Source organism: Falco biarmicus, chromosome 9 (assembly GCF_023638135.1).
Source record: "Falco biarmicus isolate bFalBia1 chromosome 9, bFalBia1.pri, whole genome shotgun sequence".
Classification (NCBI taxonomy): Eukaryota; Metazoa; Chordata; class Aves; order Falconiformes; family Falconidae; genus Falco; species Falco biarmicus.
Window position 1 is genome coordinate 45,654,084 of NC_079296.1, and position 70,179 is coordinate 45,724,262.

General features: G+C 40.8%; 1 protein-coding gene across 3 annotated transcripts; it reads left to right on the forward strand.

The window, feature by feature from the left end:
- The first annotated feature begins 5,321 nt into the window (after nucleotides 1–5,321).
- Nucleotides 5,322–59,469, forward strand: RASGEF1A (RasGEF domain family member 1A). 3 transcript variants are annotated; one of them, XM_056351116.1, is made up of 13 exons: nucleotides 5,322–5,507; nucleotides 35,084–35,263; nucleotides 41,698–41,826; nucleotides 47,129–47,266; nucleotides 50,440–50,661; nucleotides 50,951–51,025; nucleotides 51,230–51,355; nucleotides 53,141–53,243; nucleotides 53,536–53,615; nucleotides 54,244–54,435; nucleotides 55,281–55,404; nucleotides 55,634–55,706; nucleotides 56,768–59,469. In XM_056351116.1, the coding sequence occupies exons 1-13, from the start codon at nucleotides 5,490–5,492 to the stop codon at nucleotides 56,790–56,792; spliced, it is 1,485 nt and encodes a 494-aa protein (XP_056207091.1). In that variant the 5' UTR covers nucleotides 5,322–5,489; the 3' UTR covers nucleotides 56,793–59,469. The 3 variants fall into 3 exon arrangements, with proteins under 3 accessions (XP_056207091.1, XP_056207090.1, XP_056207093.1); XM_056351115.1 differs by lacking the exon at nucleotides 5,322–5,507 and adding an exon at nucleotides 32,075–32,512; XM_056351118.1 differs by lacking the exon at nucleotides 5,322–5,507 and adding an exon at nucleotides 32,079–32,512 and having other exon boundaries at nucleotides 51,263–51,355.
- The last annotated feature ends 10,710 nt before the right edge of the window (nucleotides 59,470–70,179 follow it).

A 70,179-nucleotide genomic window follows, 5' to 3' on the forward strand; every position in this document is an offset into this window, starting at 1 on the left:
CCAGGACTGAAACGCAGCAGGTAGCCCCGAGAGGCAGCCAGCTGAAAAGGTCTCAGCACTATTTTCCATGACTACTCGACCTCAGATGCCAGCCAACCTGCTGGACTTCCAAGAATTCATACTATGACAACTTCCTACCTGGCAAACAATATATCTTTTGCTGTCCGACTGCTCAAGGTCCTCAACTCACTGGAGATAAACTGTTAAACTCTCTGGATATCCCATTGTCCTCTTCTAAAGTTCCATCTCATTAGCAGCACAATCAATGGCACCGATGAATGATAATAACAAAGCATACCACACAAGGGGAGACATCAAGACAACTTCTAGAACCGTAATGAAGTGCAAGTCAAAAAAAAAAGCTGCTATGCAGGTGCAAAAAATTAAAATTAAATCTAAATCTATATTCACGTGTTGCAGCAGCGTTAGCACTGCTTAGATGTAACACTCCATCAAAGCTAAGCTGCAGTAATAACATTCAGAAATGGATTCTGCTGCCAAACAGCTGGAACCAATCTTCACATATGAAAAATAGAGCAGGAAAACTGTCTCCTTCCAAAGTCAGAGACTTCCAATGACAGAAGACGACTATGTCTGCGTTCACAATTAAAAATATTAATCACAATCCACCCACATAAGACATGTCTTTTGTTCAACAGTGCTCTTACGGCTTTCTTGGGAAGGAAAGAAATTAAACTAAGAAATTAGTGCTTCTAATTCTAAGCCTGCAGCATATATAGGGGGTTTATATTAGGAAAAAAAACCAACTGTCTTATTCAACAGTATTATTCAACTTACTGTCCAACAATAAACAGCACTTAACACTTAAAAACTATAGTGGGGGAATTATGTTAGTATTATCATAATATCTCCACAAGCAAGATGCAGCAGAAGACACATCACTGCTGTATTCTCTAATGCCAAGTATATATTCTCCAATACCAAATTCTGCAAAACTACCCCACAAAATTCAGTGATTTCTTTGGGATTTTATTATCTTTTTGGGTTTTTTCCTCTAAACCACTGTATACAAGTAATTGGGTTGATGATGGGAAAAAAAAAAAAACCACACATGAGAAGTTTTTAGTCCCACAGTAGTTTCCCCACTTCTCCAAAAATAAACATCCTATTATGTTTTTACACTTTCTGTAGGTTCCACTACATAAAATGTTGAGGGGGATGGGGGTTTCCACTTCACATACAGAGTGGTAGATTGCAGCAGCAGCGCTAGCAGGAAGCTGCTCCTTTTACAAAAAGGGAAGCTGGCTGCCTGCAGGTTTTCTGAAGTCACAGCCTAGCCTAGCCCTATATGGGCACATCCACCTTCCGCCACCACCAAGCCCATTCAGTCTTTTCAAGTGTGACATGTGGTTACAAGAAGCAGAATAAAAAGTGACGGAGTAAGTGTTGATTGCACCCATGCGTATGCCTAACCCATAGTGCAGCAGCTACAAAAGGTCACATCTTGCTAATGCTGAAGGTCAAGACAAACTGCCGGGTAACTGCACGTGGATCACATTTAGGCTATGGCACTAAAAGGCTTTCTCTGATTCTCAGGAGAGATGATGTGTGTCCCACTGTAGACTTATTTGCCATCCTCACAAGTAGGCAGAGAAGCAAAAGGAGATGCCCTGCAATGGGAAATCTGTACCTTTGGCATTAGAGCACTTTAGGCTTTACTGCAAAGAAGAAATCCTTATAAAAAAGCTGCATAAACATAGCTGGCTTCCCAGTAACCGTGTTTACCAATAATACCATCTAAATACAATTATATGCCTCTACTGTGTTACGTTCTGATGGCATCTGCAACAGAGCTTGGAAGGCCTGCCAGAAGGTCTTTGAATTATAAATAGAAAAGTCATCTTCACCCTCAAAGTCATTGGAGAAGCTCTCCTAAATCATGAACACGGTTATTGATTTTAAAAACAAACAAAAAAAGCAAACAACCACTCAAAAGTCCAAATAACACCACCTTCAAACAAAACAATATTTTCACTTCAGTTCCATGCAAAATCTGCAGCTGTTAGCATGGAAGTGAAGCAGCATTTCTTCACTGATATTAACACGGAAAAACTTTCTGTCCTATAAAAGTAACAACGTACATCCAACTCAAAACTGCTTTTCATGTTTCTTCTTACCTCTTCTGTTTCCTTCTGTTTCTATAATGAAAATCAAAGAAATTATATTTTGCTTTGAAAATAGACAGTTACTTTGATTGAAAGTAACCCATAGGTTAATTGAGACCACAGGAGCCCTAGAAGATTTTTAAAAGTTGGTTTAAACCAAGAGACAGACCAAGCACTAACTGAAAAACAGATTCATTGGTGACACTGAATCCCTTTGGAAAGTTCAGACTTGAAGGTACAAGCATATGAAGATTTTAGTCCTTAAATCCTTATGGCCAGGAAGTCATTATCGCCCTCATAACTGACTGTTAACCTGCTTGGTGTAAACTATTACAAAATATTTATACATTTAGCCACATACCAATTTTTTGTGCAAATAGGAGTTATTTTTTAGTCTGATTTTCAAGGGAAACAAGCTTTGTGTGCTTATTCCACTTGTCTGTCAAGCTCCTCCAATATTTAATTCCAGTGAGGAATTCAAATCTGAAAAAGGTAGAGGTTTTGGTGCTAAAGAAATACCTGCTCAGAGAAGAACGACTCAGGTTAGTGCCATCACTGAAGGAAAAGAGCTTCAGCTATAACAGAACTGTGGGGCTGGCACCAGCCAGCACACTCATAGCTCTCTTTTAATTTCATATTTAGGGGAAAAAAGAAGCCTTGAAATTACGAACACCTGCACCCAACTCAGTGGCACTAATCGCAACATAAAGTTCAGCTTAGTAATGCAGCAACAGTAAATTTTCTGTCGGAAAAAAAAATAATGAAAAACCCCAAGGACTACTAAAAGCCTGTGAGAGTGTTTTGAAGGTCTGTGGTGAATTATCTCTGTATTAATCATAACTACAGTGTGTCTTGAAACAGCTCAAACCTGGATCCTCTTCAACACTTTTTATCTTAGGTGTCAACAGAATGGTTGCCAGTTTCTCTATATTCTTTATTTTTATGTCACATTTAAGACAGTTTAGTAGGTATTAAACATTTAAGTTTAATGATTTATCCATCATTTGGGTGAGATATAAATGTGCTGTCACTTTCCTTTATACTACCATAATACTCTCAAGAAGAAAAGAAAATGTATTATTCTTTTATCACCATAACTGCACTAAGGAAAAAAAATTCTAAATTCCAAGGCTTTTGTTAAACTGTTTTCAGCACGCAGTTTAATACCCGGTCAATTTAGCAACGCAAAAAATGTTGATATCTTACTAGATATTGCTTCTTAATGACTTTTACAAAACTACTGTCATTGGGGGACTGGGGTGGGGTGCTTAACCTTTCCAACTCCTTTCCCATTGCCCTTGTACCTAGTATTTAAAATTCTGCCTTTTTCCCCTTTTTATAATACTGTAATTTGTGCTATTTTTGCCTTCTTATGACCCTCCCCTCTCTAAAACTATGCACGTCAAATTTTATTCTGATACTATAATGCATTTTCAGTGGAAAATAACAGTGTGTTCTGAATAGTAATCCATTGCACCCCTCATTTTAAGGGGAAGGAGGCAAGACACATGACAAAAATCATAGAGTGAAATAGCTGGAAGTCCACCCACTGGGAAAGGCTGGATGGCAGAACCACTGGGTAATGCTGCTGTAAAGAAATGCAAAGTAAGTATTATTTTACTTTTTATGATTCTTATGGGAAAGTTTCTTTTTTATTTGAAAGCACTGATGTAGGATAATTTATAGTTAGAGATTTACATTGTTCAGAAATCATACTGAGCAGCCTTAGACTTGAATAAAACTTAGTTCAGACATTAGAAGACTCTGTAAGCACGTGTGGAAATGCAGGAAAAGACAATGAACAGTGGCAACAGTTCATCTTAAAATTCAATATTTTTGATATTTGCTTTCAAAACCCTCTTACTCTCCCCCCCCCCCAAAAAAAAAAACCACACACCATCCTTTCCCTCCATTACTTCAGAGAAATCTCTGATTAAAGAACTCATTATGTGCTCCTCAGTCATCTACTTCTCAGACCTCACCTAAAAAGACACATCACTTATAAAAGCCAAGTCCTTCCTATCCTTTACTATTGTTCATTTTGGGTGCCATGCCCCATGCAAGAACAAATTAGATGTATTCCACTAACCTCTTCCAAATGTATTTTACTAGCGGATAATCACATCCATGTCGTGTTACCTTCCTTTTCTAAACTATTCCTCCACATTTCCGCTCTGAAAATGCCAGCTCCATTTCCATAAACATACGCGATTGCTTTTTGCAACCCCCTTTATGCTTTTCTTCATTACCTTTGCCAATTGCCTAGTTTCCCTAGTCTCCTTTTTCTACATCCTTATTTAAATTTCTGTATTTTTATAGAAAACCCAATATAAAAATCACCTCACCACTGCCACGCTGTCTTCATTAACTACAAACTAACATTACCTACATGGAAAATTCCTTTTGCTTTTTCCTTATTTGCCTCTCTTAGAAGATTTCACACTGTAGACATATATGGAATAGAGAGAATTCTTTCTTCCTTATTATTTTATTTATTGAGGATATAATACCACTTGGGAAACCAATTCAGGTTTCCAACCAGAATACGTCTAGTATTTTTGCTGTATGATTTAACTGAGCTTCTGAAGAATGTTTGGTATACTGTGGACATTACTGTGCAAAAAACAAGTACAAAGAATGGTTTAATGAAAACTGACCTTTAAAAAAAAGAAGCTACAAGCTAAATTCCAGCATGTTGGTTCCTTGCTGTCAGATTTTCATAGAAAACATTGTAAACAATTTCCAGGTGACTTTGTAGGAATTTTATATTAAATATATATATATATATATATATAATCAAATTAAGACATTTGAGAGATGCTCGTCTAAAAATCATACCAAATCAAAACCAGAATTTTGGAGAAATTTTAGCAGCAGTGCTAAATGCTAAAAAAGATTATTAAAGATATAAAAGATTTAAAAAGATTATTAAAAAATGCTAAAAGCTTTAGCCAGTTAGAAATGTCCAAAACCTACTTCCTTTCCTTTGCAATATCTGTACACTGGTCTTAACTAGCATGTCAATTCCTATAACCCTATATGTAGAGAAAACAGCAAAACAGCCTTGGTTTCGCTGTAGCTCAAGGAGTGGAAGTTCCCAGTCCCCACCCGGCAGCTCAGCACATGACACCTACGTAGTGGAAGGCTGAGACTCAGAATTTCCTCTTGTGCACTACCTTCCGCAGTACTTTCAGTTTTTCTGGGGTATAATTGTAGCGGAAAACACAGGGCTCACCACAGTCCACAGCACGCTTCGCCTGAACGTAGACGTGTAAGAGGAGGTGTGAAGCAGCTCTTCGCTTCCACAGCAGCACAAAGCAGGGACGCACTCCAGCGTGCAGGGTGCCCCAGCTGTGAGAAGACATGATCCTTGAGACCTCGGTAAGTTCTGCACAGTGCTGTGCCCTGTTCCCATGCGCTACTTGTGGTTTAGGAGGCATATATGCCTCTGGGCAAACTACAGCGAGAGCATCTCTCTGCTAGGTATTGCTACTGCAGTGATGGCACAGTTCAGCCATCAAGAGACATCTAGCCATGCATGGTTCAGTCAAAGTAATTTAATACTACATTACAGAGAAAGCACATCTAAAAGTATGATGCAGTTTATAAATTCACTGTTTATTCCATGTTTTATGTCATACTTGGATCGTATATAATGAATTGGTACCATTCACAAAGAAGATTACGTGGTGGTGGCTTTATATAATGCTGTTGTGGAGAAATGGAAACAGGCTGATATTTCATGTTATTTTGGTACGCATTTTTTTTTTTCCCTCTTGGATGGAATACTAGAAGAGACACACATCGATTTGAATGAATATTCACCACGTAAGTTGGTTTCAGTATTGTGCAGTCAGGTTTAAAGTGATTGCAGTACACCAAGAAGCCCTAAACACAGTTAACTCTCCAGGGATGTTTGAATTTGGGGTCAGCCCATCCCAGACTCAGGTGGTGCTCCCCTCGACATCAATAATCATGTTGCAGATATTTGAGTCAAAGGTCAGTATTTTGTCTCAAAGATTTTGTTCTCGGTCCCCTTTCCTCCAAGTTAATTAAACAAGCAAAGAGTAAGAACACTGAAATGTCCAGAGCAACAGGGCATTTGAATTGCAACATACACCTTCTGTTAGCTTACTCAACAGAATAAAAAAATGTTTTCTGTAAGCTTGAAAAAACAGCAGGATCTGGTATATTACAAATAAAAACAATTACAATGTGAGAACTCTTGTTTTCAGAAACATGGGATTTGCCATCTCCAGGAAATGTGGTTCAGGTGTGTTTTCAGTACAGCTTCTGCTAGATCAAAAAAGCTGTCCTGGTACTTTACAGAGAAATTAATGTTTTTGCTGCAGCAAATAAGATCCAATCCCACACTGAATTTCTCAGTCTGGTGAATTTAGGCTTTAAGTAGATTGTTAGGGACCTGATGCACATAAGCCATGCAATCCCTTGAGAAACAATTTTCAAATTAACTAATAAGATATTGCACTGCTTACAGCTTATTAGAAAGAAACAGTGAGCAGCAACAGCACATAGCCACTATGCCTGGGATTTAAAAGTTGGATTTAGCTGTCAGGTTCATAATTCTTACTGCATTGGTTATGTAAAGGAGTAGGTGAGAGGAGGGTTTAGTTTCATATTAAGGAAAGTAAAAAGGCCCTACAGAATGTAATTGCAGGATTAATAAAAAGTATAAGGCATCTTTGCCCCGCTATTTACATATCAAGGCAATTTATGGAAATCCTCATAAATAAAACTTTAAGAATTGAAAATGAAATTCAGAAAAAAATTGCTCTTAAATTACAAGCAATATAATTTTTTATATTAAAATATTATGAGTAGAGAAGAAACTGGTAATTTTTCACAAGATAATGTAAAGGTTATCTCCCCAAGGAGAAGGAGTAAGATACAAGAGCTTCTTGACCAACGTTGATAGTTAGGATAGTAACATCTCTGCAAGTTTCCAATATTGAAATGATAGTGAGGATTTCTATGCACGAAAACATTTTGATAGTAATTACCACTCATCCTGATGTGGAAAGTAAAGGCTAAAGCGGCAGAGCAAGCAAATGCCTTGAGAGTAACCTGGTAGAGGTAGCATCTCGGTATGTGGAGAACACTTCAGAAGAGAGAAACTACAAAGACAACAGATAAGTCAAAACATGAATGGTCTCAATGATCTCAGCTGGGGAGAGAAACTAGAGTGATTAGAACTAAGCACAGAGACTGTTGAGTTTGGTAATGATATCTGCAATCCTGAGCGCAGAAGATGAAGTTATCATAAAAATAATCTTTAGCAAAGCTGCCATCTCAAAACTAGTATAGCACAAAAATTTGAGATTGCACACCAGAATGGAACAGTGAAGACTACCAAGATAGCAGCTAAATTTAGGACCAAGTACTAAAGGAGCAAAGTACAGGACAGAAGAAGTAAAAGTCATTTATTTTAGTCTCATAGGAATGTCATGTACTGGTGAAACAGGTGATCTAGTTATATGTGATTGCAAAAAGTGGCAATTCAAAATAAAATACAGAACCATTACAGAGGACTGAAGTGAAAGTGCTTTGCTTGGAATAATATCTAAAGCCAGTGACTACTGCTTTCCAGCTTCTGAAACCGGTTTCAGAATCTTCCCACTCTAACAGAAAAAGGTACCATCTCTTTTAATATAGATGACATTAGAGGAGCCGAAAAATGTAACAAAGTGCATAAACGGTTCACTTGAAAATGAAGGTTATTAAAGTAACTCTGTTTGATGTATAAGTAAGGACCTCTAGTTTCAACCTTTAACTGCAATTGCCATGGAGTTAGATTACTCTTCGTCACACAGCTAACCTTGCACAAGCCCTTGCACAACTTCTCTTCTATCCTAAGTAGACAGCTCAAACTCACTGTCACATCCCATTAGGAGCACAGCTGATAAAATGTTCTGGGATTCCAAGGTGACATATCCTCTTAGGTTACGTTTGTCACAATATTGATTAGATTAGGTCTGAAGCCCTTCTTTGGCCTGCTACCGACCCATCACATCTCCTGGGAAATTCTGCAGAGTAGGAAACAAAATTGAAAATGACTGGCACAATAGAGATGTTCAAGATGGTTATAGCTCATGGGACTCACATAGATGTGACAAGTGCTGATTTTTGCTAACTATGCATCCTAATCCATTAATCCCAAACTTGACAACTAAATATTATATTATCTTCTTCACAGTAGTTAGCCTTTAGGAGCTTCGTAACACGAAAATAACACATCAAATACTTTTATTTGTTTCACTGGAGTAAGTAACAGCATGGTCAAAGTACCACCTAGCCCATCTTACCCACCAAAAATTTAGAGTAAATAAAAAAGCGGGTAGGTTTGCTCCTTGTGGAGCCTCTATCAATTGTCTTCTGTGGTATGTTTGGGTTTAGATATTACACTCATGCAGAATAGCTGATGATGTTACAATTCAGAGAACTGTGTAACTGAGCTGTATGGCATTCAGCTAATTGTAGCATTCAATAGCTAAAGACCCCTATACCTGTTCTTACACTTTCAACAGGCTTTACTTATTGGCATTAAACACTTCTGCCGTAATACATGCCCTTCACTGGTGCAGCTTTTCTGTGTCACAGAACTGACAGTTCTGAAGGCACAAAGGATTACTCTGAGTTTCTAAGTATGCGTTTTTTTAGACAGAATGGAGGCTAGAAATTCCCCACCCACCCATTTTAAGTATAAGGTCATTTTTTTTTTTTCTTTCACACATGGGCTACTCTACAAATACCATCAGCAGGCACATTTGATCTACAAGGAGCCTGAGCAATAAGTTCAGTAATGTCACTCATTTTCCGTACGCCTTTACCTCCCACATACAACTCCCACTCCTCTGACAGTACCAAAACTATAGTTTGATTCTTCCTTTCTGCCAAGCATTCCCTCCTCCTCCTTATCTTCACACAGCTTTGGAAAATACAACAGCTACGCAATTAGCATCCTATAAGTAAAATAAACATTCCTATTTGCCATAGGGAAATTGTACTACATCTGTCACACTCAGTAACACCACCTGAGACAAGATGACACACTCTGTGATAGCCTAGGAACCACAAGCTCTCATAAAACATGAGCTTCCACATTAGTTTTTTTGCATGTTTTCAAGGATACAGCAACATGAAGCAGAACAAGAATTGTGTATTTCATTCCAGTTTGGCATAATAGAGCACTAGATCCTGTATTTACTTTATTTCACTGGGAGTAGAAAAAAAATGTATCAAGAAAAAAAAAAGAAAGAAAAAAGAAACCTAGGATTTTCTTCTATATAAATGTTATTACTGTTATAAACGATAACAATTAAAACAATTGTATTTGGGGTTCAATCAATTTAGGTTGAGAAACAATAAGCACAAACAGCGCTGGGTGGGCGGAGAACTCAATTAGTTCCACCACACGCACACCTGAGTCCTAAAAGCAGCATCTTTTATCCCTGGATCTTGACCAATCTCTTCTAGCCGGACGTTCGTCCTGCTCTTTCCCCACTGGGTCGTTAGGGTACGCCTTCTCCTCCTATTGGCTCTCCTTTGGCGTGCTTTTTCAAATCTCAAGGTCTTTGTCTCCTTTGGCGGGCCTTCTCCGGCATGGTTTCGGGCCTTCCCTGGTGTGGTTTCGCTTTCCTTATCTCCTTTGGAGGGCTTTTCCAAGCCTCGATTGCCTCAGGGGAAGGGGAAGCCATCACATTGTCTTAAAGGAGAACCACACATGCCCACTCACCACAACTGTGATACAGGTCCCAGATTTACACAGGGTACAACAATTACACCTATCACAGTACATTCTATTTTTGACATGAATCATGACTGCGTTTATCACATTACCTATATGTAACTATGAAAATGCATATTCCAAGTTGCTACACTTTGATCCTTTTCACAACTGCTGAACTTTTCTTCAAAATTAAGTCCAAGAGCTCCTTTCACCTTGTTCTTAAATAAGTCACGCTTCTTTTCACACAGAAAAAAAGGAGTAGAATTTCTTTTAATATAATCCTAGCGTTTTGGTTTTGGTTTTTAAGAAACTTATTGTATATTACTGCAAGATTCAACAGGGTAATTAACATTCCATTGAAAAAGACTTTAAAAATGAAAGGGGAGCAAGGGAAGAACAATAACTGATTATGGAGTCAGTTTTATTAAACTTGCCTTAAATACACTCTAGGATACTTACGTTGAAAGAGATTCACCTATCTATAGCGATAAAGATTACTCCAAGCTTCAAGAAGCTCAAACAATGTATCTTCATGCTTTACAGAATCTCTTCTGTAGGTTATTACCCTGCAGACTTCAATTAAGATTGAATAACAGCCTTTACACCCAAAACCTATGGTTTGCACCTTGAGAACGTGAAAGAGCTGATGATCTTAGGATTGCTCAAGAATAGGAGATTGGGGTTTTTTATACTCTAAGGGCTGAAAAATCTGCAGGGGGAGGTTTCAGCCAGAATTAGAAGATCTTTTCCTTGGAATGGTAGACATCGTCTCCCAGAGAAAAATATCTAAAAGGTCCTTTCCTGGATTTCAAACAATATTCTCTAGTGGGTTACATCCATGCCCTTGCTCATAGCAACATTAAAATAAAAGTGGTACAAGAGCTGCACCCCTCAACACATTATAAAATAAGAAAATCCTGAGCACAGGCCAAAAGGGAAAAAAATTATTGTTCCTCAATATAATGTTCAACTGAAAAATTAAATAAGCAATTTAGTTGCACACAAATATTTTGGTTTTAAACACAGCCATTTATTTTCAACCAGAATAGATCGCACAAATCTAGAAGGACATTTGCCTTGGAACTCTGTGTTCATATTAACATGAACCTTTCCTTCTTCCTCTAAGAAAGTAATATGCAGTACCCACTTGTGGAGAAAATAACTTTTGACAAGTTTTAAATAGCTTTAATGCTTTAAGGTCAAAGATTACTGCACACCTTGCTCGGTCTTGCCCCACTACTTTGTTTCTATCTCTTCATCCTCTTCTCTGCATTCCCCCTTCCAGGTACTAACTTTCCCAGCTCATCCACATCTCCCAGTGTCCCCCCAGCACATACCTGCTCTCTGCCTTGTTCCCTTCTCCGTACTAATCTGGTGATGTGGCCCAGCTGTCCTTTGTAGCATTCTTAATTACATTCCTCTCCTATCAATTGCTGGCCTCTTCATTACCACTGCTGGGTTTCATTACCAGGAGTAGGATTTATTCCCATTCCCTGCTTCCCTTCACCCCCCCATCATCTTCTGGTCTAAACAAAGAGACATGTTAGACCCACACACACAAGCCTTCAAGAATCTCCAGCTCTGTCACCTGGTGGTTTGTAACTCAGAAAGAAGAAACATTGGCTGAAGGTTAAGAGTTCTTGTACTAGATAGATCACAGATTGCAACAGAAACAGACTTGACATAGCTGATTTTGTTTGATGGTTTCTAATGTCTCTTTCCACTACAACAGCAGAAAGCTAAGGCATCCTAACGCTGGCTCTCAGCTGCATGAGTTTGGTACTTTGCAAACTTCAGAAGGAGGTCACAAAAAGAAGGTGGCAATGCAAAAAGCAATCTCATTCTTTTGGATTACGCATTGCTTGCTTGTGCTGGGGCGCTTTCCTCTCCCCAGTGACTCTTTCAGCCAGAGCCTAAGGTATAAATGTGTCCCCTGCCTGCACTCCCTTCTCACCTGCAGAGAAAGAGCTTGCCAGACAAATTTGAAGAGTACTGTAGAGCAGGTAAAAAGAGGTGTACAGGAACCCACTTCTTTGAAATTTCTGACATTTTGGAGGATGAAAGAAGTTTGAAATCTCCAGGGCTCCAGCCTCACAGGCACTAAAAAAACCAACCAAACAAACAAACAAACAAAAAACCCATGAAAAAAACACCACTACAAAAAAAAAAATCCTGGAAAGAAACAGAAGAAAAACTGCCTATCTCTGTATTTAGGAGTTAAATATATTTAAGTCCCTTGAGGAAGGAAATAGGTTAGGAAACTGACAGTGAAAAATAACAGATTGAAAATAAGTCTGATTTTCTGGTAGAAGTTGTAATTCTTTTTTTTAAAATGAGAAACAGTTCTTACAAAGAAATAACCTGCAGAAGCAACACCGATACAATTTAGCCACCAAAGGGCAAAAAGTTAGGAAAATACAGGCTAGGAATAGTCTGGCCAAAATTTCATTTGCTTTCAGGGACTGTACATGTTTATCATCAGCAATAGGCATCCCATTACAGCTTTTGCCACCAAGCAATAACAGAAAGGAATGTTACTTCTTTTTTTTTTTTTAATCCAAGTCATAGACTGTCTTACAACACAGAGTAACTGAATCCTAAAGCTGGTACTGTAAGCTGCTCAGTAATACACACAACCGTTTTAGCCAAACTGGATTTTTGAGAATAAACTAGAACAGCCGTTAACACCTTGAGGTGTAGCATTATTTACCTCATGTGCAGATGATGTCTGCAGAGGTAACACTGAATAACATCTGCTGCTAGCTTTGATATCATTTGAAATGAGAAGAGTAAGTCTGCACTACCTGTAGAGAAGGACCTGTAGAGAAGGGAGATGGGCAAGTTAGGACAGCAAAGCAGCAGCCAAAGCTGAGGTGGGGTACAACCAGACCCCATTTATCTCTGATTGTGCCCAGGTCCCTGGGAGCCACAGAGACTATGGACAAATTAGAGCAATTGTCCAGTTTCTCTGACTTGTGCTACGGGGCATCTGTACGTGTTTCAGGACTACAAAACAGATGGCATAGTGAAAGCTTCTACATTCTAACCAGAATCTAGTTTGGACACATTATTTTATATTACCTTCTGCCACATCTTTTGACCTTGCTTTTGCCACAGAAAAAAAAAAAAAAAAAAAAAAAAAAAAAAAAAGCTTTGAAAACAGTGTTTGCATACTTAAATGAGAGAAGGAACTGGTATCCCCTTACATTTTTCATTTCTGAAGGTCTTAAGGGAGGACTGAGGGTGCAGAGAAAATAAATAGCTTAAGTTTAAAGAATGGACTGTAAGCAACTAAAAGCTTTGCCTCTTGCAGAACTACAGTCAGTGTGATTAATGGTTCAGGAATTATATTAAAGTGCAATAGCTTTCCCTGTAGACTGGTGATACTCAGGAGAAAAGAGTCTCTGCTTTGAATGAGAACATGAAATTTGATTTGCGTATTCTAGAATAATAAATAATAATCTCTTAATTTAGATAGATCTCTTTACAAAAGCATCATCATCTTCCTGTTTTGATCACATATTAAACAAGAAAAAAGGAAATAAAGAAGTCAGGCTGAGTGCATGAAAGGGGAGAACCTGCATGAAGCAGTCCTCGCTTGCAATTAATAACAACAAATTGACGGGCATTACAACTGCTCAGCACCTTCCAGTATCGTCACTCAGACCTGTGCTGTAGGAGTTGTACACACTGCTAACAGCTCCTTTCTTAAAGGCTATTTGTGCTAAAGCAAACTTGTCAGCAGACTGAGTAAAGCAGGATTTAGAGCTTCAGTCACTGCTGGGCAAAGACAACACCTCAGATGCTGTTGGGGTTGCGAGTTCACCCTAACTCCTTGGTACTTTCTCACCATTCAGACCAAGCAACAATAATCAAGCATTTGACGGCTGACCTTGATTTTAAGGGAACAGACTCTAGCAAGCTACTGCCTTGTTAAAGGATCCAGAAAATTCCATAAAAATGAAGGCTAAATACAGACTACACACGCGCGTGGATGCGAATCAGCACTAGATCAGTGCTCCAGGCGGAGATGCCCTCTCCAGGCTCTCCCCCTCACCCAGGCTTGGTACGACTGGCTCTTCCCAAAGGCTGCCTTTCCCATTCTGTTCCCATGACAGCAAGCTCCTATTTCACCACAAGTTTAGCAACTCTTTTCTGCACCATAGTCACCGATTAATGCCCTGACCCTTGACTCATTAACCTCAGCAATAACAAAACAGAAGGCAAAGGCTCACACAGCCCCAAATTTTAAATTGGTTTAAGGACAGACCTTCCTGTGTGGCAACGCTGGATTTGCAGAGTTGTTTGTGTGAATAAACACAGGCCTTCTTTACCCTCTTTAGCCTTTTCTGAAATCTAGTAGCAATATAAAAGTAAATAGGTAACTGTTCCAACACAACCTTAAATAATTCAGAGGACCACATTCTTTGCCTACCTGAAAATCCAGAGCAACCCACGTAACAGTAAACAAGCTTTTAATCGATTCTAAAACAGTAAGGATATAGAAGATAGATGACAGTATGATTTAATTTAGTTTCTATTGGGCAGAATTTAAAAGAGCTTGAACACTCCTCTCAGAAAACTGAAATAGGAGCACAAGTTTTAAATAAACTTCTTCTGGGCACAGCTGCAGAGAACAGTTCATGATCAGCAGTCCTTGAAATATTCTCATGCCATTTGCCGTGGGTGCAGCACAGTTTTAATCACTGCAAGGAGCTTCAGCTATGCCTAGGAGTTTTGTTTTTCACAGTGAGCCTAACTGGAAAAACCCTGAAAAAAAAGAAGGTCATTGCACCACAGGGGCTTGAACGATTGCTGTGCTTTACAGAGGGGGAAGATCAAACAAGGCTGCAAACTGGAAGTCAAATGCTCAGATGAAACCTGGGGCTTGGGAAGAAGGTGGCAACTGGTGAAAGGTCCAGGCCACCCCAGCTCTCCTTCCAGCCCCACGATTCATCTAGTGCGTGACCCAGGCCAGCTACTTCCACGTCTGCCTTGCTCAGCTTCTCCACATGCAAAACCGCAACACCGGGAGGCCAGGGACTGCCGCCCTGATGCCTCTCTGCTGCCTTGCTTTGGCACAGCTGCACGATGGGGCCTCAAGGTACTCCTGCAAGTGCACGTGCACGCACACAAATCAGTTGGTGATAGGCGTGTTGTGAGAATTAACCCAGAGTTTCAGTGCTTGTTTGAAGTACAAGGGAACACTAGCTACATTTCAAAGCAATGCTAGAGCCAAGCAACAAGAAAGGAGGAGGTTTGTGCTTTAAAAGCTTTGATTTCTTAATTTTTCAAAGGGCAGGGAGTAGCAAGCAGGACTGCGATGCTGCACAGCTGGCTGGGAAGCGCTGTGGCGCAAGGCTGGGCAGGGAGGCTGAGCTCCCCAGGCAGGCAAGAGGAGCACACCAGCCACCCCAGGAGCCTGGTTACAGGAGCAGTCGGGGGGCACACCCTGAGCACAGTCCTGGCAAGCAGCAGCTCCGCTCCCTTCCCTGGTTAGAAATGATGGCGAGGCAAGAAATGTTCGCTAGCACAAAAACAAGCCCCGAGAGCAAAAGCAAATACTTCCCCTCTGCTGCGTAGGCAGCTACGGAACGTGCCAGCAGGCACTGCCGCTGAACAGCTGGAAGAGTAGGCACAGGCAGGAGCACAAATATGTAGCCTTAAGGATATTCACCACTGACACCAGGCACAATTGATCGGCTGTTCGTGTGCCAGTGACTGAGTCACAACAAACTGGCACGCTGGTAGATTTTATAGTCGCTTGCTGCAGTGACGTGCTTTGCAATGCACCAGCATCTGAATTTACTGCTACATTACTACTGACCTCCACTTCATCTCTATATTCTGATCCAATTATTTTCAACTCTCAATTAAGTTACTTTAGGCATGGGGAAAAAAAACCCAACACTGGAAAGGGAGAAGATGGAAACATAGTTGGTCATGCCTACAATCTTACAGCTGTATCTGTGATTCTAATCACAAAGCATTCTTTTACATGATTGCCAGGGAGAGAAAGCTACTGCCAGCACTTCATACCCTGGTTTTGAGCACTCACAATATCTATTTAAATTAGCAAGCAATCAGCACCCACAGCAATTAACATCACATACACGGCACTCCAGTTGTGCATTCTCTAGTCATTCTTTTCTCCCATAGAAATCTTTATTGCACAGGGCTTGTTTTGACAAGTTATGTCTTTTTTATTCAAGAATTCTAGGTACTTTTCACTCAGATTTTCAGTTTCATTTAGTCACTATATCCTCAAGGTGTACGTACTATAAACATAAAATAATAAACAGCTCAAACACCAAAAAATTATTTCCTCTTTCTTATGTATTATGACTTTTTCTCCCAATTCCACCAGGGAAATTAACAGAAATTTTTTCACTGTCAGTTATGCCTTAGTAGAAAAAGGTAACTCCTGAAGCGGAATGGATCTAAAGACCAACAGAAGTCTAAATTTGACCAATTTAGTCTGAATTTTGACAATAACCGTTGCATATTTTAATGAGAACTGAAACTGCCTGGTGTCAAAGATACTATCAAAACCAAAACCAGTGCTCAGCTACATTGAATCTATAAAGCATGAATTTCTTATCAATTCCTATTCCTTTTCAATTCACATTCCCACACACAAAACATTTTCCCCCTATACTTGTAACAAGCAAAGTCATTTATATTTACATATGTGATCATAGCAGGAGCGCTACCAAACATCGGTCCCTAGACCAAAGTATTACATGTGACACCATCCATAGAATAACAACTGGATACTTATTCTGTGCCAGCTTGGGAGCCATCCAGTAGAAGTCATATATGATGTCTTTCTTCACTGGTTTATACTCTCCATTGACAGTAACAATTCCTTTACCATTATAGACATAGCACAGATACAGACAATAAAAATGTTCATTTTTGAAATAATGACAAAGAATGCCTTTCTATTTCTGACAACATGTGGTATGAAAATATACAATACTTGATGTGGTGGGGTGTTGAGATGATATTAATATTTATGATATAGAATTTAGGTTTTGGGTGGGTTTTTTTTTTTTTAAAAAAAAAAAGCTAATAAAATCTCCCAAACCAAGCAGGTATCATGCTAGGTTAATGAGGTTTTCACCAAACCCAAGCTAAGTTTCAGGAGGTAAGGATGATTATTTTAGCATTTTAGGTGATAACATAGTTCGGACAAAGAGAGAGAACAGCAGCTGTTCAGCGGAGCTTTGCATTTGAGTTTCCAGGGCTCGTTCTAACCCCTACAAACTCAAAACAAAACTCAGCTGGTGTGAACCGAAACAAGAGGTTTGAGTGAAAAAACCGAGTGGAAACCTCTGAGCCTAAGAATCAAAACCAATGTTTGGACCTGCACTTAACACACGCCTGCAAGCCTGACACAAATGCTGGTTTTCCTCACATATAATTCTAAGCCCAACTAATTTTTTTCACTGAAACCAAGGTTTTGGGGTCCAGGGAAAGAAGGGAATTAATTTGAAATGGCATCTCCTAATGAGCAAATAAAGCTCAGGAACCTCAGGATCTACTCGTGCAAGAGCAGGAAAATTACCTTTGCATGTTTGGTTTTCAAGAGATGACGGAAAGAAAGAGAGAAATGGAAGTGTGGGTGCAGCCGAGAAATTTGAGAAATGCAAGTTGTGTGGTTCAGGCAGCGCTGAAAGATTTCAGAAGGTGAACAGATTCCTTTCTCATTAATGAAGGGGCCCTGACTCTAGATCCGCTGAACTCACTTCGAGTGGAAGGCTATTCAGCTCTCTCCTTTGATTGAAAGCATGAGCCTGTTACTTACGAGCTCTTGGTAGCTTTCCTTTTAATAGGAAGTTGGGGGAAGGGGGAAGAAGATGGCTGGAGGAGGGGAAGGAAAAGATGGGGTAGCAAAAAACACTGAATGTCAGACTTCAAGGGATTTGCAGGACATGCCTTTGGGAAAAGATTAAAAGCTTACAAGGTAAGCCATGCCTTTCATGGGCTGACTTTTCTTTCCTTGTTGTTCACCAATATGTTAAGAATAAAACTCTGCATCTTCAGTCCACCATTACCCTCCTACTTTCTCATAGACTTACCAAATCATTTATTCTACTAGCCTGGAACTAAAAAAATTGCTGATTTCCAATTTTTTTTTTTCTGGTGGTTATTGGTAGTATTTGAATAATGCTAAAAATATTTAAAAATAAAATCCCAATCATCTTCACTGCTGCAACAGGGAACACGCAGCTTGTTGTTGCAAATTGTACACAGCCATGAGCTCTCGTCGGCCTCTGTGTGGGCTTGAAATGTTCTTTTAGCCCTTTGTGGCTGAAAGCTGAACACAGATGATCACTAAAAGCATATGAAAGATGATGTTGGGACATTTGCCATAACTATATAGGAACACTCCTCAAAGTGATCAGAAGTGTGAACAGATTACTTAGCTCGGGTTTGAGGACTGTATTGCCAGCTAGCTGTTTCTGTTAAAGCTTAACTTTTTCTATTAAAAAAAAAAAATCACCAAAAAACAACAACAACAACCCAACCACAACCCAGATGAAAAATACACTTGAAAGAAATCCACAAATTGCAAATGCCCATGATAAGTACCTGCTTGTAGGTAAAGGGCAACACAGCAACAGTGTGTCTAAGACTTGGCACGTACTTTAAAGGGACAGAATCTAAACTTCTGTTCAAACAATCTGGATATTAGAGCCTTTACTGAATTTGAAGATATTTAAGCATAAAAAAAACTTTTAAAATGTGAAATATCATTATAATTATTATAGCAGCAGACTAAGTGCACTTCCTTTGTAAAGTCAATTGTAAAATACCAAATTTGAAAGACTTGATTGATGGTTTTAAAAGACAGACTATTATTAGTAGTTGAATTAGTATCTAAATCTTTCAAAAACAATGTAGTTACAGCAAATACTTTAAACTCGTTCCTTGTAGCCAAATTTGCTGAAGCAAGAAGGCTTTATCTGTTTCACTGTTTGGAACAATCCACAGCTGTAACTTCTGGGAACGGCTATTTTGTTCCTCAAAGGCAAACTCAGATTCTTTTATTCTACTGTGACATTCCATACAGATTCTCAGACCAGAGTTCACACACCCAACTGAGGGTACAATTTCATTTGTATTCTGAAAAATCAGGCATGAATTTACCTGTAACCTCCCCAGTTAGCACACAGCAGCACACTGACTTGCAGCATCCTCTCAGACAAGACTTTCACATAAAATCCAAACTATTAATTACCAGAACTCTCTGGCCATACAGATGCATGTGTGTTCAGGATACAGCCCAAAGTCTGATAAAACCCAAGATGACACCTAATTTATGCAAATGCAAACAACATCACAGGAAAATTAGAGCTATCGCCCTCAAAACTATGCTTGGGAGCATTTGAGTGTAATGTACTTGTTAAACATCTTTCCTTTTCGGTTTTAAATACTTCATGGTTTCGGAAATCAATTGCAAAAGAACTCATTTTGGTCAAAATATAAAATCAAAGTACTAAAAAGGAATAAACAAACCCACCTAATAATTACTTTCTAAAACTACCTGGCTGCCCAACAGGCACGGTATAAATCATTCTTTGGGAGGGAGAATTTATTTATTGTTTTTTAATCAACATCACTACCATTTATTTATCAACAATATGAAAAGGAAAATTGAAAGGCACAGAAAACAACTGCTATCTATTTATAAAGCAAGAGACTAGCTTTTCCATTATAGGTACTACTCTTGCTTTTGTCTATGGATGCCTGAATCCAGTCCAAACTGTATTTTGCTAGTTTTTACCTGTTGCCAGGATAGATAGATCAACCATTTGCAGTCTGTAAGAACTTCGGTTATCTTCTAAACTGAGTAGAAATCTTGGTAGGAAACTGAAAGAGCATCTTCAAGATAAATCTAAGTGCTACCTACGCGTATTGACTTGGTGCGTAACTTCACTGCTGTAACATTTGGAGTGCTACAATCTCAATCTGGTGGAGCTCCTAGGTGTGTAGAATATTAATAGTCACTTTGATGGAGATAGTATAACCAGACTTAAGAAAAAACATTAACAAAATCTTTTGGGTTTTGCTCTTGCTAGGCATGTTAATGAGACAACTTCTATCTGTGTTTAAAACACAATACACATGCACAATCTGACTTTGAAAGTCAAGTGTATCATCACAATAAGGAGGAAAGGATTATAAGGAAAAACAGTAATAAAAACAGATGAGGCGATTTAGATCAGTAATGAAAACAGTGACTTGTGATTGTAGAAAAAGGCAATATGGCTTATTGCAAATTATACAGTAAAGAACTTCAGTGCTTAACATGTTAATCCAAAAAAAATAGTTTTCATCATTTTATACACTGCAAATCTCTATAAACATACGCTAGTGAAAGGCTGTTTGTAATTGCGTCTAGCTTGCAGGGAGAAAAAGGCACTGTAACATTTGTGAGGTTGCATGAAGGTTTAAACAACTGTAGGTATCATGAGATAGTTGCAAAATTTCATGCAGGAATTAGGCACATGATGTACTTGAACCTGTGCAAGTTTCCTTCATTTGATGTGATCAGATTCAAACCAGCTGAAATGCAAAGCAGCTCCTGCAGCATGCTTTAACCGATCTAACCCCTGCTCTCCTCATCTTCATCAAAGTCTCAGATACTCAGCAACTCTCCTATTCCTGCAGAACAACCCACGTGTCTTACTACATTCTGTTTCTCAAGAAACAGGCGTCATTTCAAGCCATAAGCTTGTTGTGCACCAAAGGCCAATTCCGCAAAGCAGGACCTTGCACACTGCATCCTCCCAAGCAGTACTCAAACCTACCCAGCAAACCCCACTACCTGAAGAACAAGCATCTTCTGACTTTTCCTGCACTCCTCACCAGTGCCACCTGAATTTGGGTTGAGTTTGGAGGGGGAAAAGAGGAAAAAGATACAAGTAGAAGAAAAGAAAATCAAGGGTACCTAGGCTACCTGGAAGTGATGATTTCTGCATAACGGTCTTTCAGCACTTTACCTAAAAACTTGCTGAAGTCACTCAGACAAGTACTGTTGCCTCCAATAAGTTTTGTTCTAAGACCCAGATCTGTGGCATTGGACATGATAACTTATGAAAGACCTTCTGCAAGACCATTATGAATTTATCATCATTTACTTTTGAAAGAAAAATGGGGAATATCACATTATCAATAGCAAAACGGTATCTCCCCACTCTTTAAAACACCTGCATACATATACCACAAGAACAATGCTGAGTGCTGATTTGATGCTCTTTGATGTGTGAACATATAAGACAATTGGAGACATTCCAAATATCTCCAGTTCAAAGTTAGGCCAAAATTAGAAACAGTTATGAATAATGTATTAGATTTTAATAGAAACAGCAATGCTGAGCAGAATAAAGATGAGAGTTTAGCTTAGCTGTGGATACCTGAAACAGGTAAGCAACACTGCTTCCTTAAACAGACAAGCTGGAATTGCACATCCTCCAAAGTTCAATTAACAAAACATATGTCAAAACAGTTTTGTGACAGACTATAAATTGGCCTTTAGATGCAGTTATGATGTTTTCAGGATAATATAGGAAGCCAAAGTTTTTGGTGAAATTTCCTCTAACTTCAACGTGAAGCTTTTTAGGAGAAATAACCGTGTCAAAACCATTGTCATTTGCCATAGTAGCCTAGGACTTGGTTCCTGGTCAAAAGATGTATCTTGGAAGGTTCATTAGCCAACACACTAGCTCAGATCCTCAAAGGGTGCTAAGCAATCAAGCAATCTGTGTCCATTCATTTCAAAAAGCTTTCCAATTTCCTGAAAATATAGCATTTGAATTAAGGAATAAACGACTTGCAGGTAGTCATGCTTCTAGTTGGGTAAGCTGTTCTTGCTTGGATGTCTATGTTACATTCCAGAGAAAGATGTCCAGTGGGTTATATTGCCTTATATTCCTGCAATTCTACTTTACTTTGTGGATTTTGTGGGAAAAAAAAAAAAAAAAACAAACCACCAAACTGATCTCAGAAGATGATCATGATAGTGCAGATCATAAGAACAAGAAGATACATAAGGCTGCTTCTACTTCTTAAGATTTTTTTTGCACTCTTTTCGGAGACCTGTTTTCCGTTACATACCCAATATCTTCCCAGCCCTTTGCCACTGTGTGCAACCTGAAGTAAACCTTTCTGGTTAAGCAATGGCTGGCGCTCAGGGCTCAGTGCCTTGTTATTGACAGTTTTGACAAGGGTAACTGACAGCAGGCCAGAAATCATTTTTCATGGTTTGTGCGTGAAGTTATTTGTATTGTTATTTACAGATGCCGTTGCCAAAATCCTGTTCTGCCTTCCTTCACTGACTTCCGTTGAAGTTTGCTAGTATTTTGCAAACCATAAAAATGAAGTGACTACATTAAACAATACTCTCTAGACTTCTAGTAGCAGTAAACAAGCTTCAGCAGCAACAAAAAATTGTCTCACTCAATAGACTCACTAGGAACTACAAAACAATAGAGCACATATTTCAACAAATACACAGAACATATGTTATAGAAGTTAATTAATGTACTAGCTATTATGAATTATTATCTTTTATGTCATGCAATGCTAAGGCAATTCCAGGCTTTCATTTACTTTAGAAAATAACTACCAATAAAAAGCATTAGCATATATTATGCTTTTCATTTCTTGCTTTAAAATTAAATTCCATTTCCTAGAACCAACTGCTTCATTTGAACAAACCCCTATTTACTTGAAAAAACATGGGTGTAGGGGGGATAGGCATTTGACTTCATCTACCAGGGGCATACAGCAGGATTTTGCTCAATTTGCAACAGAGACATCTGAAATCCCAACACTTGAGTACCTCTGTAATCTCAAATTTCTCCTGCATCACCCAATTTTTATGCCAGTGAAACAGCAGATCCCATAAGAAACAGGGCAGTAGGTACCTTGTGATTTTTCTCCTTTTCTAGACTAGTCTTGCACAAAGTAGAACATAGTAAGACATTTCTCAGCCTACTTAGCGATGCAATGCAGACTGGTGTGTAATCACAGGATAATTTTGTCTGTAATGTTTAATATTATGCTCATTATTGGAACAACATAAAATGATAGAATATAGTGTCTCCAGTTAGGTAGAGAACTCTCCTGGTTAATGTACGTCTATAAAACATTTACGTTGAAAACACACAATAAAGCATTTTTAGATCTCACAGATTTAAATTATGCTAGACTTCATTAATGAATTTGAAAGATAGTTATTTAAATAGCTTAATGCATTTGCAACACTTCATGTCAACCAAGCTGTATTTTTTTTTACTTCAGGATTAGCCAGCCTGATTTCCTTTCAGTTAAATCTATAGCACAACTAACTCCCCGTGGGATGCCTTGTAAATTTAGGATTTCTAGCTCCTCTTTGCTGTGCACATGTTCCGTGGGAGCTGCTAATGACAAAAAAGGAACTTATGTAATGCTCATAAAGAATTGGTCTCCTACACAAGAAAAAAAAGTGAACCTTCTCAAAATTATCCATCAATACTACAATATTATTAAGCCATTACTATTAAATGGCTGCATTTGAGGCAAGGCGCTTTGAAGTTATTTTCCTGCATGTAGATGTTATAAAAATATAAGAGTAGTACCTGATCAAAACTCCTATATAATTAGGAAAGTTAAGGGCATTATGAATAGACTGCCCGGGAAATCTGCCATGACATAGGAGAAAGCTTTTACTTTTAAACCACCAGCTCAAATCTCAGACAGTAGGTAACTGTGTTCAGGATATATACCAGCACTGGGCAGGGGGAAGACATTCACTTTCACTCTTGCTATCCAAAGTAATTGAATTATTTTTGTTATGTGTTTTAATTTATATGTAATATGTGTGTGTATATATAAATAAGCATGAGCATGCATAATCATGCCAGTTTGTTTCGAAAGTTTACAGAGAGAAAACTAAATAACAGAGTTGGCTATATTTTCCTGGACAAGCGAAGGCCACTCTTCTGAACAGCACTTAATAATTCTTCGTTAATTTTTATCGCAGCCTTTTTTACAGATGACTATCCATTTTACAAACCCATCCTATATGTCTCTATAGCTTCTCTCCTCAAATATACCTACATCTGGACCCATTTCTGTGCTGTCTAGCTCCAGAGGAAAAAGGTAGTTAGGAAAGCAGGAAATAGGAAAGGGAAAATAGATTCAACTACAGGAGCACTCTGAATTCTGCAGAGATTACAGACTCCTGAGCTCTAGTTTCAAAAATCCTTTACCAACATGACTTTTTATTTTAGGAAGCTTTGGCATTCCCACACAAACGAAAATAATTTTTATAAAAAAGGTAAACAGAGATAAGCTTTAAAAAAAGTCTCCAAACCTGAGCTACGAGTAAAACTGGCTCTGCTCATTGTAGGCACAGCTTTTCTGCACCCAAGAAGGTAGTCTAAGGGGAAACACAAGTGAGCACCAGAAGGAACAAGCTTCCCCTGGGGAAACAGTATCAGCTTCACATTTCCCACACGTTGGTGCCTGGGGAATCCCCTTCAAATTTCCTAGCTCAGGTGACATCTGTTTCATGCCACTAGAGCAAAGCAAACAGCAGTGGTAAAGTTGAAAACCCAGACACATCAGAACATACCCAACTCTTGAATTCACTATATTTGTTTTATACTGTTTGATTCTTCTTCAGGTGGGAAAGGGAAGAATATTAATTGTAATGGTTAAGTAAAATAAAAATAACCTCCTAAATGATCATTAATATTAGTGCAATTAACTTGAAAAAGGCAGAGAAAAGGACAACAAATTCAATATTTATTATCCTACCGACATCAAAATAACCAAGTTCCAAAAAAAAAAAAAAAAATTCAAATAGAAATTATTGAAACGTGGTATCCTGTGATATAGCTAGGTTTCAGATGAGTGCCAGTCCTAAATGGCAAAGCCAAAGATGTTCAAGGTACACTGTTTTCTCCATCATCAGTTATTTGAATTGTGACTTGATCAATACAGAGCACAGGGAACATGAAAGCTCCAGAGGACACTAAATTCTTTTTTATTTGTAGTTCACTTACATTTATTTCCTTATACAGATATTGTCATAAAGGGCTGGGCTAAAGTAGCTCAATCATGTTAATCCTTTGACTGATTTATGTTTTGCTTTAGCAAAGCAGAAAACTAATTAATTTTTCAGTTAGTTTCAGAAACATACAGGTAACTCACTGACTTGTTGTTGTTACTGTCACCATTTATGCGTATATAGCAGGGAGTTTGTTCACCTGCAGATTAGTCCTCAGCTTAATCCAGTGCAAAGTTGGCTATATACATATAGAGTCATAATATTTAGTGTTTCACGTTCAACAGTTTATGCTTGGTAATCTGAGGCTGTGTCCTAGGATATAAGATAAAACAAATACACATCAGACATCATCCTATATTCTGTCCTACTCAGCATCAACTCAATATACATTTACATTTGTGTATATATATTCATATATTGTATTATTTATACAATTATAGACATACGTGTATATATACAGTACGTGTATGTTGTATAATGTATATACACTTATATACTGTAGATGTAGGCATACAAATGTATATATAACTGTATATATTTTCAATATAAATGTATATACAGTATACATTTGTTTATTCACTCTGTGATACAATGGTGCAAGTCCTTCCCAAGTAGCTCAAACTATGCTGAAACATTGTAGCTGATGGTCTCATCTACACGCACATTTCGAAGTAGGCTTGGAGGCTTATCATCCCTCTGCTCACTACCTCTTGTTATTCATCAAAATGCTTTAAAAAATACATCAATTTTTGAATACTTAATTTGGTGACTCCTCGCTAAAATTAAACCATATTTAACTTCATTTTCTCAACATTCCTCCATATTTTTCGCTCAAGATATTAAGGCTATCATATCTTGATTTCTATTCCAAATACAGTCAGTAGAATTAAACCAACCAGCTGTTAACTGCCCTGTAAACTGAGCAGATTTTAGCCTGCTATAAAACTTTCTTAATAATTGCTGCTGAACTTGGCTGTGTCAGCAAAAAGAATCCAAGCAATAGATGTGTACAGGAACTGAATTACTTGCAGTAATTCAGGTAAGACAGACACATCACAGGTTTAACAAATTTGTTTGTATACTAGTGCAGCTGCAAGTGAGTTACTGCAAATGAGCTCAGCATTTCTCACCATCAGCTGTAAAATAACATTTGTAAAACCAAAGAGATTGAAAACAAGGAGGAAAAAAAAAAAAAGGAAAAAAAAGAAAGAAAGAAAGAAATGGATTCCATCACTGACCTTAATGTATCTTCAAAAATACCTGTGGGAATGCTTAACAATGTTGTTGTCATAGTTTCTGCTAAAGCAAAAAGGTTGACCAGTCAGACTGGCAATTTTGATCTGCTAATTGTGATGCCCTGAGGCTTATAACACTGAAAATAAACCTATTTTTTGTTGAGCTGGTTAAAAGAAATAGCAACCCACGTGCATTTACAAAAATACCATATCAAGAAGATTGACATCAGCAGACACGCAGATTTTTCTTCCCCTGGGCACCAAATTGCTGATGTATGTACATGCTCCCTTCTTGGCATAATTGATTTTCACTTTCTGCAAGGTGGCATATTCTTGGAATAGCTGGTGTCAAAGCAAGCACGAATATGCAAGTGAAGGACACACTAGCGGGGATAAGACCAGAACCCCTTCATCTTGAACCCAGGCTTGAACCCAATTTAAAAGAGTATCGGTTCCTTTTAAATATTCAGCTTAAAAAGACCCTAAATAAAATTAACAAAATGACTGCATATTACATTAACATACCTCTGTTCTTCCACATTATATTCAAAATCAGACTGAATCACAAACATTGAAACTAGCTTTTCAATGATTTTTTTTCTGCCCTTTTTTTGGAAAACAGGACATGAGAAACAGTGAGCAGACTCCATCTCCAGAAACATATAACACGTATAAGAATGGAATGAATCTAAAACTATAGTAGAAGCAGCTGTTTAACTACAGCCTGATTGCCTGAATTGTCATTTATGCATGACAAGTTGTAGCAGTTCCTTTAAGCAGAACAGGCTAAGCCAGTGATCTCTTCCCAAGATCTTTTCATTTCATTCACTCTGACTAGCTCTCCTACACATTTAAATGATCTGAGGTCCTCAGACCCCTGTAAGATGTTACATCATTGATTCAAATGAGGAGTACCCTTTTTATTTCGTTTTTTTTAAATAATAATAATAAAAAAAAAACCAAAAAAAAAACAACCCAGACACACAACACCCAAAGCTAATTTGTCCACAACAATAGAGAATATAATAAGGACATCCACAGTCTACTGCAGTGCTGTTTCCCAACTGGATTACCTTAAATCTTAATTACTAGGCAACATCACTCCTAAAAATTACAGAATTCTGTGACCAAATTATCCATGAAAATCAGGAACAAATCTGACTACAAGTGAACTTCAGGCAGCTGTGCCAAAAAAAACCCATTAAAATCTCAGTCGCTAACTAACAGCCACACACCAGTATCATAGGCAACTTGTGTCAGATTATGCTAAATCTCTTATTTTGGCAAAGACACAAAAACCTGAGGATTAGCACCACATCCTCTCTAAATCCTGGGGAAGGGCTTTCCCTTCAATCCAAGGGGGAGCTACAGTACTGAACATCAGTGAAAAATCAGTTTCACACTGCTCAGCAGTTATCATCAGTGGTGTCAGAGGGCTGACCACATGCCAGTGAAAACATAGCTTGCTCCAGAGATACGTAACGGAATTTTCACAAGTAATTCTCCCTTTCAGGTAGAACTGAAAACAGACATAGTGGTGAACCACATCTTAAGTCGTTCTTGTATTTTCAGCTTGGTTTGCTCTGAAAATTGCTGGATATCTCAGTGGTAGACCTGGTCAAGACCTCATCAGCAAAACATTTTAAAAATGGAAAATGCCATTTTCAAACTACAACATTCATTGGCTCTGACATAACTATTAAGTGGAAAGATCTATCGTGTCCCAGGTCAGAGACAGCAGCAAAGGCATGGTCAATAATAAACACAGACTGATGATTAGTGCATTTAACCTTACTTCAAGTCTCAAGCTTAAAAAGCTTTACTCAGTTCAGAACCACGATTTGAAACTCTTTTCTCCCACTCCCATCTGCTGACAAGTTATTAATGTGCCACCATGTTATTCTGTGGCATGAATCTCTGAAATTTAGAAATCTTCATAGTAATCTGAAAGCGGTTTGAGAACAGCTTTCAAATCTTAAAATTTGTATGCAACAAGGAAGCCTTGAACATCTGTGCAGCCCTACAAATAAAACCAAAAACCTAACATCCCCTAAAGATATTTCTCTGAGGCTTTAAAGCTCTACATTCTACTCCTTAAATTAGAAATTCTTACAAATGGTCCATACTAGCTTGTGTCCATGCAAAAGCTTCATCTGAGGCCACTGTTGTTACTATTTGTGGAGTTAAATGGCATTTCCTGGACAAATTATTTATTTCAGGTCCAGATAATAATACTCCGGTCTGTAACCAAGGCCATCAATCAATAAAATCCATGAATATAATTTGCAATTTTAATTCCCATTTTGTTATATAATCAACACTATGAGGAATGCCAAACACAATCAAGTTCACTTTCCAAGCTGACTCCTCTGCTTTTCTCCCTCTTTGCTGCAGATACTGGGACTTTAAATCATGTTGACATACTCTGTTAAATGAAACCAAATGTTAATAATAACCAGGTCTATGTGGAAGGTGATCAACAAGTGATTTGAGTAGCTTGACAACAAAAGCTCCTAAGACAGCATTTTTAGGAGAGTTCCTTTATACTTGCAGTTTTTAGCATCAGGTCAGCATTGATGACATCTGTAATTACTTGCTTTTCTTAAGTACAGTTACAATTCAAAACATACACACAAGCACATTTGAGTAAGTTGTATCCAAAACGTTGTTTTCTAAGACCAGTGGAAAAATCTCATTTCTTCCTCCCTGACTCTTACATCTCTCTCAAATTGATTTCTCCTTCACTTTCATCCATTTTTCTTTGCTAATATTCCTTAGTTTTACCAAGTTTTTGGCCAGCAACTTTCCACTTAAGAGGAGATGTAAATGTATGAGGAAATTAAATTCAAACACAGTAAAGCAAAAACTTACTGTCCAAATATAAAAACATACACAGTAAGTGCAAAAGCATGAAAACATCCTTATCAACATCTCACAGATGAATACTGAGGCACAGTGGGATTAAACAATTTGTCCAGCAAGTCTGTAGCGCAGGCAGGAATAGAACCCAGACACTGCAAAAGCCAATCCAATTCATTAATCCTAAGATAACAGAACATGTTATACTGATGTATAGCCAGTATAAGAGAGGCTGAAGCAACCTTCAAGACTGAGACAGTCATGACGTGACTGCTGCTGACTCACTCTGCAGCAAGATCCTCCTCTGACCAGCTTGATTGAACCACAGCAGTGTTGCCTCAAAAGAAAGCTACAGAACAAGTACAAGCTCTGCTGATTAAACTTGCTCTAGGGTCCACCCACCAGTAAATGTGGCAATGGCTAATGAAAACCTCTCCAAAGTGCAAGCAATTTGTTGAGGAAGAGAACTTACATAACTGCAAAAACAATTGGACCTTAAAGAGTTTCTGTATCAACAGATTTCAACACTCGAAATATAGATAGCTAAATGTCATCATCCACACTCTACAGAAAGAGAAATGGAAATAAAAGGGTAACATGATTCATCTGTTATAGCAACTGAATTCAGGTTTTTAGCTTCTTTGACTTTTAAAGTCAAAAAAGGCAAAAAGTTGCCTTTCCAACAAAATTGCAACACTACTAAATACAGCAAACCCAAAACTAAGCATCATGTATGCTAGAAAAGAAAAGAAATCCATTTCCCTGAATTTGCATTCTTTAATGCACACCCCATCATTTATATATACATACGTAGGTATGTATATAAACGATATATATGCATACCCCTCTGCTTATACATGCATACAAAAAAAAAATCTAAATAGAACATGCTGGACTGCAGAATGAAGAACTATGGAAAACACTTTGATATGGTGCCAATAAGCACAACATAAGGAACTGTAGAGAACAGGGTAAGTCTCAGCCATTTGCCTCTACGTAGATTACATTGGGTTTTTTAATCCAACTATGGCAAGAATCAGTTCCTATGCCATCTGTATTCTGAGGAAGAAGTACAGTCCATCAGCTATTTCAAACCTTGGTCGAAACCCTAGATCTCCTCACGGTGCTTATTGTGCAGTGGTATAACAGGCCTTTACATACAGAGCAGAGTGCAGGTATATGGCTCTGGGTGGAAAGCATCCCTAACTATTATAGTTTTCCTTAATTCTATTAGAATGTTTCTGAAGTCCTAGGTTTCTTAGTTCCAGTAACAGGATAGATCTAATTACTGACATCAAAAAAAACAAAAACCCAAACAAACAAAAAGATCAGGGATTGTTTTTACAACAGATTGGATCTGTGGCTAGAGCTCAATTACCTATGTATGTTTTGCTAAGATTAATGGACATATACTTCTACAAGTCTCAGCAAATGTTTGAGTAAGGTGGGAAAACAGATTAGTACAGAAACAGAATGAGATCTGATACTTGTTTTTCATGCACACTTAATCTGTAGGCTTGCTGGTGGTGTTCTTAGCAGCAAACGTTAGATGAGTTATTAAGAGGTGTTTGTAGCCTTGAGAAAGGAATATTATTATATTTATTATACAGTGTTAGGCCATGAATTCCTACCTCCTGCTTTCGATAACCCTACAAAGTTCTTAAAGATGTCTGAACAAGACTCAACAAAACTTGTCCCTCACGCTCCCCTAGCGTTACACACTAACGTCCCAATAGGGTACTGCAGCAGGTCGGACCACGGCTGGATTCAGAGCTCATGCCTCCTGGGACTTCCTTGGTACCCAAGGCAGGCAGCGTGCTCTAACTGGGGAGAGCCTCAGAGTAAACAGGTATCAGATCTGCTACAACACCTGCACGCTCGAAAGGTTGTAGTGCACAGCTGAGATATGGGAGTGAGATTAAGAGCAAAGCAGATTTAGCAGGGATGAAAAGGACCGACTTTTTGAGCTGTCATTTAAGAGAAAAAGCTCACTTAAGATCAGGAAAATAAACTCTCTAGCTGATCTGTCAAGATGATCAAGAAATGATGAAGGAATTTAGTAGGCAAACAGTAAAGATTATGAGTAGCTACAAATCTTTTTAAAATTACTGCGTGTTTAGGATGGATGACAGTGCTTGTCTTCACACGGTGAGCAAATACAAATGTATTTCTTCTTATGCTCTAGAGTATGTGCATGTTCCCAAATTGGTTTGCCCTGCCCACCTACCTAGACTGGCATATTTACTTCCAAAAAGGCTTTTCCCACATTAATCACCATGGAAACCAGCAAAGCCTTCTGCTGCATATTCAGAGCCATTAAATCAATAAGTTTAATAAAAAAATAAAATTAATGAATGCCTGGAGACAGCAGGGCAAATACTAAAACATAACAATTGAAGTAAAATGAGAAAAATATGCAGGAAGGCTGCAAATGCGAGGGGGTTTGTGGGACACGCAGATGTACCCACCGGGCGTTTCCATGGGAGACCAGGCTCTAGATACACACCTGAGCCTGCATGTGGGACAACAGGGCTGGTCCAGCGCCAGCCCCAGGGTCCAGGACCAGCCCAGATGACTGTGCTCGGGCTATTTGAAAAGAGAAACAACTCCAGCAGAAAGAAGAATATAAACAATTATTAGCAGGGAGGGTTGGGCGGCATCCCTCAGTAATTACAGCGGGTGCTGCCACGGGTGCCGGCACAAACAGTTTAACAGGGTGAATCGTGTCCCGAACCTCTTGGGCCACGTCTCCCACCCAGCCTCGCACGAGGCCATGCCGCATGAGGAGCGTGGCCCTCAGGACCCGCTGCCTGCCTGCCCCACGGCGGCCTGCCCCACGGCTGCCTGCCCCACGGCACGCTGCCCGGGTCCCTCCGGCATGGCAGGGGGGGCCCCACGGCAGGTGGAACAGCGCACACAGGCGAGGAGCTTTTGGAAATTCACGGAGCGCTTGGGGCATAAAAAGCGAGCAGGCTGGCCACTTAAGAAAAAAAAAAAAAAAAAAAAACAAAAACAAACCAAAGGAAAAAAAAAAAAAAACAAAAAACAAACCAACCAAACAAAAAAAACCCAAACCAAAACCCAAGCAAACAGAAACAATACAAATAAAAAATAAACAAACAAACCAACCAAAACCAACCAACCCCCCCTGAAATATCAAGTGTTTTAAAAATAACAAGCCGCCCTTGCTACAAGCAGCAGCCCCCGGAGCAGCGCTGGCCCCGCTCCCCTCGCCCCGGCGGGGACGCCCCCCGCAGGCACGCGCCCCCCGCGCCGTTGCCCCGGCTCCGTTTGAACCGGCCACGCTCGCGCGCAGCCAACGGGGCGCCGCGCTGGGCCGTGACGTCACGGGCGGCGGGCGCGGGGCGGGCCGGCGGGCGGCAGCGCGGGCACGGGCGGGCAGAGCTGTCACAGCCGCGGGGCCGCCGGCGCTGCCGCCCTGCCCACGCGCATGTACACGTCGCCCAGGAAAATGAGGGTAAGCGCGGGGGGTCGGTCGGTCGCTGCCGCCGCGACACACGCGCACCCCACCCGGCGTGCGCAGGCACCGCGGGGGGGGGGGGGGGAACACGGACACGGGGAGCGCGCGGCGGGGCAGAGCCCCGGGGTGGCGGCGGTGCGGGGCGGTGCGGGGGAGCCCCCGTCGCGGTCCGAAGGACGGGCGGGCTCGCCTCACAACTTCCCTGCGGCGGGGCCGGGGAGCGGCCGGCGGGGGATGCCCGGCGCCGCGGGCACGGCTGGGCACCGCCGCCGGGGGGGGGCAGGTGCTGCCTGAGGGCGCCGCCGCCGAGTAGCCGGGGTCTCTGCCGGTGCGGAGGGTCCCCAAGACACGCGGGGGTTCGCAGGGGCCGGAGCGCTGCGGCTGCCGCCGGCGGTGCTGAGCGCCCACCCCCGGGGGGCTGCGCATCCCCGGCGCGGGGGGGACCCGGGGGCAACGGGGGGGGTCGGCACCGGCGGGGAGCGCTGCGGCTGCTCCCAGCAGGGTCTTGAAAGGAGACCCGGTGCGCCCGTGAGCCGCTCACAGGAGTTCAAACACTCGGCGGCCCCGGCGGGGTGAAGCACCGTTTCAGCGGGGGCTCCGCCGGCCGCTGTCCTCCCCGAGAGCCCGGCGCAGCTCCCCGTTAGGAGCCGGGAGCGCCCGTCACAGCCCGTCCAGCCCGGGAAGCGGCTTTATCGCTATGGCCCTTAAAAGGGAAAAAAACCCCAAATTACTGGCGAGTTACATAGTGTGCATAGCAAAGCTGGCGGCTTCGTGTGCGCCAGCGGCTCGTCACGGCGCCGCGCAGCTCAGGCCTGACAGATAGGTCTGTGAGGTACGGAGTAGCCTCAACGCCAGTTCGTGCGGCATTGTCATTTTTCATTGCTTTTGATACACTATTAGATCCTGCGTTTTCTGTTTTACGTGACTCTATGTCATGAACTTCTGAAACTGAACTCTGCTCCTCAGAACAGCCTCCTTGGTCACCGTGAAACAGCTGATACAATTTAACTTAACAGGGAATTACGCTTCCCTTGTATCTGTATAACATACTAACACAAAGTTCTGCTGGTTAAAGCCACAAGCAGTTCTGTTTACCAGCCTGACGTGTAACTAAGCCTGTCACCTTGATGAGCAAGTACTGTTAATGCTGGCATTTTTTCCGTACCAGCACACCTAGGATTCATCTGAGCTTAAAACCAGAAAAAAAAATGTGTATCCCAGGTTGTAAACATGAACAATGACTTTTGCAACTTTGAGAGGAAGACGTGCCTTGTGTTAAAAGAATACGAAGTACCGGTTTGTTCTGCAATTGTTTCAAGTGCTGCCTAAAAATATTAAAAAAAAAAAAAAAAAAAAAACCAAAAAACCCCAAACCTACAAAACCCCTTACAGCATTTAAGATTTTCAGTTCTTAAACTAGTTTTTGGAAAATTACTGAACAGAAAGAAAGGACTTTTGTGTAAGACATGCGTGCTGATAGGACCAGCTGTCAAGTTTAAAGGTAGTGGTACCGGCCTAATCTGTTTTCATCTACACAAGTGCGTTCCAGAGCACGACAATGTTTGTTGCATAGAGGGTGAGACAGCAGCTAAAGCATCACGGCTGCCTTCTCTTCCCTGCACCTTCTGAGCAGTCTTAACTGTTTCAGCAGCAAGGGGGGACTGTTTTGATACTGATGCAGAATAGTATTTTCAACCTTTGCAAGCAGTAGTAAATTGTTTTGTTTAGCCTTCTGCATATATTTAAACTGTAGCCAGTTTAAAACAACCAACCCACCCCCACAGTTTACTCACAGTTGGTAACTAGGGTATTACTGAGAGCTTGTGGCCAAGGGAAGGGAGGTGGAAACCCCAAACCTTTGCGTGGTTTTTGTGTTGCTAGAGCAGGTTTGTTTCTTAAGCAAAAATCTCCAAAGAGACTGTTATTGGCGTTGTATATTATATGTCACAGCATTCTGTTCCACCCAGTTCATGGTTTTGTGTACCAAAAAAAAGGCGGTTTTGTTCAGATGGTATGTCCCCCACTGTTAGCAGTGGCATCTGTGTGCAGGAGATGCACTTCTATCGAGACCTGGATTACGTCTAGCTACAGAAGCAGTAAAGGATTTATCATCACAAGTGAAGTATTTTAGCCAAAGATCTGACTTCAAAAAGAGTAAAAAGAGGGACATTACAGCACAGTATTTGTTTGCTTGTTCAGTAAAGCACTGCTTCACTATCTCAGAGAGCATTTTGCATTTTCATCCTGGTATGATTTTATGCATTAAAAGCCAGGGGAAAACGGACGAGAAAGGAGAAATCAAGTACAGCGAAGAAAATTCTTTCAGCTTCTGCATCTACAGCCTTGGTGACATAGCTTAAAGTGCACTTCAAACCCCAAGCCAGCTTACAGATGTGTGACTGCTCGGGTTCAGAACTCAGTTCAAATACCCAAGCTGCGTTCAGTCAAATATGTAATTGTGTTTAATGTATGCCTCTGTAAAACCCACACATAAGACATCCTGAAAGAAAGCTTAACCCTCTCTTTTTTTTTTTTTTCTTTACTTTTATTTTCTCTCCACTTCTACAGGAAACTATGCCCCAGACGCCAATATTTTCCAGCATGCTTGGTTCCAGTTGTAGTGGGCAAGTGCAGCCAGATATGGGAGAAAGGTGTGTGGACCCTGTTTATCAGGATGGGAACCTTGTTTCTGGATCACTGGAGGCCTTGATAGAGCGCCTGGTGCCCACTATGGACTATTATCCAGATGTAAGTAGCCACTGAAGGGTTGGTTTTTTCTTCCCATGGTGGTTTTCCTGCATTAGTATCTGGATTGGTGCTTCCTCAAGAAATTCTACTTCCATCTGATTCAGGAATGAAACATGCATTCATTTTGCTTGCAATATTCATTCACTGAAGATGTTGCTCGATGGGGGTGCTCTCCTTTCTGTTTTTAAACGAGAACACTTGTTAGAAAGGTGAAGCCCTGTTGAACCCAAACGGGTGCCTTAAGAACCAATTAAAAGCAGCATTCGCCACAGAATTTTCAATCCCTCTTAAGCTGCTTTAGCTCTAATGCAGCCAAGATTAACTACTAACCAGCTTCTACCTAGGGAAGCAGACCCAAAATCAGCTCTAGTATTATTATTTTTTCCCCTTAATTTTCTATGCATCTCCTAGTTAGGCCATCAGAAAAAAAAAAAAGGAAAAAAAAAGCCCCAAAAATAGATTTTAATTAAAATGCTTTCTTTCTCAAGACATTTTAATGGGCCAGTACTGTAATAATATATGTTCTCAAGCCTGAAAATGATTTTGCAACTGATTAAACATCCTCAGTGTAGTCCTCTGAAGTAAATACTACTTGTAACTCCAGGGCATGCAATAAGATTCTGAACCTAGGATATTATTAAGAGATCACTTTATCACTTGAAATTACCCCTTGTACCCATTAATGAAAGATGTTATTTAAACAAGTTGCCAAAGATCAGAGAGGCTGTATACTATATTCTGTCTGAGCTCTGAAAAAGTGGCAGCTATGGCAGAAACATCCCAGGTCTTTGTGAAGACTAGCAACGGGGTGGGAAATTGCAATTGCTATTAACTTGTATCTTGAACTTAATGTTTGCAGTAGTGGGCTGTGCTGTATCTTGCTGTATGTTTCCCACTAATTCATGTGGAACTTCTTACTGTGGTTTCACATCAGTCATGATAAAGTTGCTCCGAGCTCCCACGCATACACCACCCATCTTCATGATCGCCATGCACAAAAAAGGGACTCCCCATATGACAGTTCAGTGGGTAGAAGCAGCAGAATTGCCAACGATCATCAGTGGAAGATCAAGAAAAGCAAACCCAGGATGTTTTAATATTCTAGTTCAAAAGTAATCCTAAACCTTGCATTGAAGTACAGCTAACATACAACTGCACTACCTTTGACAGATGTTTAGTACCAAGTCCTTTATAAGGCACAGGGATAACCATCATTAGACATTAAAGCTCTGCTCCCTGCCCCCAAATACACCTTGTAGTACAGACGCGCAGAGGAAAGCAGCAGGTAGGGCTGTTGCGGCGTACCAGTGGAATAGCTTTAGGCTACTGTAGTTAAGGCTTCCACGGAGTCATTTCCTTGGCTTTTGTGTGACACTAGAATATAGTTACTTGCTGCCTGGATTGCTGAACTATAGCTAATTTTTTGCAGCAGCTGCTAACACACATCACACATCCCTTATTGTAACTTGTAACCTGCTATTCTGTTTATAACACAGCTACTCTGAAAATGGTTCCATAAAGTGAGCATAAATTAAGGGGTCTACAGCTTGCTTCGGAACTAGCTGCTAGTTTCCACGGCGCCGTCCTATACCCCGTGCGAGGGAGCACTACAAACCGAGCGGTCATGGACCCTGCCCTGGGAAGCTGCAGTTTAAATAGACAGTGAGCTGACAGCTGAGAGCTATGCAACAGAAACAATCAAGGGAACTCCAGGGAAAAAGAGATGGAAAACAGCATTAAATCAAATTCATCTCCTCTACAGCAGGACACGTTCTTTCAGTTAAATCAGATCACCCAATTTAGCTGAAAGGATTAATTATAAAATAAGTAGATAAATAAGCTTTGAACAACAAAGAATGAACTGGATTTGAGTCATCTTCAGATCAGAGTTTTCTATTGCGGTTCAGTTGTGTGTTTATACTTTATTTCATGCTCATTTCTATTTTTAGGAAGATTGACACAGAGGGTTAGAGTGATAACCATTTACACTGATATCCTGTCAGAAGAGTCACCAACACTATGTTCAAGAGAAAGGTATAAACACCTCTCAGTCTTGGGACTCTGCCTGTACATGCAAAGAAGGGGAGTAAGGCATCACCACTTAATTGGCACCAAGAGAAGCGATCGGTAACATTAGCAGAGATAACCTTAGTTTCAGTGATCTATCTATAAGTCGCAGTACTAATCCAAACATTTGGATGTGACAACAACACTTAGAAGGCCTTTCTGTCTGTGTGGACATTAAGCTAAAGATCACAGCAACCTTCTGGACAGGGAAGAAGAAAAAAAAAAAAGAAAGAAAAAGAGGGTGGGGGAGAAAGCAAACACAGAGTATCTTTCTGTGCTGGTTGCAAAGGCAAATTTGCCATGTTGGCAGAACATGAGACAGGCAAGGGAGGACAGGGAAGATAAGGGCCTACGTTTGTGCACTGCTCTTTTGAGGCTTGTTTGTGTACAGGGACTTGTTCAGCACATAGGAAAATGTATACTCATGAGACGGAGGAGTTCGGAAGGTTAGGAATGGAATGTACCCGTCTGCAACCCTTGTGCCCAAGCAAGAAAATGTTTCAAGAAAATATTTCATAAACAAGAAGTTACAGAATGAGCAGTAAGCACACAAAGAAAATATTTTTTTTTCCCCCTCCTTGAGAAGACATCAGTGCATTCTTGGGTCAGAGAGTAACAATTCCTTCTTTAGTCTTGTGCACTTGCAACTTTTTTTTTTTTCTTAAATATAATTCAGCTCATCTCTTAGCAACAACTTTAGGCATTAAAGGAATCTGGCTTCTTATTCTCTTGTAAGCACAAGCCCCTTTTGTGTCAGCTTACGTTGTTCCAAGTGCAGAAAGGATTTTTTTTTTCCTCCTCCCCTCCCAAATACCTGTCACTTTTGTAGGATAAATGGAGCTTAACTTTCAATCTCATAGCTTATGAAAGCATATTTTAATCGTTCCTTGTCAAACCAGCTAGCTTCATAGCTAAATTTCCTTCTCCAAACCATCGTCTGCATGATTAGGGGACGGCCTATGCGACAGTGTAGGTTTTTTACAGTTATAACATTTAGCATGTATGTGTATCGCAGTACAGGTGCAATAAGTCACAGAAATCCTTGATTTAGATAAGGCATGTGACATTAGTATGCAATATTTCTTATCCAAAACAACTGTGTTGCTAACCCCTGAGACTTACTGCTAAGCTGAAATGTATGGCTTCATTCAGCCACAATTTTCTTTATTGGATAGGGAGCGGCTGTTAGCAGAGAGGCAAGGAGATGGGGGGGGGTCAACACTACTGTCAGACCTATCATTTTTAATTTTGTTCTTAATTGCATTATTCCTTGTTTATAAGCAATAAAAGCATCAAAACACACCACACCGCCCCACAATTAGATACCAGTATCTCGTAAACCAGCGTATCTTGATTGACCATAATGGAACAATTTCGTTTTCCAAAGTACCGAACCTAGTTCCAGTTAAGTGACTTTGAAAACAAACAAATAAACAGAATAACAATGCAGCAGATGGGTTCCAGAAGTAACAGTCATTTGTTTCTAAAACCTAGTAGTCCAGTGTTGCCTGGAAAAGCATTGCATTGGTCCAGTACCGATACTACTGATTACAGAGGCCCATCAGGAAGCCTGAAACTGCGAGTATGTACTTTTATGGTCATGTATCTTCCTGCATTTTGCCAGTCTGGCACTTTTCTGAACATCACATAAAACACTATCAAAGAAACCAAATAAAAGCACAGGTCATCCAGGTCACACTTTTCTTACAGTATAACAATAGGGAAACAATACTCTGAGTGGGCCTTTCTCAGAGTCACTCTGGATAAAACACTGTCCCACACCACACAAACTTCCACCAAGGAGACCAACGCTGGAATTAGTACGAGAAGCAAAATTACACCTTTCCTTAAAAAAATGTGTTCCAGCTTATCAGAGGAAAGGTCACTGGCAGGGCAGTGTGGCTCAAGTTGTGGTTCCCTGCTAGTCAATTACTTAACTCCCCCCAAAAAACGTGGCGAAGGGATGTGAGAGGTGCTTCATGTTTCCAGAACAGAAATTTTCACACAATCCAGTGACAGCTGACATACGCAGCAGCTAAATTCCTTTCCCTCATAATCCAGACTCATAGTTTTAAGTTCAGGGACAACACTGATAGACATGAACACAGAAGCTGTCTCCAAAAAGTAACAGGGCATAACCAGCCATAGTTTAAAACACAAACAAAATAATCTCACAACCCAACACTATTCTTTTGCTTTCATTCTGAATGAGGAGTGTGCCAGTTTAGGGATCGTGCTCACATACGTAAGAATAAAAGATCTGATGTGTTTTCCCATAACACAACCAAGTCCCCTTTTGTGAATCAGGTTAGCTCTTCAGCCTCGTTCTAGTGCCCATAACACACCGCACACACTACTATAGATTTTTATAAGGCTTCTCCAAAGCTGACACTATGTCATCAACCGTTTCCAGATGCAGGTGTAAGAGCTGCATTGAATATCTTTTTTAAATTAATGAACTTCAAGTTTTTTGTCATTGTAAATGTAAATATAAATGCTGAAATTCTGGAGACATACATAAACAAAATACCAAACAGAAGCCCATTTTCTTAAGTTTTCCCAGTGTTCACTTGTGTGGGATGTTTGCAACCATGCCATCAAGAAGAGAAGCCACACTGTCGGTATCCCGCCGCTGCCCTGGCCACCTGCTCAAAGTCACCAAGAGCCCAATTGTTAGGTGGCCCCAGCTGTCCATCTTCTGTAGGCATCAGTGGAAGCACCACTCAAGAACCTGACCCAAACTGTCCATCCAGTTAACCCTTCTCCTCTCTTCTTCTATTCATAAACAACAGGCAAGGCAAAGACTATGGATTATCCCCAGGTTTGATTGTACAGAATTAGTGCTATTGCTAATTTAATACATGAACCACCGTGCTAATAAGAGCTTCAAATCAGAATGAGCATTTCAAATATCTGTGCTGTGTCACACTTCACTCTGTTCTTTCATTAGCTCAGGACAGAGTTGGATGCTAAGTAGATATATATATATATCCTTAATCTATTACACTCACTTCCAGAACCCTGTGACTTCTAGTTAATTTGTTTTTTTTTTAAAAAAAGAACCACCAAAAACCACATTCCTTTTTACCCTTCTGATATTTAGTGGAGTTTAGTGCTAAATTTATATTGTAGAGCACACTGAGTACTTTAGAAGTAGAAACATTTTTCATTAATAGCACATTTTGTTGTGATTAGAGAGATAAACCCCATAACCTTTTTTGGAGTCCTAAAGATACCATTATTATTTTACGATGGGCGTTTGTTAGAGACTGCAAGCAGCAGAATTCGGTAGATTAGCCAGATATAGCTGATACTAGAGATGCCACATTTTAGACAACTGGTCTCAGGTTTTTAGATGTCTCAATTTACTTGCCCTGTCCAAAGCGGTAGATGCGCACATTGACTGTTTATATGCACACTTGGCTATGGCCTACCACATCGCATTTCTAAAACCACAGTGTGAAGTAACAGTGCACACTGCAAACGTAACAAAGGTTAATTGAAATCCATTGTCAGGAAGATCCCCTGCTATTTCCTAACTCCATATTTTGTCACAAAGCCTAGAGGAAAAACAGAAGTGCTTATGAGATGCTACTGTCATTACTGCAGCAATCACATTCAAACACAGAAGGCAAGTTTCAAACACTGAACCAAGACTAAGACATGAAGGCATTCTCACCTCGACTAAACTGTCCAGAGTACGATTCAGAATGGGATGCATTACAGCTTTTAAAATACAAACGGAGAGGCTATTTCTTGTGAGAAATAATAATTGTTGGCATTTATTAGCAGTGTTTTTACTCACAAGACTGTGAAACAGGCCCCAAATAAGTAAAGTCGAGCTTAAAACTAAATTATTGTCATATGGCCCCAATCTAAGCTAAAGCTTGTGTCAGTGATTGTGGGAAAAAGGAACAAAAAAACCCTGTACATAAAGAAATTACAGCTGTGGTTTGGAATACACATGAAGTGGTTTTCTGCAGCTCAGTGAAAAACAATCACTCTTAAAGAAACAAAGCAGCAGAAATAGTAGTGCTGGAGAGGCGTGACGCCCTGCATTGGGCATATTTCATTTGTCTTTTTGGTGAGTGATGACTAGTTTAGCATATTAAGTTTGGCATTTTAAAGGGAAGTGATTTGGCAATGTGAAAACACCACATTAACAGCCTTGAAACCTACAGCATTTCCTTTTAACACAGCTAGAAAAGACCACCACGTCTCTGGAGACAGGAAAAATTATAAAATGTCTTAAGTGAATAGAAGTTACATTTGTGGTTTATGGAATAGTTTTTTCAAAAGGAAGACTTTTTTTTTTTTTCCCTAAAGTTATTCACTTTTTTTTTTTTCTTCTCTCTCTATTTCCACAGAGGACTTACATCTTCACTTTCCTGTTGAGCTCTCGAGTCTTCATTCACCCACACGAGCTCCTGGCTAAAGTGGGGCAGATCTGCATTAAACAGAAGCAGCAGCTAGAAGCGGGGACTGAGGCAGAAAAGGTAAATGAACCATTATGTCCTTCAACTAGCTGCGCTACTGCCATTTATTTCCCACTTCCTCCTTCCCATTGTAAGTCTAAATAGATTGATAAAGAATAAATTGAAGTTGTAATTGGCATGTGTTACTGGATGCTCTCTTATTTGGGTCTTTTCCCTTGAAGTACCATTGCTGCTGTGCTAGCCACAGACACAGGGTATGTACTACCTTACCAGTCAGATACAGCGGCTGGAAATAAAACTTTGCTTATGAGCTGCAGCTCAGTGCGGTGCACCGGAGCAATGCGGATCTGCCATGAAACCTGCCCAGCAAGTCGCTTTGCGCTTTCAGGCTTTCATCAAGTTAGGTCATCCTTGAATCCGATTCCCCTTTCTCCAGTCACCCTTACCATCCCCATCCTATTAGGGTTGAGTGCTTTGCTGTAGGTTACTGGTGGGGTGTAACAGCAAATCAGGACGTTCTCTCTCACAAAAATTAAGGGGTGCACTACTGAAAATGGTAGCCTGTGCTGACTGACACATGTGACCACGTGGTTTTACAACAAACAATTAAGCCAAACTGAGTCAGTTTGTGATCTGCACTTGAATCCATCTAAGTCTTACCATTGTGGAAAGTGGTATTGAAGGACTTTTGACTGAAATTCAAGTACCAGAATAGTCCAAGCTGGGATGCAAATAAGAACATCAGAAACAAGGATGAAATCAGCAAGTATTTAAAGACCTAAATTGTTCAGATCCTGGGCACGTTTTGGATCCGTTCTTCTATGGTGAGGAGTTACTTACATTCCTAATCTCAGCATGTTGATAGTCCCATCTCGCTTTCTCTTTGTTGCATCAGGACTCAAGTGGGGAGCACAAAAGGTAACCCTGTGGTTTGGTAATACAGGGGTTTTGACAGCAATGCTGACCCCTAAGGGCTTCTTTCTCCTGTACTGTTCCTGGGGTGCAGTCTCTTATTATAGCACAAAATGACTCCCCAGGAAAAACTAACCACTTGGTGCAAAATTACTTTCATCCAGGTCAGTCCCCCAGTCTACTCACCAAATAGCTATACAACTCATCCTGTAGGTGCTGGGGAGTTCAAGGGGTCAGGGAAAGCAGGTGCAAGAACTGCTGCATCCAGCTTTACACACAGAGGTGATAACCATTCCCACGGCCACTGCTGAACTAGCTTGTGACTGAGCAACCTCAAACCGGTGCTCTGTAAATCGCAGTGGTTCCTCAGCAACACCTAACTGAACAACAGAGGTAGGGGCTTGTAAGAGATGCTGGGACCACCCACAACATGGATTGAGTAAAGCTGATCTATAGACGTATGAAGACAACGACTGCTGTCAGTAGCTAGTGTCAAAATACATGCATGAAATACTTGGATTTAAAAATAAGATGTAAAAATATACGATGTAACTTTTGTGGATAACAATACACTTAGGAGATTTTTAAATGAAAACAGTACCTGGGGACTAAATCATCTGGCTGTTAAAACACGAGATATTCGCTCTAAAGTAGCATTATTCTGGCTTTTCAGCATATGTGTTAAAAAAGATGATATCGTGGCTTCCACACTGAAATGAAATAGCATTACATCCTAACAACAGGATATAAAATATAGAAGCTCATATTCTAAACACCCACGCTCTCACACCTTGTGCTGACAGTTTGGAAACGGGCCTACAGGTAAACCAACAAGCAGCAGGGTGACAATAAAACATGAGTGTTTGGGAGGCTGCTTTAACGTACATGCTTTGCTGGTTGCTTTTCCTACTATGCCCCTTGATCCCTGCCTACCCCCTTAATATAAACTGTAATTTTTTCCCCACCCACTAAACACAAAATTGTTGGAAAACACCACAAACTTTTGACATCCCTCTCAACAAATGACTCTACTCTACAGGCCTCTACTGCAAGCACCTGAATGTTTTACAGAACAGTTTGGCCACTAGCATTTGTTTTTCTATCTGGCCACAAATAAAAACTCAATTTACACGCAGCATAGGAATTCTCAACTCAAGACACTGTGTATTCACAGTCATAACCCATTAACGTATCATCAGGTACCAACACCTTCTAATTAAGCGGCTCCGTAGCGAGAAATAGCTGGCAAAAGCAGTTAAAGCAGCTCTGATCATTTCTGATAGTTTGCTTATGCAAATCTTTTAAGACAAGAAGCTGGCTGACTTGTTGCCTGAATAGCGTGCGAGCCGAAAAAGTGGCAAGGAGCCAGGTTTTGAGGTTACACACCACAATACTTATCATTTCTTTGTTTTTGACATTACTGGCTAGCTGGCTAGCCAAAAACTCCTATAGCAAACAACGCAGAGAAAAGTGGATTAAAAAGCGAAACAGTCAGGGACGCCTTGAAGCCTGCTCAGAGTCCTTTTGGACACTCACAAAAGGGCGGGCTGCAGAGTTTAATACATCAATTATAATATACAGGGCAGTATTTAAGCTTGACCATAAAGGATAAGATTTAACTCTCTGTAAGTGCATTAGTGATTTGAAAGACCCAAACAAGATTGTCACAGAAAAAAACCACTTGTATAGTATTATTCAGTGGAAAAAACTGTTGTTAAAATTGTGGTGCGTTATTTCTGCAGCTTGGGGGTGTTTTTTAAATCAAGAGTTTAAAAAGTAATAAAGATAAGTTCATTTCTGTTAAGCTTGTCTTGTCTGTCTTGGAATGCGTAAGTCGCTTCAAAAATAATGAGTTCTCTTTGGTTTTTGTCACCAGTAAGTTCTCCTTTTTAAAACCAAAAATCACAATACCCTTAACCAGGTCGCTGTCATTTTTCCTACAAGCACTTACTGCTTTTCCCTTTCCTGCAAGCACATACTGCTATTGCCTCCGTCCTGCTTGGTAGCTGTTTCTCAGTCCTGCCTGTCTTGTCTCATGCAGAACAGGACTGATCCACAGTACTTAAATTAATAGAGATATTTTTCTTCTCAAAGAAATATTTATGGGAGAAGCATTGCCATAAACTCCAGAGAACTCCGTGTCAGGCCTCACAAGGGCAGGTTTACATCTGGAGTAGGACTACGGTAGGTCGGTAGGTTTATTGCAGCCATGACAAAAAGGAAAATGTGTGCTGCTACCCACCTACATGTGTGATTTCTATCTAGGTTGTCACAAATTATGTGCATCAAGCCTGTCACACCGCTTTGGGTTTCATCAAGGTGCTCATGAAACAGGAATCTCATGTTCACTGTATCGCTGGTTTTTAGCGTTGTTCTTAGGAGGCATACCTTATTTCCATGAGCATTAAAAGCCTCTGACAAAACACTAAGCTCTTTTACACCTGAAGAGTAATTACATGAAGAGTGATGTGGTTTGCAGTTTGTCTTGCAACAGATGCCTAGCTTTCAGTCATGAAGGAAGCAAACCCTAACAACTTGAGTAGATACATGAGATGAGAAGTCAGTGTCCATATGGAGATGCTGCCATGGCCTAAGGAAAGATTTTTGGAACCTTTCCTGCCCCCATCCCTCCTTTTCCAGCTTCAAAAGTTAAGAAAGGATAGTCAGGATAATTAATACAAATAATAATTTAAAAAACCAACCAGTTTTGTTTACCACAAGGTGCTACAGGAGTAGGCACGTACCTGTTAAGTTTAATTGAACGGAAGGGCACCAGCTGGCTAATTAATTTTCTGTCACCACCTACAGGTTATTCTTTTAATAATGTCAGGCTCCATGCATTTCCTAGCAAAGCAGCATAAATTGTCTTTTCCCCAAGGCAGATGACAAAAGGAGTTTGGAGGACAGACAACTGCAAATCTGGAGCTCTGTCCTACACTGTCTAGAAATACATTGAAGTTGGGCTCCGCAGTGGCACTAGCAGAGATCGCTTTGCAGGAACGCCTACTACTGGCAAAGAGAACGGGGATGTTTTCTTTTTGCCCTCACCATCCAATTATTCTGTGCTTGTCTCACTAGCAGGATCAGTTAAATGCTGTCAATAAAAAACAGCTAGGAGAAGCAAGCTAGCAGAGTGAGGTTTGCAGCTCTGAAAGAAAAGCAAAATGTTCCCTTCAGACTTACAAGGAGCACCGGCTCATTTTCAGACTGAGGATTCAAGGGTGCATGGTTTAACTTCAAAGTTTTTATTAATAATCCTTATTAATACTTCCACTGGCTACATACCAGTGAGATGTTAAAAAAAAGGGGGGGGGAAGGGTTGCGGGGGAAGCTTAGTTTATTTAATCAAAACCAAAAAAAGTCAACCAAACGGGGACACACTATGATCAGAGGATGTTTTGTCAGGAGTTCCTACCAATTCTTGGAAGACCTTCTCTTTTTGTCTTAAAAGAAAATACACTGATTTCCTGTGGCGAAGCCACATGCTAAGTCACCTTCTGTAACCCCTAAGATGCTGACGGGGAGTGCGGTGCAGAAAGCATGCTGTCTGTGGGGAGCAGGAACTGCTGTAGCTTACACAGGCGGGGAGGTAAACACAAATGAAAACTTCCTCTTCTTCCTCCACGCGTCACAAGTTGGGTGGGAAAGTAGATATAACCTGAGTTAAGTTTTGAGTCTCCTTGTTCATTAAAAGTGTTCTTAGCACTCACACTCCCAATTTTACAAGTGTGCTCCCTTGGACTTACTGATGCCGCTGCCTGTTGCTATCAGTGGAGTAATGGGAATCCAGTTCAGGTCTAACTGATGAAAAGCCTTAGAAGATTCACAGGTGACAGGAGAACTTTGACAATAGCTGTCCCTCCCCTTTCTGTGGTTGATAGCTTTTTGAGAAAGAGCCAATACTTTTTATTTTTGAAATCTGTTTTGATTTAGATGCCATAGAGAGAACACACACATCTTCCCTGTTATTCTTTTATTTTAATAACACAGCTCAATCTGGAGGGCCCGATAAATTCTATAGAAAAAAAATATCTTTGTGAACGCTTCTCATGAAAGATGCTTGGTAGAGTGCTGCAGTTTGTATGCATTTGAATTCAAACGATAAGGTACTGCTGCCTCAGGTGGCATAAGTCAGCTTAAGTCCCATTGACTTCAATCAAATAAGTCACTTAAACTATTCTGTCGTCTTCCTGGCTTTATACCACTAACCTTGAAAATATCTTCAAAGTGTTTGGTAAGAGACATTACCAAGCTATCACAAAAGGAAGCTAAATCATACTATTTGGGAAGCTGGCTCACAGCTAAATACGTTCTTTTTTATCCCCTTCACCTACTACTAATGCAAAGTGTTTTCAAGGGTGTCTCTAGTTTTATGTGAGCCCTCATCAGCTAATTTACTCTGCAGTCAGGAAGATCTGTGGTCCGTAATCAACTCGTTGTTTCTTTCTAGGCAAAGCTAAAATCCTTCGCTGCCAAAATCATTCAGCTCCTGAAGGAATGGACTGAAACTTTCCCCTATGATTTCCAAGATGAGAAATCCATGAAAGAGTTGAAGGAGATTGCTCACAGGATCACCCAATGTGATGAGGTAGGGGTCGGGGAAGGGGGGGAGAAAAAACATTTAGTAGTAAAGCAGTATTTGTCAGCCTTTATATATAGTTTATCATATTGTATACCGACCCTTGCTCCCGCACGCAGTATTTTCTAAATGGACTACAGCAGCTGTTGCTAAGCTGTCAGTGTAACTGCAGGACATGGGCTGAGTGATGAACTTAATGGTGCATTAACAGAAACTGCCTACGTGCAATCATCAAGTGCAAGAGGAAGAGACAAAGCAGTCATGACGATATGAAAAATGGATGGGGTGCAGAAGGGGCTAGCTCTGCTAGCTAGTCAATCACCAGTCTTACAGCTCTGAGTTTCTAGCATATGAAGAAAACTAGACCTCAAAAAGACTTTTCTAAAGCAAACGGATAAAGCAAATTCAAATAAAACAAGGGCTGTTAGTTTTCTGTTTGGTTTTTGTTTTGTGCGTTACTGGTTTGTTTGGGTTTTTTTCCTCTGAACTGAAACCCTACCCTTTTTTCCTCGTGGAGAAAGTGACTGCAACTATAGGCTTCCTTCTGTCCGCTGGTAATCAAGAACTGCAAGGGAATTAATTGTAAAGCATTTGTATGAATGTGAAGGCTTACTTCTACAGAAGTAGAAGCTTCTCCTCGTTTTTAAACCCACAACTTCAAGATGTTTTCTGAGAACAATTAGCAGGAAGTGGGAAGACAACTTTATTGTGTGTTTTTGTTGATTCAGGTCTAAGAAAAATGAAGAACAACAGGTTTGACGGCACTGCATGAATCGGTGATAGGACACAATACAATTAGGTGTTACTGAGTTGTCAAAAGGAAGTATGTCACTTGTTGCATCAGCGAAGCTGTTTACCTGGATGCTACTATGAAAATGTCAGTGCCTTAGTAGGAGGGGAAAAGGAAACGGGATCATAACATGCCTTCTATTCCCTTTGTTAGACAAGGGCAAAGACGTGTATGTTGGCAGAGATACTACTGCGAAGGCAGACTCAGCAGAGGTTGTATTTGGCATCTGTATCTTAGTATTTAATTTGTCTGTTACTTTGAACTAGAACAAAGTCGTGGCCTTACTTTCTCTTCCCCTTCCCTCCCACTCTGTTATGTATGAATATATTGTCGTTTGAGAAAAACACATCTTCATGAAATGGCTTAGTGCTCTTGTGTCCGAGAAATCTGATGGCATCCGTTAATTACAGCATCACTGTCTTTCTCCCCTTAACAAGGCTAAGAGTCAAGTTTGATCCGTGAAGAGCTATGCCACATCTGACCCCTAGGAAACCTGATTTGACACTGACAGAAAGCAGCTCTTGCTCTCAGTATTTGTTACCACAAGAAATTACCCATACTGTGCTTCAGCTAGGGATTACTGTAATGGTTTGGGGGGTTATTTCGTATTTTAAAAGCTTTTCTAAATCCCCTTTGGACACTACTCTCCATAAATAAGATAGAGAAAGTCAAATGAGAACTCTCACAAAGCAGTTAGGTGCTTGTCCTAGTAGCACCGGACAGCACGCCAAATAGCTATAGCTACAACCAGGACTGTCCCCAAGCGGAGTACAAATGTCTTGTTTAAACTCAAACAAGGACAAATTATTGTACACTCATTAACTTATTTTCTGACAAGAAAATTTAAGGTAAGACTAAGAAAGAAAGGAAGCTGCCAAAATTCTAAGGGCATTTGTATTAAGTCTCTAATAAATTCACAGTAGCTGAAGCAAGCCATAGGTTTTGACATCACTGCAGTTTCTTTGTTCACTGTCACATAATACCTGCAACACTCCCACCTGCCTTCAAGTTTGGTTCTCTCTGACCCATATCTAGAAACTCAGTTTCCTCCCAGACACACGAGTAAACTGGGCATAGCAGCTGAAGTCAAACAATTTCTAATTGCAAGTTCAGTGTACCAGAGAGCAAAATTAGCATTTTATATTAGTCCACTCACCCTTGCCATTTCTGAATATTTGTAGCACAGTATCAGAAATAGCTCCAGCCAGCTACTGTTCAGCAGTAACCCACTTGCCTCAAGATGAGCTACACTGCCCTCAGCTTTTTATTTGATTTCTCCTGGGAGTCAGATCATTGCCTTGTAAAGCAACATCCTGACACTATTATTGCTTAATTACAGCGGGCAATATACAAGTATTTGGTAGTCATTGTGTCTCACATTGCTATGGAATTTCAGTCACTGCATATTAGTGGTTTGAACAATCATAGATTCATTGCAGTTCTTTCTAGTTCATCCAGTTGGCTAGCAGAAACCAGCACAGCAGGTTGTAAACTTAACTGTTCACCTTGTGTCTAACTTCACGCGAAATAATTTGCATGAAAGCAAGATAATAGTTGTGTAGGAAAGAGGAGATGGACTGACTGTCTTTGGTAGAGTTGTTTTTTTCAGCAGCATGAAGAAGATGCTCAGAGAACCTGGGTCATTTCAAGAAGTAACAGGAGGGATGGAGAAGTAGGAAAGCAATCAAGTTCGCACTTCAGGGTTGATCTCATAGTGCAATGCCTATAGGACACAATCAATCAATGGCAGAAAGAATTCAGCTTGCTGTAGTTGTCAAAACACTGAGCAGATGAATTATATTTCTTAGCTTTACCAGTACGTATCCTTACAGATCCTATGTTTAAAATCTGCATCTGATGAACAGAAATGCATTTTACTTGTCCAAGAACACGAAGTATACTGGGCTTTTACCGAAGTCTTTGGATGCTGTAGTTGTTCAAAGTCAAGCCAAGGTATATTCCTGGACATAATGTGAATTTCCTGGATTCTGCCTGGGCTAGATCATCAGCGAGTCTGATCAGAATGAGAAGAGAGCATTTTGGCACTTGGTACACATGGATCCAAGAAGCCTTGGACAAGCAACTCAACCACCTTTCGGTATATCCGCTTTTAAGCCGCTCACATGGGTGCCTTTGAAAGGGGTACTAGCCAAAAAATGCTGCAAGGAGCAGACCAGCCAGGCAAGTGGAACAGAGCCGGGAAGGCAGGCTGCCCTAATGATGCCATCAGGGAGCTGTGCGGGCAGTCAGGACAAGTTCGTTTGTCACGGGATGGTCAGCTCAGATAAGACAAAAGAAAATGAGTAATAGGCATTTATTTTTCCCAGTCAGAAATTCTTTAGCAATCTGTGTCTGCGAGAGCTAGAGGTCATTGTTTCTGCTTTTTGCTTAGGAAAATGGAACAGTGAAAAAGATCATTAGCCAGATGACACAGAATCTCCTGATGGCCCTCTCCACACGGAGCCAGTACCAGGAAATCAGAGAGAAATTCCGGCAACCTGTTACCGACAAAGGCACCATCCTCAAAACCAAGCCACAGTCAACTCAGAAGGACATCCTGAGCGTGTGCTGTGACCCTCTGATCCTGGCACAGCAGCTGACCTATATCGAACTGGTGAGATGCTAGTTTCTGTTAATTATTTTCCATTTATTAAATATTAATATACTTACCAACATGAATATTGCCACGGCTTCACTGAAAGCCTCCAATGTTTTAACCAAATAACAACCAAAGTAACAAACAAGACCAATTAGACACAGCGATTAAAAACACCTCACGCACCTACACTGTCGGAAGATGAAAGTTACCAAAACATTCTCCTAACTTTGGCTTTATTGATGTGTTTTTCATTGACATCCCTGTTCGTCTGCACAGTGACAATCTCTCATCTCTCCAAACACAGGAAAGAGTGAGCAACATTTACCCAGAGGATCTGATGCAGATTGTCAGCCACATGGACTCCATGGATAATCACAAGGTACAAGAAGGGGTACGGAGGGAAAAAGAAATAAAAAGAATAACCAGGGTAAAGAACCTCCATAATTCGAGTATACCCTGTGCAAAAAAGGCTGACATTTTCTAACCTTGTTTAAGCTCTTGCCTTAAAAAAGGCCCAACAAGATTTTATCAAGACATGAAAATAAACTTAATCCTTTGTTATGCTGACTTTATCACGACACAGGATAGGATTAACATGTGGCCGGTTCCCTTACAGTGCCGAGGCGATGTGACCAAAACCTATAACTTGGAGGCCTATGACAACTGGTTCAATTGTCTCAGCATGCTGGTGGCTACAGAGATTTGTCGGGTAAGTACTCACAGGAAACCAGACAGCAAAGTGATCCTGGCCTTAAGAACAAAAGGCAGGCAGTGGTCCGGTAGAGATTTAAACATTAGCACTGCAATTAAAGATAATGGCATTACTCAAGCATTACATTATTTGCATGCTTGTATGATTAAGAGTTCATGGCTGCGTTTGGCTTTGCATATATTGTCGAATCCTGTGCAGCTTCCCTAGCAGCATTAGTCATACAATAAATGGAACTTGTATGGAGTTTGAGTTATGAGCTCTTTTGGATGTTTCTTTTGTTTTAAAATCCGTAAATTCTCAAAAGAGACTCATCTTTGAGCAAAGATTTACCAATAAGCAGCTGTCCTTCCACTGCATTTAGAGATCGTTAGCACTGTCACCTATTTGGTTTTGTTGTAGAAAAATCAGAAATAAACTTTCTTCAGAAGTGTGGAAAGAAAGTAGACTACTGGAGAGGTTGTTTTTTTTTTAAAAAAAAAAAAAAGAGGGAGAACAGCCTGATTAGAAATTAAAATAACTTCTGTAATATAATAAATAAAGAAATTGAAGTTATACTGCCCCAGAAACTTTTTTTCTTTTTTTTTTTTTTTTCTTTTTTCATGCATATGTCAATCCTTCTAGTTTCCTATTCACATGCACCAATTCTAGCAAGTAGGAAATTTTCTCTCTATTTCTTTTTGGTCAGTAGTCCTTCTGTGGAAATCCAGATGCCTCCTGCACTTTCATGAAGTCAGATATATCAGTCCTAATCTCTTTAAGATTTCCTGCTCTCACAGAAACTTATTACAAAAACACACCAAGACATCTTCCAGAGCTGTCTGGTATGGCTAATACATTTAGTAAACTAGCCAAACAAAAGAGCTAAGCCAGGCCATTGACTACTGGACCATTTTCTTTTGATATGACACAAACTGAAGTATTTAGGTAAGAGATGTTTGTTTGGTTTGTTGTTTTTTTTTTTTAAAGAAAAAGAAAAAGGGCACTCCCTTGTGAAGTAGTCTGCAGTCACCCCTCAGAAGCCATTTTTGGATAAGCCAGACCAAAGATCTAAATATGGGGAAGATTTTGGTGAATGAATGTAATCTAGGGGGAAAAAAAATATATATATATATAGAGAGAGAGAGGGGGAGAAAGATTGATGGTTTTTAGAAACAAAGTCTGGAGACAGTGCTGGATATTAATTTTGCATTTCCATTTTTAAAGGAATCTGCAAAGCGGATGTTCAGCATCACTTGCTAGATCCTTCACGTTTGCATGGGTGGGAATCTGTATAGTTGATCAGCACTACCTGCTCTCAAGAGGTCATTTCAGAATATACACAGTAAAAAGAACAATTGCCAGTCTTGATCTTCTCATTCTCGCATTCAGGGTACATGCCCCTGGTCTTAAGTCTTTCCTCCCTTCTTCAGAGGTTGACATTTTTTGCATATATTCTTCCTTCATGTTATCTCCCTCTTCCAGTAAGAGGAAATTGCTGAAAGCATCCCGCTTGTTTATACAAGATTCCCTAAGACATTGAACGTCACGTATAAACAAAAATGTATGTTCCCCCACAACTAGACAAATAATTGATAGTAGTAGCCCCAAATACTTCTGTTATTTTATTAAAAATTAATCTTAACAGAATATCCCAAGGCCTGTATCATCATGAGATTTAGCTGGATAAGAGTCTTAAAACATCTAGTCAATCAATCTGTTACAATGCCTTTCACAGAACATCCCATCCAAAAATTCAGGCCATCCCCTCCGTCTTAACAGATCACGAGTTTGGGTTTTTTTCAGGTTGTAAAGAAAAAGCAGCGTACAAGAATGGTGGAGTTCTTCATTGATGTGGCAAGAGAATGCTTCAATATTGGAAACTTCAACTCAATGATGGCTATTATCTGTGAGTATCCTTAACACAGATGACAGAAGACACTCCATTTCACAACCTGACGGGCAAGACTCATACTTGCCCGAAATTGGCCGACCACACCAGCACACACGCTTCTACCGGGGCAGAACATACCAGCAACAGATTAACGTGCGCGCGGGTGAATGTTATCTACAACTTTTGTCTGTCGGGCTGAACTGCCTTCCGAGATGCATAGTGCTCATGAACACACACAGGGTTACGTAGCCCTACATTTTTTTTCAACTCAGTTATTTCTTTCTTTGTCTCTTCACCCTCCGTTCAGCTGGCATGAATCTGAGTCCTGTGGCACGGCTAAAGAAAACTTGGTCCAAGGTCAAAACAGCCAAATTTGATGTTTTAGAGGTATGTATAAATTTTAGACCTTATATAGGAGTCCCCCAAATAGTTTTATCCAAACCTTTGCTGTGACAATATCAGAGACCAGAGAGGCGACTCTGTTAGCGGTCACCAACATATAAACATTAGGGAGAGTATTTCCTGAATCTCAATCTCCCTACTTGCCTGCAAAGAAAAGTGGATGCAAGTTTTCTTTAGGTTGTTTCTTTCTAATGTATTTTTTCCATTCAACATCAAGGTAGTTTTCACCCAAGCAAATGCTGTTTTGCTACCCTAAAACTAATTGGAGTACTCCATCTAGCGGAGACCTGAATGAAAACAAAACTTCATCGGAATAGTCATCAGAAAGATTGGTGACAGCAAGTTAGAATGTTGGGGGGGTTGCAACAGTCATTTATTATTTCCTTTCAGTCTTCAATTAACCATTGAAGCAAAGCACAGATGTAAAGCCAGTACAGAACCCTCCTCTCAAACAAGACCTGATCAGTGTAAGGTGCTCCGTCTTGGAAGTTCTAAAAGAGGCCCAAAGGATTCATAAAGAATGAACTCTCTGATAGTTAGATCAAAGCTTTCTGTTTTTAGGAAAACATATTACTTGACTGCCTTTTTTCCCCCCCCCCCGTCATAAAAACAGCATCACATGGATCCATCCAGCAACTTTTGTAATTACCGCACAGCCCTGCAAGGAGCTGCACAGCGATCTCAGACTGCCAACAGCAATCGAGAGAAAATAGTCATCCCAGTCTTCAACCTGTTTATTAAAGACATCTACTTTCTGCACAAAATACACACGAACCGCTTGCCCAACGGGCAGATAAACTTCAAGGTAGGACTTTGCTATTACAGAAATTGTGATGCTAGTTAAACATTGAACATTACAAACATTTGCCGGTTCTGATTTAGACAGAAAGAGGTATCATTATCCAGGGGGAATGATGTCACCCATTTCTGTGAAAGCTAGTGTTTGCCATCGCCATCTTTATATTACATATCCAGCAAATCCACAACTGCACATACAGAAGAGAATCACATAAAACTTCTGGAATGTAATTGCCTTCAGTTAGACGGTTATTTATAAAGTCTACTGAAACAGAGGTTATTTTTTATATTTTTTCATGGGACAGATGCGCTAAAAAACATAAAACTCAGATAAGCAGAACTCATTGGAGTAACGTTAATTTGTTACCAAAACCAATGCATGAAAAGATTGAGAAGATAATAAAAAATTTCAGAAGCCAAACCCCCAGCATTAAAAATTAGTTAAGTAATACAGAGATAGTCCACTGTTAGCTAATTGGAATGGGAATTTTTTTAAGGAACATTGTACTCATCCAACATTTAAAGTAAAGAACTTGAAATTAAGCAGTATAAGAATTTTAGTGTACCAGGTATGATGGCAGACAAAAAATTTGCTACTCCTTAGCCCTGCACCCTGCCTTATGTTCAGAAGAAATCAGGGAAAGAGACTAACAGATGAGGAACTAGGAGCAAAAACGGGAGATGAAGGAGCAGTAAGAAGAAAGGCTAACAAGGACGAAGGCTACGTAAGGGATATTAAGAGAAGCAGCACGAATACGAACAAGAACGAGAGGCTTAGAAATTGAAAAAAATATCATATTTGAAAGAAGGCAAATATGACTTTAATAATATTCCTTTAATTACCTCATGCAGAAATTCTGGGAAATTTCAAGACAGATTCATGATTTCCTGACATGGAAGCAGGTTGAGTGCCCTTTTGAAAAAGACAAAAAGATCCAGAGCTATCTACTCACAGCACCCATTTATAGTGAAGAAGGTAAAATCCTTTATTGAACGTTCTAGCGAGTCTTCTTGTTGAAATGCAGACAGAATATGCAGATGGAAAAAAAAGCAAAAAAAAAATATTTATAAGTATTGCTTCTGTATCGGCTTCTGATAAGAATAAACTTCATTATAAGTCTGCTAAGTTACAGCTGCTATATTGCACTTTATTTTTTTCCAGTTAAAGAACCCATGTATCTAATTGTTCTAATTTTATTTACTAGCTCTGTTCATTGCATCCTTTGAGAGTGAAGGTCCAGAAAACCACATGGAAAAAGACAGCTGGAAAACACTCAGGTACGAAGCTTCCTCAGAACATGACTCTTTTTGCAGACCTACGCAGGCACGTGATCAGTAGCTTCCTCCCTCCTCTTTGCATACTTGCTTAGGACCATTTTGGCCCAAATAGAATCAATTTTTCTTCTTCAAAATCCAAATTTGAAAAACATTCAGTAGGGCTTGGATTTTGATACAGCTTTTCCAGCCAGATCAGTTCAGGCTGTGAGACTACTGCTGGGACTACGAAAGGGAATATGCTTTGCTACAGACGTAGATTCTTTTACTGTTATTTGATAGCCTAGACAGTTTTCAGACACACTTTTCTCAGGAAAACAAATATATAGATATACTAAGAAGGCGCTATCATTTATTATACCTATGCACTTCCAAATCTTATAAAAGGATGAAAGTTTATACCAATATTCTTAATTTTCAGCCTGCTCTTAAGGGAGAAAGTCTCAGTGACTCCTCCTCCCTCCGAGAGGGGGGAGCACCTCTTCCATGTACATGATGAGATCGATTAATTCAACTGGGATTTCTTCTAATACTGAGGCCGCTGCAGAAAGAGAGATTTAGACCTTTGTAAATCACGTTAAACAATTAGATTTGCCATATCTTTACCAGATAAAAGAGTGAATGAAGCCTATGTGTCCTGAGCTGCAGCTGAGCTACATTATGACTGTATTGTCCCTGATGGGACGCCGTTTCCCAGTGAACCCAATGACTTTTAGGAAGCCCACGTAAGCTTTTGGCTTGTAACAACCATCAATGTACCTTGTGTTAAATCCAAGGCTATTCAGCAAGCAATAGTTTAGGGTGACAGAGAAACACACATTAATTTGCTTCAGCACACCTTAAGTACCTGAAGTAGTGTTACAAAAATTGAATTTTCATTTTAAGTCAGCATCTTTATTGGAATTTGTAGATGCATCCCAGTTTATAGCGGCTGAAAAACCTATCCCTGAAGCAAGGCTTCCAGCTAACAATGCGAGAGAGATCTACTGCCAACCTCCACCAAAACTGTAAAACTTTTTTTATTACAATAGAAGAGATAATTATTTTATTAATTCTTATTCTAGGACAACTCTGCTTAATAGAGCCTGAGGATTTTGGATCTGATCCGCAGACTTTGAAGCACATTGAATGAACACGTTTTTACAACCTGAAAGACTTGGACTGAGCTAAGAAAGACCTCACTGGCTGAGGTCTGTTTTGTATATACAGTAACTTTTATGAAATAAAATGTGGTAAATATTTCACATGTCAACCTTAAGGCACTTAAGTGAAGGGTTTTGGTTTTTTATTTTAAATATAAGGGCAGGGCCCTGTTCTCAGAGATGAAATGTGTTGCGGGAGATGGTATCCCTGGGGAAATCTTATTCTATCAGCATCCAAATTTTTAATTTTTTATTACTTCCACCAAAATAAAAATTAAAACACACATCCCAACTAAAGCCAGTGTTCAGGTTAAATACTCCATTGGACCAGTATCCTACAGAACACTCAACTTGTCTCTCTAGCTTTGAAGCGAAGGGTCTCCTTCAAATCGGCGATGCCACCCACACGTGTTAGCGAGTGTTTGTAGAGTCAAGGCCTTAGACAGCTGCAGTAAGCGCGTTCCTCTCCTACATCAGAAAATAGTGCCTTACAAGGTACTGATACCGTTTAGTGTACCTTCTATTACGCTGGACTGGAAGTAAAGAAAATAAAAATATGGATGTCTCAAAACCAGCTACAATGTACTTTTTAAATAAAACGGAGAATATGGCACATGAAGTAGAGTATACCTGCCTGTAACATTGATGGTGCAGCAAACATATTTTTGTTACACGATTTGAAGAGGTAAGATGGGGTAACTGCTGGGGGATGTGCGTTTGTGTGTGAGTATGTGTGCGTGCACGTGTGAAGATGCACACATGTCTAAGTTTTAATACTTCTGGGAACTATCCTTTAAATTCTGGCTGTCAGAGTAGTTTGTGTTTTCCTTTCTTAAAATCAGGGATTTTTTTTGTTGTTTTGTTTAAGAGAAGGATGTCTAACCTAGATTATCTCTGCAAAACAGGCTCAATATGTTTTTTTGGAAAATAAAAATCATATTTGAGCTAGGGAGAGGGAAGTAAACTCAGATGTCCGATTTGAAGTTAAGGCTAAGACTTCTGAGGAAGCTTAAGAAGAGTTCATTACAACTGAACTGGTCATTTAATTCTCTTGGTTCCTTTGAAAACGCTAGTCTGCACTTACAGACAATTAAAGCAAAGACCAGCTGGTGATGCAAGCTTCTTCTAGTATTTTGCAAGCCACGGTTAACTGTCTGGGCCAGAACCCATTGAAATCTAAGGGGAAAACACCAGAAGAAATTGGTCAAACCTTTGAACCCAGGTCAGTACCAAAATTAGAGGTGATCTGTAAACCTGCTGGTGCTTACCATTTCTAATTTCTCCTTTTAGTCTTGAGTTCATACCTAATTTGGCTATCCAAACGAGCACCTGAGGAGCTTCTGTTAAGACTCAAGGTATTCATTTCCAGGAAAAAAAAAACCACCCCAAACCATACTTCAAGACTTATTGCAGAGATCAGGTGAGAAAGTAAGAATGAAAAAAAAAAAAAATAGACTTGGATTAAAACCTCTTTCATCTAATGAACAAATTATTACCCGTGAATATCTGCTGTCCTTTCCAGTTGCTGTTCTCTTCAGGGTTGAGGACTGGATATTTGTAAAGATAATGACTTGAGCCAGACAGTTAGATAATTTTTTTTAGTATTTTACTTTTTATACAAGGCCCTTGAGTTTACAGAGGTTACAGCCTCCCTTCTAGAGCCTTGCAGAGGACCTCTGCACAAGCTTCTTTAAAAATTATCAACTTTAAGTTAGATGGTGGGTTTTTTTCTTATTCTGCCTTCTGTTGAAGAAGGGGCAAGACTTGCTGGACCGAGGGTCTGCTTTATTCCAGTCCAGTAGACTCTTCTCGCTGAGTGCCTACAACCAAGAGCAGTGCCACCGTTTCATGTAGCATCTGCGATCACTTAGTAGATATTATTTATTGTATTTGCCCTGCAGTATGGTGAAAAATTAAAGAGCCTTCCCTCTCTCCCTGTTCCATTCCCCCCCTTGCCAAATACTTAAAATTAGAAGAGTAAGTTGGGGTAAGGGAGGGAGAAAAATCAACATTTTGCTATTCCCATAGCATTGACGTCAAAGAGAAAAAGCAAGTTACGCCACAAAGGAGGAAGTAGAAGAATACTAACTGTTAACAAAAACAGCCCAGAAAGGGGGAAGGAATAATTCTTATGATCTGCTGCTATTTTTCCTGTGCTGAAGTACTGACCTTCAGCCATGGATTAGAGTAAGAATATTTATACTGTATTATTACAGTGTTTTGCACTTTCAGAGATGTTCTAGCTAGTAACATTGTCGGACACTATAAGAAGGATTGTATATCAGCTTTGTTTATGTAATTGAAATTTAAAAGGGATGCTTAAAATTTAAGAAAAAATATATATTTGAAATGCAATTTTAGAACACTTTCTGTAAATGTATAGAAAAGCTTTCACATGAATGTGCACTTCACCAGTCAATCAGTCCTCGTATATACTTGAAATCAATGCAGTATCCACATTGGTTCCTTTTCTTTTTCCTCCCTCAGTTTGATACATTCCTTAAATACTGTGTTTTGCTATTCTGAGCTGAAATGCTAAATATAAAGCTGTACCATAAAGCAGGATATTCCGTGTTTGACTGGATGTGCTTGCATTAATAAAAAAAAAAAAAAAAAGAAAATAACTGGCTTAACTTTTTCCATGGTTATTTTGCACTTGCATACTGATCAAGCCACAAACCAGCAGCAACTAAGCTATAGTCCCAGTGAGCCAACTTGTTACTGACTTAGAAAGATGCCTTTGTTGGAAGACCGTTAAATATTTCATAAAGTAAGAGCAACACTAAGCCAACAACATGCTGCCACTTCTAACGTGCTCTCTGTAATAGTATTTTTTGTATTTGATACCGGGTCTCTGCTACAGCGTATTTTTATTTTCGCAGTGAAAGCGATTAACAGTTTCACTGTGTAGAAATATTTTGTGTGTCCCAAGAGGTTTTTTTGTTTCTTTTTTTTTTTTTTTTTTGCACATATTTATCCTTGCACATACTTATCCCTGTTAAGAAGCAAGCACAGAGACATTTGCTGGCAGCAGCACACCACAGGCTTTCCTGTAGCAAGACTCCGTTGACATTTCAACGCTCCCAGACTTTTGGTTGCGACCACTACCCTTTCTCATGCCTGACTTTACAGAAGCAGGGCCACTTCTCCAAGGTCACACAGGGACTAGACAAGCACAGGGCTGTGAGGAAAATCCAGCTTTCCTAACGCGCTGCCCCGGTGCTACCCACGCTACCTCCCCTCTCAGGGATATAAGCCTTAAAAAAGCCATTAGTGCTGGAGCTCTGCAGGTCCCAAAAGCATCTCTAATCTGTCAAAAACTCTCCAGGCAAATTGTTTTGGTAGCCAGACATCCACAACAGACTCCCAGAGCAGAACCCTGCTACTTTCAGTCATCATGGCTCATTAGAAAAGATAATGATGTTTACCAGCATTAAGAGGATCAAGCAGACAAGAATCTTCCTGATGGCCAGTTCACACTCATAATTAATATGCATATTACACCCTTGAAAACTCACTTCCAATTATGTCCCATCCAGTCATTAAGATAAATTAGCTATTTACAGAGGAATCGGAGTAAACAATAAAATTGCTTTCCAGGCACTTTACTGCCATTAGAGCAGTAACTCAGTGCCAGTAAGATATCTTTAGTTATAGTAGCAGCAACTTGATTTATCAAGTTAATAGTTCCCAAGAAACAGCTGGCTTCCACTAAATAATTCATGTAGCAAAATTCAGCTGACTAGCCAGCTGACAATTGATATTAGCACATCTTTTGGAGATAAATCAGTAATTCTGAGGACATGCAGACAGATCTTCTCTCTTTAGTCTGCAACATTTATAGTTTTATCAGGGCAACCCCAGCTTCCTGACTAACCAGAGAAGCCTGCAAAAAGCATACAGAAGCACAGTTTTGTCCTACAGTTCTCTGTAGCCGTTTAAATAGGGCTGTGCAGACACCAAATATTTATTATTTTTTAAAAAAAAATAATTAAAATTTAATTGAATTAAACAAAAAAATCACATTGCAGAAAGACTTAATCAAAAACCCTTAGTGCCTGCTATCGAGGAATTTTCCAGGCCAGTGAGCATGCAAGTATTAGCAATAGTTGCTTTCAAATTCTCCCTCCCTTGCTGGTCCCTGGAGAGGCAGAGGGATCCAGGTGTGCTTTGGGGACTCAGCACATACCCACAAACCTCCGACAGAGGCTCGCCTTCCTCCACTGCCCCCCAGAGCGGGCCTTGGAGCACAGAAATGACATTTGAGGGTGTATTTCTGCAGTAGTTTGCAGGTAGAATCTAAAGTGTAACCAGTTCTGTAATGCTACTCACAATGGCAAAGAATTTAAATGTTTCCAATATTTCCAACGTTACAAGCAATTTCTAACACCCGCATTTTTGTGGCTTCTTGATACCACATTCAGCTTTGGCACAGAAAATGGATGCAGTTAAGACTGGTACAAAATAACGGTGGGATATTAGTTTATTTCCATAATGAAATACTAAAAAGCAGTCAAGACCTATGTCACACAGGGAGCACTGACAGTCTCAGACAGGTACTCTGCCTTCTGCTCAAGAGGTGTGATGAGGAAGAAATTCAAACCATCAGAAAATGTAACATTAATTAAAAATACTAAGCCAATAAATACACTGTTTCTAATCTACTAGGATGCTTAGTTTATATTAAGAATACTTAGGCTTCTAACAACTAATAATAAATAGCACTTCTATATAAAAAGTTCTGCAAGTTTGCATTTGGCAAAACCAGTATACAGTTACTTGAAACCGATCGTAACACCTACCAGAAGGGAACAAAACCAAACCAAAAAAATCCACAAACTACCAACCCCCCCTCAAAACGCAAACAAAACCCCCGCAAGACCCAGGGCTGTTGCCATGCGGGGGATTTCTGTCAAACCCCAACCTCGACACAAGGCACGGGAAGCGCTTCACAGGTTTGAAAGCGAGCCGAGCGCGAGCACCAGCATCACACATCCCCACCTGAGCCGCGTCAAGGAAGAGGTAGCTTTAAATTTCGCAGAAATTTGCTTCCGATACTTCTAATCTTATCTAGCTTCTTCAGATTAAGCAGGTATTAACGTTAATTAATTCTGCTTGGAGGCAGAGGTCCAATGAGATGCAACAGAATCTCATTACACAGACAGAAAAGTCCTTAATATCTTTTAAATCACTGTCTCAATTAAAGGCCTCTCCTAATTCTGAGGGCATTTGAATTCCAAGAATCCTGCTATCCATCAGCGTCGACACTGGAAGTTTCCTTTTAAATATTTGAACAATATCCAGTTGTCTACGTTCAATTTAAATAAGATATTACTGACGACACCCCACCTCCCCAAATATCCGTTAGAACAGAGGAGTGCAATGTATCACCAGCTGCAGCAGGAGCGTGCCCCGGCGCTGGGCCAGCACACCTCTACGGGATTGGTTTGACCGACGTCCCCATCGCTTACGGCACTAGCGGGATTTAATGGAACGTCGAACTATTTGAGCCTGCGGACATTACAGTTCACTGCTGAAGAACTCATCTCAATTTAAACCAAACACACACACTCCTAAAACGCTTCAAAAACATAAAATCCAAGTAACGAGTAAATCCATAAATCCAAGGAAATCTGATTTTTTTTCCTAGACACTTCATCTCATGTTACTTCTCAGAAATTTCACACCATCCCAGTACCCCAAGAAGAATTTCACAAGAACCCAGCAACCAAAAAGTCACTTTGACAAGATTTTAAAAGCAAACAAACACAGAAAAAACCCTCGACAGCTGCTCTACACAGGCTGCACCAGGTAGACTGAACGCCATCCCAGCCGACCCCGATGACCGCACGGCCCGGACCCACACGCTGGGGCAGCCTGAGCTGCCACCCACCTCCAAGCTCCTCTCCAGAGCATACCTGAGCACCCAGAAACTGCAAAGGGTTGTGTTTTTTGGTTGGTTTTTTTTTCTTCAAGCTATCCCTTAAATATGATCGTTTTCCCCACGGCTCATAACGAAGTAGTCTGAGAAAGCCACAGGAAAGCCAGGCAAGACCTCAGGCTCTCCAGGGGGCAAAGCCACCACTGCACTCAGCAGCTCCTGGTCCCACCACTCCCACCGCCCAGTAGCTCCCAGTCCCACCATTCCCACCACTCGGCAGCTCCCAGTCCCACAGCCCTCGCCGTCGACCCCAGCAGCTCCCGCTCCCACCACCCATCTCCCCCACCTTCACCACACCGCGCAAACTCGCACCGCTGCCGCTGGCAGGAGAAACTCGGCTGCCCGAGCACACTCGCCTTCAGCGGGAGCCAGCCGGGCTGTACAGCACATCTGCGAAGGCTGTTTTATAGCCTCGACGTTAAATTTTATTTTACTCCGGAGATAGATATATTTCTTTTTAAAAGAGCACTTCCAGCAGGAGTCTGAGAACGCTCAGGTGCCGGCAAAGAGCACGTGCGCCCCCCACGGACACGTAAATGCCAAAGCAATTGCAAAAATAATAAAAAAAAAAGAATTAGTTGCTGGAATTTTTAAGATCAGACACCACCACAATCATAAACACAAGATCATCTCGAAAGGAGCTCGGTAAGCCACCAGCATGGCACACAGCAGCAGTGAGTTAAGACCTGCTTTTATGCACAATTCAAGTTGACTGCAAAGCATCCTGCCTACGGTAGGAGATTACAAACAGGCTTTAACTAAGTTAACTTGCATCAGCAAGATTTTGCAGCAGTTGGAGCAAAAGATGAGAGGACACAGACCAAGAGGCTCAAGTCACACAAGACGCACAAGTCCTGCGGCTACAAGGCAGCCTCGAAACTGTCAGGGTTAAAAACACTCCTGAAAAATTCACCACACCAGGTACAAACTTACAGCAGCTCCAACAAACCAGCTACACCACCCCAGGCGCCTGTCTAGGCACCGCATTTCAAGTTCAGAGGGGCTTATTTCACCTACCCCAGGACCACGCTAAGCAAAACAGGGCTGCACTTTAATGCAGCCTTACACAAACTTTGAGGCTTCAGCGTAAGAGGGATTTAACATCCCCCCTTCAGTCCAGAAGTGCTGCTGCTGCACGGTACTGCCGTACGGCTCCCAGCCACGACGGCTGCTCTTCACACCCTGCACAGCAAGAAGCGCACAAGGCATCCCAATAAAAAAAGAAGGAAGCCATTCCCTTCTTGGTGCAAGCCCAGAGAAGCATAGCCCAGAAAAAATCAATAAAACATTTACCTTATTCTAAGCCAGGAGAGATACCATGTCACTTGGGGAAGAAGTAGAACCTTTCTCTGCCAGCTTTGGGGGCCAAATGAGAGAGGCCAATTACTCCACAAGGCCTAATTAAGCACACAGCTGCCATCATTACCACAAACAGCACCAGCTGTGGCCAAGGTAGCCCCGCTCGGCGGTGGCAGGGGGTGACCCAAGGAGCTCCCTTCCAGCCTGGGGGACAGCCCTGCCCCCCAGGCTCCTACAGGAGCTGTGGGACCCGCCGCCCAGCTGAAGCGAATTCGCAAGGGGCCGAGGCAATCATGATGCTGGAACGGAAACCAGCTGGGGGGTGCTCGCACCGGCCCGCTGGGGGGTGCTGGCAGAGGGGTGCTTGCACCAGCCCACTCCCAGGTGCGCCCTGATGGCTGCAACGGCCAGCCAGCTCCCCTGCACCTCTTGCCAGGGCACATTAAGAAAAACTGATGCTCTAACAATAAAAGCAGAGGTCTGCAGAGCCGGTGCAACCACAAAAATGTAAAAAGCAGCATTTTATCCTAGTACCCTTTGCCATAAAGCTTTTCCAGTGAAGACAGCGGTGGAGCCCTTCTGTTTGCCAGCAGCCAGACCGGACAAGGAGACAAGCATCATGGGGCCATGAAGCAAACGCTGCTTGACTTTAGCCATAGCCCCATGCTCCTTGTCCTAACTTCACAGCCGAGTAAAACCAGAATGACTCACGTCTCCCAGATATAGCTGGGGATCTCTCACACAGCAAGGGCAGCTCAGGGAAACGGAAGCGAAACCCACCTGGGCTGCACAGAAAGCTTTTATCCTTCCACCGATGCAGCACTCCACAAGTTACCGCATTTATGCTGAATCACCATTTTAAGGCTGTTGGAAGTTCTTTTCCTTTTATGGACCAATGTGACAAAGCAAAAAGTTGTTTTATTTTATTGAGAAGTTTATATTTTGGCATACACTAAAAACTGCAATTTAAATATACATCCGCGCTCAGACACAAGTAGTTAGGGGCTTACCCACCACTTCTCTTCCCCTCCTTACGCAACTCTCCAGTCTTAAATCCATTTTACAAAGAAGTTTTGAGTTTCATAGGTGTGTGTATTTCACAAGCCTTTACGAAACTGGAAAAAAAAGCCACTATTTTCTTCTTGATGCAGTGGACCCAGAGCTAAGTATTTCCTTGTACTTCTTCCACCTTTTGATCTGTGTTTTCTGATTGTCCCCACCCATATCAGCTAGCTCCATCGAATGACATATTTTTAAACCAAATCAGGTTTGTGATTTCAAAAGTACAACCTGAATCCATTCCTGTAAAGGGTCTAACGTGAAAGGGGGCCCTGAACTAATCTCATTTTAACTTCCCTTAATCAAGAATGCTTCCCCTTCCCTATGCAGACTGCAAGTTCCTTAGGAAAAGCTACAATTAATGCAGCTAGCACGCAACAGCTGAAAAAAACATAATAATTACTTCTCTAATTCAGTAGAACATGCTCCTATTTAAACAGATGTTACTATATTTACTACTCTAATGCTAAAACTCCGTGACTCCTCCAGGAAAACACAGCTGGCTTCTTACACTTGGCCCACAGCTTATAAAAAGGGAACAGTGCATTATAGAAACAGCATCTGTCAAAACACAAAGCCGTGGCCCAACACTTGGCCACGTAACCCCAGCGCCGACCCTGGGCAGATGGTTGGTTCCAACTCCAAAGCGTAATATCTTCATTTATCTTTGCAGAGCCCCAGCGGCAGCAGCCCCAGCTGAGCAGTGCGGGCTGCATCGTCCCTCTGCAGGCAGAGGACGCCCTGGGAAAGCAGAGAGCAGGTCTCCACCGGCGAGCCAGCGATGGTCTGTGCGTGGCAAACACCCGTTTCTGGCACCCTGGACATGGGGTGACGTGTGGCTGTAGCTCTGCACCACCCGCAGCCGCCAGCCTGGGACCAGACCCTTCACCAACATTTTCCAGCCATTTAGCCAGATCTATGCCTAAAGCAACATGCAGAGTAGATTTTATTAATCAAGAGAGAGGATTTTTGTATTTGAAACGTGACTAATCTCCTCCCTTTCTTGGATGAGGTTAGGAAACACCCCCAAGGAAGAGTTACAAGTTTTACCGGGGAGGAGCAAACCTTCCCAGTGTTACAGCACATGGCAGCAGGCAGAAACCAGCCATGCGGCTATACGACCACGCACGCTCTGTGCCAAAACACACCGAGGGGGTCAGTATACTCCAGGAACGCAAGTCACTTGTAAACTCACTTTATAATAAAGGCATATCCATTATTTCTGTTCCAGTTCCATGAGAGAGCAGAAGCAGTGGTGTGCAATCAAACACTGGGTATGGGGAACCGTTCTGAATTGCTGCTTTTTGCCAAGAACTTCGTTGACACATTACGACAAATACAGAAATAAAAAGAATAAGCCTGATCCGTAGCACGGAGTTCATAAACTTTGTGGTTTGAAGCCACTTCTCAGAAGTGGTAAAGAGCAGAGAGCAGCTCCTGCCGAGGCCGGCAGCTCCCATCCCGCTGCGGGGTCCGGCCGCTGGGTTTTCCTTTGGGGCATCCCCTTGCCGGGCATCTCCACCCAGCCCCACCAGCTCCTGCCTCCCGGAGCAATGCGGCTGGAGCTGATAAGGGGCTGAAGGCTTTAAGGCACAGAGTTGGAAGAAATAAGAGAGAGGCCATATCAAAAGAAAACCAGGCTGGGTTAGTAAGGAGGGCAGCACGCGCAGGGAGAAGAAACACAGTACAAGTAACACGATGTGAGATTTAAAGCGGTGAAGAAAAGAGCCATAGCAGTCTTCAGGGTATAATCTATTTATACAGCTCATGTAACTTCTTTCAGGTATGCTAAGGACTTGGGCAAAGCAAACGTGATAAAAAAAAAATTGATAATTTTTTTCTGTCTGATGCGGGGCCAGAGACTCGGCTTTGTGTTCCCTGCTCAGGAGCACAATTAAGTGTCAGTGCCACCCACAGCCCCACAGAAAACACTCAATCAGTTCACTTGGGGTAATGCAGCAGTAACTGCTAACAACTGCAAAACTGGAGTCCTGAAATGGGCTCTACCCCTGCCTTTCCCTGAGACCGTGGCGGAGAAGCAAGAAAAAGTGAAGCGCTTCCAGAGGACTTTTTGCCTGAAAAACTCCCAAAGAATGATGAAAAGTAGAACAGACCAGGAAAGCAGTCACCCCGCAGTGATCTCATGATGTATTTGCATAAATCCGAGTAACTTTCGGAGCAGTACACTGAACAGAATCATACTCTGTGATGCGCAGGCGTCAGCCTTTTCTGTGTCTGTTTTGGGATTACTAGGAATATACAAGGCATCCTGTACTCTTCTGGGGAATCCCTGTTGAAATAGACAAAATAATCCACCCATGTAATATTCATCAGTTAGCTCAGTGAAGGCCTTGCTTACAGGAAAACACTGCACCTTATTTTGAGAAAAAATACTTATTAATCCATTAAGGGACAATCATCATCTAAAGTAATGATTTTAGATATCTTTTTTTAACTAAACAGTCAAAGCTCATAGCCTAGCCCAAAAGCAAAAGTAAAAATGCGTGAGAGTTATAATAAAAGCTATTTTAAGACTGAATTAAAAGCTGTAAATTTAAGATAGTTGTTTGTAATTTCTCAACCAATTAAATCATAATTTAGAAACAAATGAGTAGGTAAAATGATAAATCATCAGGGAACATGAACTGTACATCATGAGTAATAATTCCCTGGAAGTGCAAAATTTTACACCGTGAATAACAGCTTTTAATTAAAGGAACGCTTCATTTCCGATGTCAAAGTTGCTAACAAGCTGCCCCACCACCTGTAAAGTACTATTAGAGCTGAGCATTTTCCTGCTGTAAACATTCTACAGGCTGTTGGTGGTAAAACCATCTCCGCTGCAGACGCACGCAGCGAGGCGCGTGTACCGAATCCAGTACCACACGGCAGCAAAACATATCCCAGGAGATTGCATGCTTAAAATTATTCTTCTTGTTCTTCCAGCCACTGGGCTGCGAGTACCTTGCACTGACTTACCACAGCGCACAGCCTGTACCAGGTTCTGGCTTCGGTGACAGCTGCAACAGGCGATGGCTGCCCACACACCCCCAGGCAGCCCAGCCGACGTGTGCCACAGCAACGTGCTCTTACGCAGGCAGTTATCGCAGGGAGCTGAGCTGCAGCAAGAGAAAGATCAGGTCTCCAAGGGCCCCTGATAACTCAGTCATCAAAGAATCAGTCATTCAGACCGCTCGTGTCAATACCCAACCCTGCCAGTAACTATTTCCAAGAGCCCTGACTTCCTTTTAACCCCAATGCATTCACTTCCACATTTGGGGATGACGAATGGAAAATAAGTTTTCAAAAGTGGTTCCTGTTGACTGAGTTCAGCTCCAGATTTCCATCCAGGCGGATGCCTTCCACCATCGACAACGCAAACCGCTTTTGATCACGCAGTTGCAGACAGTTGACATGGTTCTCCTTCCTTGCTGCTGACCATAAGCCCAACCACCCAAACAGCCAGATCTCTCACCTTCTGCTACCAGTACCAGTAGTCTGTTGCATTTCCAAAACACAGAAACTGGGACAACTGGATCCTTCTGGGGTAGCGGCTGAGTGGCAAGAGCTGAGCTGCAGCAATACTCAGCACCTCCGCACTACCCCAGCATCCTCTGCAGCCTGTGCCAAGCAGCAGCGGTGGCAGTCAGAGGCATTTTTGATGCTTATTCTTGTGCAGCAGAGCAGTAGAGGCTGAAGTTTTAAGGGCTGGAGTCTCAGTAGAAGGTCCCACTTACATCTTTACCCCAAATCACCACACCTACGTAGCTACTCTTTTCCTCACTGGTACATTTTTGTTAGGAACCACCAAGATACCTTACCCTAAGGTAACATCTGGTGTAAGTTTAAGTTGTCCAGGGTACTAACTCTGCACTTTCATACCTGGTCTGGCTAGATACCCACTTGAGAAGCAAAAATGAGCTGGTTGTACTTCTTGCTGCAAATACTCTTCCTTGAATCTGGCACATCGTCTGCCTTGAAAAATATTATCGTAAAAACTGCAAAATATTATTGTAAAAACTTATTTCAAAAAAACAGCTTAAAACAATTTCTGAAATGCAGAAATTCCATTTATTATATTGAGAATAAGAATTGCAAGAAGTCTTGCAATGCATTCTCTTCACTCTAAGTACAATACAGTACACTGTTCTCCACAATAAGTTACAATAAAGGCAAATTTTATATACATATAAAAAGGATCAGTGCCCAGAACTATTTGCACAGCGTATCTGCTATTCAGAAATCCACCATTTAATTCTTAAGTTGCCTTCAGAATTCTTGAAGCAAACTGGATTTATAAACAGATCTTAATTACCTGGTTTAAGAAGGGTTTTCAACTAATTTCTAAATTCAGTGGAGACCATGCAAATGGCTTAACCCCTGAATTAGCATTCTCAGCATTCATTCTATAAAGAAATGTATTAAAAATGAGGCATGCCATATGGTAGCATATAAGACAACATGGAGAAAAATGACCTGCCTGCATTTAAACTGTTTATGCATTCCAAAATACCCAAAAGGGAAGTAGCGAAGTAGTAGTGCCATTGTACAAGGCACTAATGAGACCACAGCATAATTCTGCTTATGCATGCTCAAAAAAACAAACGGACAAGCAAACAAAAAAACACCAAAAAAAAACCCCCAACCAACAACCCAAACCCCCTAAAACATCCTCAAACTGAAAAAGTGTGAAGAAGAATAAGGCTACTAGGATCATCAGTGGAACAGAGACATTGTATGAAGAAAGACTGTAATAGCACTTGCTTTTTCGGTCACTACAACAGCTAAGAGTATATATGACTGCCTTCCAAAAATGTCAGGAAAATGCCAGAAAGAGAAGAAGAAACCAAAAGGACAATACTGGCATAATAGCAAATGGGCTGCTTGTAAATTTATATGGGAATGAAAAGATGGCTCCTCAATGTAAAGGATGAGATGTACAGGCAGGGCTTCTGAATAAGGGGGGGGGTGGGGGGGGGTGGGGGCAAAAATCTTTACATGAATGAGTTCAATAGCATTGCTCAGTTTATAGAAG

Bases quoted from the DNA above. Each gene is read 5' to 3' on its own strand.
- RASGEF1A (XM_056351115.1), top strand. From the start codon at position 32,486: ATGTACACGTCGCCCAGGAAAATGAGG. The intron at 53,616-54,243 runs GTATGTATAAAT...TCATAAAAACAG, and splicing joins CCAAATTTGATGTTTTAGAG to CATCACATGGATCCATCCAG. The intron at 54,436-55,280 runs GTAGGACTTTGC...TACCTCATGCAG, and splicing joins ACGGGCAGATAAACTTCAAG to AAATTCTGGGAAATTTCAAG.